The 68,168-nt window shown below is 42.8% G+C and overlaps 4 protein-coding genes and 1 long non-coding RNA gene across 9 annotated transcripts in view; 4 read left to right on the top strand and 1 right to left on the bottom strand.

Moving 5' to 3' along the window:
* mtmr2 (myotubularin related protein 2) overlaps positions 1-6,758 on the top strand; it is a 10,730-nt gene extending 3,972 nt beyond the window's left edge. For all 3 annotated transcript variants that reach the window (XM_014137644.3, XM_014137645.3, XM_014137646.3), the window contains exons 2-16: positions 43-142; positions 264-287; positions 414-474; positions 552-646; positions 764-868; positions 1,101-1,205; positions 1,305-1,388; positions 1,461-1,610; positions 1,732-1,920; positions 3,325-3,510; positions 3,663-3,869; positions 4,122-4,214; positions 4,393-4,506; positions 4,707-4,883; positions 5,251-6,758. In XM_014137644.3, the coding sequence (XP_013993119.1) occupies positions 43-142; positions 264-287; positions 414-474; positions 552-646; positions 764-868; positions 1,101-1,205; positions 1,305-1,388; positions 1,461-1,610; positions 1,732-1,920; positions 3,325-3,510; positions 3,663-3,869; positions 4,122-4,214; positions 4,393-4,506; positions 4,707-4,883; positions 5,251-5,415 (1,855 nt within the window). In that variant the 3' untranslated portion in view covers positions 5,416-6,758. The remainder of the gene's footprint in view (positions 1-42; positions 143-263; positions 288-413; positions 475-551; positions 647-763; positions 869-1,100; positions 1,206-1,304; positions 1,389-1,460; positions 1,611-1,731; positions 1,921-3,324; positions 3,511-3,662; positions 3,870-4,121; positions 4,215-4,392; positions 4,507-4,706; positions 4,884-5,250) is intronic.
* Positions 6,759-16,052: 9,294 nt separating this feature from the next.
* Positions 16,053-22,452, top strand: fam76b (family with sequence similarity 76 member B). 2 transcript variants are annotated; one of them, XM_014137413.3, is made up of 10 exons: positions 16,053-16,516; positions 17,513-17,577; positions 17,709-17,763; positions 17,889-18,044; positions 18,142-18,317; positions 18,549-18,599; positions 18,785-18,886; positions 19,108-19,243; positions 20,837-20,938; positions 21,292-22,452. In XM_014137413.3, exons 1-10 carry the CDS (start codon positions 16,430-16,432, stop codon positions 21,379-21,381), a joined length of 1,020 nt encoding a protein of 339 aa, XP_013992888.1. In that variant the 5' UTR covers positions 16,053-16,429; the 3' UTR covers positions 21,382-22,452. The 2 variants fall into 2 exon arrangements, with proteins under 2 accessions (XP_013992888.1, NP_001133364.1); NM_001139892.1 differs by having other exon boundaries at positions 16,089-16,516; positions 18,785-18,862.
* A 13,967-nt stretch (positions 22,453-36,419) lies between these two features.
* On the top strand, positions 36,420-50,518 carry LOC106567842 (sestrin-3). 2 transcript variants are annotated; one of them, XM_014137641.2, is made up of 10 exons: positions 36,420-36,703; positions 43,336-43,401; positions 43,687-43,887; positions 45,941-46,123; positions 46,272-46,505; positions 46,614-46,761; positions 46,858-46,976; positions 47,060-47,250; positions 47,437-47,581; positions 48,333-50,518. In XM_014137641.2, the coding sequence occupies exons 1-10, from the start codon at positions 36,626-36,628 to the stop codon at positions 48,417-48,419; spliced, it is 1,452 nt and encodes a 483-aa protein (XP_013993116.1). In that variant the 5' UTR covers positions 36,420-36,625; the 3' UTR covers positions 48,420-50,518. The 2 variants fall into 2 exon arrangements, with proteins under 2 accessions (XP_013993116.1, XP_013993115.1); XM_014137640.2 differs by having other exon boundaries at positions 50,341-50,518.
* Positions 50,519-52,041: 1,523 nt separating this feature from the next.
* Positions 52,042-55,076, bottom strand: LOC145860076 (uncharacterized). The gene is made up of 2 exons (XR_014380171.1): positions 54,118-55,076; positions 52,042-53,977 (listed from the first exon to the last, which is right to left on the bottom strand). It is a non-coding gene; the product is annotated as an uncharacterized LOC145860076 (long non-coding RNA).
* A 1,311-nt stretch (positions 55,077-56,387) lies between these two features.
* LOC100196400 (protein CWC15 homolog) lies at positions 56,388-60,361 on the top strand. Its single transcript, XM_014137639.3, has 7 exons — positions 56,388-56,508; positions 57,121-57,262; positions 57,431-57,543; positions 57,733-57,824; positions 57,927-58,037; positions 59,694-59,839; positions 59,924-60,361. Exons 2-7 carry the CDS (start codon positions 57,132-57,134, stop codon positions 60,051-60,053), a joined length of 723 nt encoding a protein of 240 aa, XP_013993114.1. The 5' UTR covers positions 56,388-56,508; positions 57,121-57,131; the 3' UTR covers positions 60,054-60,361.
* Positions 60,362-68,168: the final 7,807 nt, after the last annotated feature.

Consider the following 68,168-nt stretch of genomic DNA (forward strand, 5'->3'; position numbering starts at 1 on the left):
ATCCTAAGATATAGAACATGTATTCTGCCATTCTCTTCACAGTACCTCCACCTCTCGTTCTGACCAGTCCACTCACGCTGCCAAGCCCACCTTTGCAATGTCTTCTGACAATGTGTCCATCTCAACAGAGTTTTCCCCAGAGGTATGGGTTGGTACATGGCTCTTCACCTACAACTTTACGTAGATTTAGGTCTACTAATGTAGCAGTAACATCTAAAACATGTCTGCCTTTGTCCCTCTTGCTTTTCTTCTATTGATTTCAGGGCAGACCTAAAGCGGTTGCCAAGGTATATTCTTCAATCCCTCTTCCCTTAAAGATTTGTGTTGGCATTTTAATTAAAATAATCTACTTCTATTTGCAATTGGCTACTCTGTATGTTTTACCTATCAATGGACTCTTGTTTTATATACAGGGGCTCAGGGATTCAAAAGAAGAACCACAGTTACTACCAAAAGAAAGTGTGCAAGACATGGGTATGTCACCCCCCTTTTGTGGCCAGCTATTGGTTATTATGAGTTTAATGTAATGACCTGCTTAAACTTTCTAACAGCCAAAGATGTCACCTACATCTGTCCTTACATCGGTGCACTGAGAGGGACATTGACTGTCACCAACTACAGATTGTTTTTCAAATGCACAGACAGGGTATGTAGGCTTTTGTTAGACTACTGATATAACAGTCATCATAGCTTTCCATCTGTCTCCATTCCACCCTTCAGGATGTCAAATCATTGTTTTTCTTATTTCCTTTATGTCTCCTAGGAACCAGCGTTTGTGCTGGACTTGCCCCTGGGGGTAGTGAGCCGAGTGGAGAAGATAGGAGGTGCATCTAGCCGTGGTGAGGTCTCCTACGGGCTTGTCTGCAAGGTGAGCAGTGACCACCACAAAAATGCCTGGAACGTCCCTTACCTGATGTTTGTCCTAATATATCATCTATGATGCTCTCAAAGAGAACAAGCATTTTTCTTATACTCTTGTGCCCTGATGAAATTACCATGATTGATTCAGATAAATCTGTTTAAACGTGACTCCAATCACTGCACTAGTGTACTTCTTTCTCTGAGTGTAAATGAGTGGTTACAGTGACCGGTCTCCTCAGGATATCCGTAATCTGCGGTTTGCACACAAGCAGATGGAGGATTCACTCAGAAAGTCCATTTTCGAAATCCTGATGAAATTTGCCTTTCCTGTTTCTAATGGTCTGGTGAGTGAGTCACTAGGTCTCTGCTACCCCTGGTCTGTTACTGTGTGCTGTATGTACAGACCCGACTGACTTGACTATTTTTTTGTCTATCATCCACAGACAATCTTTGCCTTTGAGTATGGGCAGGTCTATCCTGAAAATGGCTGGAAAGTGTATGATGCTCAAGCGGAATACAAAAGACAGGTATTTAAAAGATTCTGAAAATCTGGGCTCTGGTTATAAGCTGTTTATACACTTGTGGTGGGGTGTGTGTAGGGCTTACCCAACGAGAGCTGGAGGATAACTAAAGTGAATGATCACTACGAGCTGTGTGACACTTACCCATCAACCCTGGTGGTGCCTGTTAACATCCCAGACGAGGAGTTGAAGAGAGTGGCTGCCTTCAGAGCCAAGGGCAGGATACCTGTGAGTTAATATTTACACTTTACACTGTCTGCGGTACCTCTGTAGTAGTACCTTGATGTAGTACTTGTGGTCCAGTGTTGTGGTCCTGTCCATGCCAATGCCTCTGCTGTGTGCGGTGCAGGTGCTGTCATGGATTCACCCAGAGAGCCAGGCCACAGTGATCCGCTGTAGTCAGCCCATGGTCGGAGTCAACGGCAAGCGCAGCAAAGACGATGAGAAGTACCTCCAGACCATCATGGATGCCAACGCTCAGTCCCACAAGCTCTTCATCTTCGATGCCAGGCCTAGCGTCAATGCTGCTGCCAACAAGGTATGTTATTAGTAATAATAATATTTGAGTGCAAAGTGCGTTTCCCATATTCAATGCCAATACAGTTCAATGCTCAACCGATAGCGTTATTTTCTGTGGAATTGATGTTGATCTCCCCTCACAGATCTTCTGTAAGTATGAAAACTATTCACTATCGTTCAGGGTATATGGGAATGTTCTCCAGCAAGAAAACCCCAAAAAGAAAATAACAAAGTCACTGACAACAACCAAAACAAAACGGGTGGGGTTTTAACATTTACATTTTACATTTTTAGTCATTTAGCAGACGCTCTTATCCAGAGCGACTTACAGTAGTGAATGCATACATTTTTTTTCTCCGTACTGGTCCCCCATGGGAATTGAACCCACAACCCTGGCGTTGCAAACACCATGCTCTACCAACTGAGCCACACGGGACTTAAGAGGGGTTCTGAAAGACACTCATGGCATTGTCCACTGAAAGTTGACTAGCAACAAAAACTGGAACTTAAAGACACTCACCATGAGTGCCCACTAAATTTGCCCAAGAACAGGGAAACAAAATTAAAACCCACACCAAACTTAGACAGGAAACAAAGCAAAACGTTGAGTGAAACGAAAACAGGGAAGATCAGACAAAGGAATGTTTTTTTATTTTTTTTTTTTAATCAAATAGGGCGCACCAACTTAAAGGAGTTGAACCTCCACATCTCTCAAGACAACTGGAACACTTGGCCAGCACAGGTGAAACACCTTCCCACTAACGAGATGGCAACCAGCACATGTGTAACACATACTGACTAACGAGATGACGCCAATCGGCGCACCCTACGTACTAACGTGCTATACGTAGCAAAAAGTCCAACCTCAAAACATAAATGGAAAAACCAAAACCTGTAACACCTTTCTTATGACAACAAATATATCCTATATTTTTGTTGGACAAGTTTGTTCACCACCAAAGGAAAACGACTTTAATTTCACTTAAATGCATTGCTACTTATGTGTCGCCTTTTCCAATATAAACATGGCGTCTACTGGCTGTCAACAATTAAATACAAGACAAAACACAGGATTTAGCACAACCTTCTCTCCAGCCAAATCGTTTCCCAAAATGAATGAGACCCCTTTCACTGGTAGTCTAGGCCTCACACCGACAGCAGAACCAGAAATAAGATCAGACTCGAGTTCCACATTATACAAAGGAGCTTCCATGCAACCCATCTCCATGCCTTGTGCTGCACACTATACCCAGTTGCTGAAGTGTCAGACAAAGGCAAAACAAAATGAAGGACTGGGATTCCCCAGTGTCTCGCAGTATCTTCACCGGCTGCTTAACAGCATCGCCACTCTGAAACATAAATGGAAAAACCTGTAACAATATTAAATTACAAGAGATGACTACATTCTCTGTGTTGTCCTCAGATGAAAGGGGGTGGCTATGAGAGTGAGGATGCCTATCAGAATGCAGAATTGGTGTTCTTGGACATCCACAACATCCACGTGATGAGGGAGTCACTGCGCAAGCTGAAGGAGGTAGTCTATCCCAACATCGAGGAGTCCCATTGGTTCTCCAACCTCGAGTCCACTCATTGGCTGGAACACATCAAGGTGAGGACAGATGGGAGAGAAAATAAATCAAGGTTGAGATTATCTGTTTTGTACAGAAAGAGTTAAAGAGAGTGGAGGCAGAAAATGGGGAGAAGGTGTGTCTTGGATGCTGTCCCAGCCCATGTTAACCTGTCTGTCTGTGCCCTGCGTAGCTGATCCTGGCTGGGGCGCTGCGTATTGCTGACAAGGTGGAGTCAGGGAAGACGTCAGTGGTGGTTCACTGCAGCGATGGGTGGGACCGTACTGCCCAGCTCACCTCCCTGGCCATGCTGATGCTGGACGGACACTATCGCACCATCCGCGGCTTCCAGGTGCTGCTGGAGAAAGAGTGGCTGAGCTTCGGCCACCGCTTCCAGCTGGTAAATAAGCCTTTACTCCCTCTCACTGTGTTGTGTTCCTTATACCAAGCCTCAATACTTGGGCCACATTTAGGAAATGCTTTGGAATTCTAATGTGGTAAGAGAAGTTGAAGTGGTTTAAAACTCCGGATGGCTACATCATTTCCTGACTCGGGTCACATGGGTCAACCATGGCCCATGGCACAACTTCACCCTTTCCTGTTTCTTGTTCAGCCATTATGGTCACATGACTTCCTGTTCTTCTCCTTCCAGAGGATCGGTCATGGGGATAAGAACCACACAGACGCAGACCGCTCGCCTGTCTTCCTGCAGTTCTTAGACTGTGTGTGGCAGATGACCCGTCAGGTGAGTGACATTACTGTTTGGTGCTGATGGGTTAGGGCCCTGAGTTTTCTAACCACATGACCTAACCAGGAAAAGCTCTGGGCCCTAGTAAAAGGTACACGGTCATGTTTTACAAACGTCCCCTTGGATTGTGTTTATTACGGGTGAATTGTAAATTAACTGTTGTTGTCGTCTTAAGTTTCCTGCAGCCTTTGAGTTCAACGAATACTTCCTGATCACCATCCTGGACCACCTGTACAGCTGCCTGTTTGGGACGTTCATGTGTAATAGTGAACAGCAGAGGGTGAAGGAGGTGAGAGTGCCAACAATGGCGTTAGATTGACGCCAAACGCGTGGAGTTCAATGCAGAAATGTGAAACAAAATTAAATATGGTCTGTCATGGATAACATTTCATACACAGTTGTTTAACAGTGCTAATAGGAATATGCTAAGGGATATATTTGATTTGCTTATATTAACACCCACATGTCATACATTGTATTGTTCTGCAGGAGCTGCCCAAGAAGACCGTTTCCCTGTGGGCCTACATCAACAGCCAGCCAGAGGAGTTCACCAACCCTCTGTATGTCAACTATTCCAACCATGTGCTGTTCCCAGTGGTCAGCATGCGCCACCTGGAGCTCTGGGTGGGCTACTACATCCGCTGGAACCCTCGCATGAGGCCGCAGGTCTGGGCAAACTACCTCACTTTCATAGCAGGAGTAATGAAGTTAATGGTAGTAATATTTATGCTATCTGGTATAATTAGTATGAGTAAATGTCACAGGAGGTTGGTGGCACCTTAATTGGGGAGGACGGGCTCGTGGTAATGGCTCGAGCGGAATGGGTGGAATGGTATCAAATACATCAAACGCATGGTTTCCTTGTGTTTGATGCCATTTGTTCCGTTCCAGCCATTATTATGACCCTTCCTCCCCTTAGCAGCCTCCACTGGTAAATGTACATTTCCATTCATATAAATGGCTGTTTGTATGCTTGTTATAGCATAGTTATGTTCTAGTGTTGACCATTACCGTTTGTCTACCTTATTCCCAGGAGCCTGTTCACCAGCGCTACAAGGAGCTGCTGGCAAAGCGGGCAGAGCTTCAGAAGAGGGTGGAGGAGCTGCAGCGAGAGGTGACCAATCGCTCTGCCTCCTCATCCTCTGAGAGGGCGGGCTCTCCCACCCGCTCCATTACTCCAGTTCAGACCTTTGTCTGACAGGCAGACAGACAAAACCCAGGGGGATTGTGACCGGAAGCTTATAGTGGACGGCTGAGGACAGAGGCCCAACTCCTATAGGAAGCAAAGCAACCAACAAGTGTCTGTAGAAACCGCATATTGGCCTTTGGCTGCTCCACCTCAACAGCTGAGGTCGTATAGAGTCAGAACCGTAGAGTGAGAATAACAACATTAGTTTATATCTCTATGGTCAGAACCTTCTGCTGCACCAAACAGAGCTGCCTTTGTTTCCAACCACCTTGCTACAGCCATACTACACTCCACTGACCTCTGCTGCCAGGGTCAAGAGAACTGTAACATATCATCAAATAAGTATGAAATATCATATCAGCTTACTTACATACAGTATTACATTTATTCTAAGTGATAAGTACACTAATCAATTAAAGATAAAACAAGCAACACACTAAAAGTAAAAGCTCAATTAATTCCTCCATTGTTAAAGCAGGGTGGAGAATTCTTCCAAAAAGGCAGGCTATTTAAACAAATGTATGTTTATTTCTACTTGACATAATCCAAATCGGGTTTGAGGTCAGAATTGTCTCCACTAATGGTTTTGGAGTTGAGAAAATAGTTACTGAATGGATTTTGAATGGACACATTTTGACCAAATAGGTGTGAATGAGTCAATGTGGGCATGGGTGGCTGTATTGTTAGTCATGTATGACATTCCATCTGATGAGTATGTTGATGTTTTTAAGCTGTCGAGTTCCTTTTATTAGCAAGTTAACTGCATATTATTTTCAGTCTCGTAGGTTGTGTGTATAGTTTACAGTACACCATATACTTATAGGCTTACACTGAGTTCTGAATCTCATTCCTAATTGATTAGGTTATAACTTGAGTGCTTTTTGACTGCAAAGACCAGTTAATCATATAATACATTGAATTGTTGCAATGAGTGGTCATCTTGACTTAGTTAAATATTGTTAACCATAAGCATGAAGACTGATCTGTATACCATCCCTCACTCCTACAGCAAAGATGGTGGAATAGTGTTGGAAATCTTTATGATATGGACTAGTCTAGACAAGTCTAGCTAGAGTTATGCTGTGCAGTGCATCATGTATAGGGAGGAGGGATAGTGTTAGAGGGTAGCTATATGAATGTATGTTAGAATCTTGGCCCTGTTTCATCGGCTTGTGTGTATATTGTGGTGATTTCTGCGATTAACATCACGTTGCAGACTGCTCACTCAGAAAATGGATAATCAGGATTGACCATGTGCATTTAATGGTTTAGTTAGGGTTTTAAAATGAACTGTAACCAAGTGCTTCTTGAAAGGTCATACTCACAGGTTCTTAATAAATGCTGCATATGTATTGTTGGATTCTAGCTTGAAATACTTGCTATACTAGAAGTTAATGATTACATGTATATGGTGGGGTCAATGAAGGGTGGATAAAAACTAGGGGTCTGGAAAGTTAATGAGTGAGGGAAAAGGCAATCACCTGGTTGGATAGCTGTGGATTAGTGAGGAATTTGGGCCCAGGTCAGATGGAGTTTTTATTACACACACCTAAGTTCCTGCCTAGCAACAAAGATGTATTGGCTGTCTAGATGTGCAAGGAGGAGACTTCGCCTAATAGAAGGGTATAAATATAAGGTAGGTTCCGTTAGGATAGGTCCCTAGATAAATAGCTAACTTACAGTGTAGGGTAGGTTCTATGTAGGATAGGTCCCTAGATAAATAGCTAACTAACAGTGTAGGGTAGGTTCTATGTAGGATAGGTCCCTAGATAAATAGCTAACTTACAGTGTAGGGTAGGTTCTATGTAGGATAGGTCCCTAGATAAATAGCTAACTTACAGTGTAGGATAGGTCTCTAGTGGGGGTGTTCCCCTGCGAGATCCGTAAGTGTACTGCCGTGAGGCAGTAGAGTGTGTGTGTATGGATAAATTATCATGCTTGTGTACTAATACGAAAGGTTGTAGAGAAGTAGTCCATGTAGAAGGACAAAGGAAGGAAATGCATATGGTGGAGAATAGGAGATATCTGAAAATATCTGCTTAAAAATAAAACATTGAGTGGGAATGTGGATGATGATAAAGGTTGCCTACAAGTTCTGGAGGAGAACGTTTTATTTTTGTTTAATCACGTGAGACACTATTCTGAAATAGCTTTATAGAATTGACTAAAGGAAGGAGGGGTCCTCACAAGAAATTAGAGTGGAGTTAATATTGTGACTAATTGTTTGTGGAGTTTTGATAAAGCAATTCTGTCAAGCGACAGCATTGGGGTTACCAAACCTAAAATGACCAATTTTGTATTGGGGTGGTGACACAAAATCATGGGGAAAAAAGAGAGACCAGTCATGTACGGGAGTAAATCGTTAGACTCGGTGGCGAGAGGAATGTCTCCATGTGTAAGTGTAGTACAGGCTACATAAACATTGGGATGAGTGGAGGGAGGACAGTGGGCTCCCAGAAGTTATGTATTGTTTTGTCTGTAATTAAAACTCTTGTTTTGCCGATTTAGCATAGTGAATACTAACAAAATGTACACTTTCTCTTCCAGGAGAGGATGGGGTGTCCCTATCTCTCTCTTTGAAATGTTTCCCGAGGCTGTTGTCTTGGGAGAGCAGTTACTGAAATTCTGCAGTTTTATAAAGTATAAAGGTACCTGGATCCGGCTGTAAAGGAAGCTCCCAATTAAGTAAGGCCTGGTCATTTGTTTGTTTTTGCACTACGTTTTACCACACACCAGCTCACGCAACACACCATTTATGAATATTTGTTAGTGGTGGTTACCCATGTAAATTCTCCTGATAAGAAGGGTACTGAAAAACCCAATGTAAACCGGGTAAGCAGAATGATGGAAATGTTTTTAAATAAGTAGTCTGAAGTACAGGGAAAGAAAAGGGAAAGAAAATACTTAATGGTGTTGAATGACAGTTCTGACTTTCTGGTGGAGCCTGATCACCCTCACTAGAAAGGCTAGAGACAAACAAAATTTGATTTGATGTCACGTGCCTGTCACACCCTGATCTGTTTCACCTGTCTTTGTGCTTGTCTCCACCCCCCTCCAGGTGTCATCCATCTTCCCCATTATCCCTGGTGCATTTATACCTGTGTTCTCTGTTTCTGTTGCCAGTTCGTCTTGTCATGCCTACTAGCGTTTTTTCCCCCCGTACTCCAGTTAGTTCTATTTTCTAGTTCTCCTGGTTTTGACCATTCTGCCTGCCCTGATCCTGCCTGCCGTTCTGTACCTCGACACTGCCCTGGATTACTGACCCCTGCCTACCCTGAGCCTGCCTGCCGTTCTATACCTTACGGAATCTGCCCTGGATTACTGACCTCTGTCTGCCCTTGACCTGTCGTTTGCCTGCCCCCTGTTTCGTAAATAAACATTTGTTGTTTCGAACTGTCTGCATCTGGGTCTTATCCTGAGGTCTGATAGTACAAACTGGCCATGACTGACACAGCAGACTCGGAACAGCTCCGCAACACCGTCTCCTCCGGAGCCACCCTTGGAAGGCACAAGGAGTTGCTTCGTGGCCTTATGGAAGGTTTCCAGACCTTGGTCAAACGCCATGACCGCACGTTGGACACATTGCTGGAGCAATTCTGCGGGTTGTCTGTTAGGTAGCCTACCACAACGGTAACCTCTCAGCCCCTCAGTAATCTGGCTGTCAGCAACGCGTCTCCCTGCCACCCCGGCTTCCAAGAGCCCCGCTTACCTCCTTCGGAACGCTTCGCTGGAGAGTCGGGAACTTCTCGCTCAGTGTTCCCTCATCTTCGAGCTGCGGCCCTCCTCCTTCCCCTTGGACTGCTCGAAGATGGCGTGTCCACTAAAAGACCAGGCTCACCAGTAGGGGCGAGTACTCTGGTGGGCCATACGGAGAACTTTCCCTCTCCCTTTACTCGCATCCCTCTCCATGCCATCCTGCTGTAGGGGAGCCAGTCGAAATCTCTCCGGGTAATCATTGACTCTGGGGCCCGATTAATTTTTTTTTAATTTATGCTGGGCATTCCCACTCAGCCCCTCTCCATTCGAATGGACATTAGAGCGCTGGGCGGGTGCTCTATAGGCAGGGTCACCCACAACACCACTCCCATCAACCTACAAGTGTCAGGGAATCACAGCGAGGCTATCCAATTCATGCTTATTATGTCTCCTCAGGTTCCCGTGGTATTGGGATTCTCTTGGCTTCCGCGACACAATCCCCTCATTGACTGGACTGCTGGTGCCATCATGGGCTGGAGTCCATTCTGCCACGCCCATTGCCTGAAGTTGGCGCAGCCTGCCCCGGGACTTCTTCCTGTGGGCTTGGAAGTTGCCCTGGACCTCTCCGCCATTCCCTCAGAGTACCAGGACCTCCGGGACGTTTTCAATAAGGCCCGGGCCACTTCGCTTCCTCCGCACCGACTCTATGACTGCGGGATCGACCTTCTCCCGGGCACCACACCACCCCGGGGACGACTGTATTCACTATCGTGTCCGGAGACCAAGGCAATGGAGACCTACATCGAGGACTCCCTGGCTGCAGGGTGTATCTGTCCTTCTGCCTCCCCCACCAGTGCAGGGTTCTTTGTGGAGAAGGACAAAACCCTGCGCCCATGCATTGACTACCGGGGCCACAATGACATCATGGTTAAGAACCGCTACCCGCTACCACTCATCGCCTTGGCCTTCGAGCCGCTCCAGGGGGCCACCATTTTCTCCAAGTTGGACCTGCGGAATGCCTACCACGTGGTGCGGATACAGAAAGGGGACGAGTGGAAGACTGCCTTTAACACGGCCAGCCTTCACTAACAATATCTGGTCATGCCATTTGGTCTAACCAACGCTTCAGCTGTGTTCCAAGGCTCTGGTTAATGATGTTCTCCATGACATGTTGAACAGGTTTGTCTACCTCGACGATATCCTCGTTTTCTCCCGTTCAGCCCAAGAACACGTGATCCACGTCCGACAGGTCCTCCAGCGCCTCCTGGAGAACCAGCTTTTTGTGTACGTGGAAAAGTACGAATTCCATCACTCCACCATCCCCTTTCTCAGTTACATCATCGCTGCTGGGAATGTACCGATTGCTCACGGAAAGATGAGTGGTGGTGGATTGGCACCAACCTACGTCCAGAGTGCAGCTGCAACTCTTCCTGGGTTTTTCCAAAAAAATAAAAATGCTGCTTAATCCGGGGTTACAGCGCCCTGGCTTCCCCCGTCTGCTCTCCTCTAACAAGGTTCGTTCACGTGGTCCCCAGCTGCTGACCGAGCGTTCCGGGACCTCAAGCACCACTTCACCACAGATCCCATATTAGTTCATCCTGACACATCCTGTCAGTTCGTGGTGGAGGCCGACACTTCGGATGTCGGAGTGGGGGCTGTTCTGTCCCAGCGTTATGCCCTGGACCTCAAGCTGCATCCCTGCGCCGCCTTCTCCCATCTTCTTAACGACACGGAGAGGAATTACGATGTGGGGAATCGTGAGCTTCTCGCGGTGAAGATGGCATTGGAGGAGTGGAGGCACTGGTTGGAGGGGGCGGAACACCCTTTCATTGTGTGGACTGATCACAAGAACCTGGAATATCTCCGTACCGCCAAGCGTCCCAGTTCCAGGCAAGCTAGGTGGGTTTAACTTTTCCCTCTCCTACCACCCGGGATCCAAGAATGTCAAACCGGATGCACTTTCACACCGCTATAGCCCCGTGGCTACTCCCTTGGACCCCAAGACTATCCTGGCGGCACTCAGCTGGGGAATAGAGAATCAGGTCTGTGAGGCACAGCGTTCCCAACCAGACCCCGGGGGGAGGGGGCAGATAACCGGATGTTTGTTCCTGACGCTTTCTGCCTATCGGTCCTGGAGTGGGCACACTCCCTCAGGCTTGCTTGCAACCCGGGCTCTCGTTGGACCCTGGCCTGTTGTGCGACAACGCTTTTGGTGGCCTACCATGGTCCCCGACGTCTCCGCATTTGTCGACGCCTGCATGAATAAAACTCCTCTGCAAGCTCTGGCTGGTCTCCTTCAACCGATTCCTGTTCCTCATCATCCCACATATCCCTGCACTTTGTCACTGGTCTTCCCCTGTCTGATGGCAAACACCGTGATCCTTACAGTAGTGAACTCATCACTGAGTTCCACCGCCTGCACCCCGATCAACCAAGTACGAGCCCAGGTAGGACGCCATGTGGCGTCCTTAGAGGGGGGTACCTTACCGTGAAATGCTTACTTACAAGCCCTTAACCATCAATGCAGTTAAGAAAAGAGTTAAGATATTTACTAAATAAACAAAAAGTGGGGAAAAAAGTTACAAAATAACAATAATGAGGCTATATACAGGGGGTACCGGTACTGAGTCAATGTGCAGGGGTACAGGTTAGTCGAGGTAATTTGTACATGTAAGTAGGGGTAAAGTGAATATGCATAGATAATAAACAGCAGCAGTGTAAAAACAAAGGGGGGGGGGGGGGCAATGTAAATAGTCCCGGTAATTGAAAATGATACTTTGAAAGAAGTATTGCAGAGCTGGCTACAATTTAAATTTCATCAACCTGAAAAGGTAGAACAAATATTATGGCTGAACTCAAATGTGCTGGTTGATAAAATACCTGTATTTATGGGAAAGATGTTTGAAAAGGGTATTTTGTTCTTAAATTACATTGTAATGGTAGCGTTATGTCCTTCATGGAGTCATCAGAATTGTACGGGAAGGTCTGCTCAATCCAAGAGTACATCCAATTGGTTACAGCATTACCCCAGGTGGCAGTGGGAGGAGGTAGGGAACTGGTCTGTCTGCCCAATATAAAGGATCAAGACTGTCAGAGGAATAAAAATAACATAAATAGGAAAGTATACCAGTTTAATTTGAGGACCAGGATGTTGACAGCCGTGCCATACAGATATCAAAATAGTTGGTAAGAGTTTTTTTATATACCAATTAGAGGTTGACCGATTATGAATTTAATGCCGATACCGATTGGAGGACCAAAAAAAGCAGATAAATCGGTATCTGCTTTTTTTGGTATATATTTGTAATAATGACAATTACAACAATACTGAATGAACAATGAACTTATTTTAACTTTTAATATAATACATAAATAATGAAACATGCTCAATTTGGTTTAAATAATGCAAAAACAGTGTTGGAGAAGAAAGTAAAAGTGCAATATGTGCCATGTAAAAAAAGCTAACGTTTAAGTTCTTTGCTCAGAACATGAGAACATATGAAAGCTGGTGCTTCAATATTCCCAGTTCTTCAATAGTCCCAGTTAAGAAGTTTTAGGGTGTAGTTATTATAGGAATTATGACACGTCGACTATTTCTCTCTATACGATTTGTATTTCATATACCTTTGACTATTGATTGTTCTAATAGGCACTTTAGTATTGCCAGCCTAATCTCAGGAGTTGATAGGCTAGAAGTCATATACAGCGCTGTGAAGCAAGCATTGCTAAGAGCTGCTGGCAAACGCAGTAAAGTTTGAATGAATGCTTACGAGCCTGCTGCCGCCTACCACCGCTCAGTCAGACTGCTCTATCAAATCAGACTTAAATACACTGCTCAAAAAAATAAAGAGAACACTTAAACAACACAATGTAACTCCAAGTCAATCACACTTCTGTGAAATCAAACTGTCCACTTAGGAAGCAACACTGATTGACAATAAATTTCACATGCTGTTGTGCAAATGGAATAGACAACAGGTGTAAATTATAGGTTAATTAGCAAGACACCCCCAATAAAGGAGTGGTTCTGCAGGTGGTGACCACAGACCACTTCAGTTCCTATGCTTCCTGGCTGATGTTTTGGTCACTTTTGAATGCTGGCGGTGCTTTCACTCTAGTGGTAGCATGAGACGGAGTCTACAACCCACACAAGTGGCTCAGGTAGTGCAGCTCATCCAGGATGGCACATCAATGCGAGCTGTGGCAAGAAGGTTTGCTGTGTCTGTCAGCGTAGTGTCCAGAGCATGGAGGTGCTACCAGGAGACAGGCCAGTACATCAGGAGACGTGGAGGAGGCCGTAGGAGGGCAACAACCCAGCAGCAGGACTGCTACCTCCGCCTTTGTGCAAGGAGGAGCAGGAGGAGCACTGCCAGAGCCCTGCAAAATGACCTCCAGCAGGCCACAAATGTACATGTGTCTGCTCAAACGGTCAGAAACAGACTCCAAGGGGTGGTAGGGGGCCCGACGTCCACAGGTGGGGGTTGTGCTTATAACCCACCACCGTGCAGGACGTTTGGCATTTGCCAGAGAACACCAAGATTGGCAAATTCGCCACTGGCGCCCTATGCTCTTCACAGATGAAAGCAGGTTCACACTGAGCACATGTGACAGACGTGACAGAGTCTGGAGATGCCGTGGAGAACGTTCTGCTGCCTGCAACATCCTCCAGCATGACCGGTTTGGCGGTGGGTCAGTCATGGTGTGGGGTGGCATTTCTTTGGGGGGCCGCACAGCCCTCCATGTGCTCGCCAGAGGTAGCCTGACTGCCATTAGGTACCGAGATGATATCCTCAGACCCCTTGTGAGACCATATGCTGGTGCGGTTGGCCCTGGGTTCCTCCTAATGCAAGACAATGCTAGACCTCATGTGGCTGGAGTGTGTCAGTAGTTCCTGCGAGAGGAAGGCATTGATGCTATGGACTGGCCCGCCCGTTCCCCAGACCTGAATCCAATTGAGCACATCTGGGACATCATGTCTCGCTCCATCCACCAACGCCACGTTGCACCACAGACTGTCCAGGAGTTGGCGGATGCTTTAGTCCAGGTCTGGGAGGAGATCCCTCAGGAGACCATCCTCCACCTCATCAGGAGCATGCCCAGGCGTTGTAGGGAGGTCATACGGGCACGTGGAGGCCACACACACTACTGAGCCTCATTTTGACTTGTTTTAAGGACATTACATGAAAGTTGGATCAGCCTGTAGTGTGGTTTTCCACTTTAATTTTGAGTGTGACTCCAAATCCAGACCTCCATGGGTTGATAAATTGGATTTCCATTGATTATTTTTGTATGATTTTGTTGTCAGCCATTCAACTATGTAAAGAAAAAAGCATTTAATAAGATTATTTCATTCATTCAGATCTAGGATGTGTTATTTTAGTGTTCTCTTTATTTTTTTGAGCAGTGTATAGTAAAACACAGAAATATGAGCCGTTGGTCATTAATATGGTCAAATCCGGAAACTATCATTTCGAAAACAAAATGTTTATTATTTCAGTGAAATACGGAACCGTTCCATATTTTATCAAACGGGCGGCAACCCTAAGTCTAAATATTGCTGTTACATTGCACAACCTTCAATGTTATGCCAGAATTTTACATAATTATGATAAATTAGTTCAACGAGCCAGGCGGCCCAAACTGTTGCATATACCCTGACTCTGCATGCAATGAACGCAAGAGAAGTGACAATTTCCCCAGTTAATATTGCCTGCTAACATGAATTTCTTTTAACTAAATATGTAGGTTTGAAAAAAATATACTTATGTGTATTGATTTTAAGAAAAGCATTGATGTTTATGGTTAGGTACATTGGTGCAACGATTGTGCTTTTTTCGCGAATGCGCTTAAATCATCCCCCGTTTGGCGAAGTAGGCTGTGATTTGATGATAAATTAACAGGCACCACATTGATTATATGCAACACAGGACAAGCTAGTTAAATATCATCAACCATGTGTAGTTAACTAGTGATTATGTGAAGATTGATTGTTTTTTTACAAGAAAAGTTTAATGCTACCTAGCAACTTACCTTGGCTCCTTGCTGCACTCGCATAACAGGTGGTCAGCCTGCCACGCAGTTTCCTCTTGGAATGCAATGTAATCAGCCATAATCGGAGTCCAAAAATGCAGATTACCGATTGTTATGAAAACTTGAAATCGGCCGACCTCTAGCACCAATTCCATGGTACAGGGTGTATGAGTTGATATATAAAACGATGCAAGATTCAAGACTTAGTGCTTTTCAGCTGTTGTTGGGGGCTCGGTAGGGGTTTGTCTAGAAGGGATACAGCTTTTGTCAAAACTTTTCATAGCAGGTTTAGGAGAATTTACGCAGCAGGTTGGGATAATTCGTTTTTTTCCCACCTTTATTTAACCAGGTAGGCCAGTTGAGAACAAGTTCTCATTTACAACTGCGACCTGGCACTCTACGTTAAAAAACGGGTTCGCTAAAATGCAAGAAAACGACTTTGGACGCCAATTTGACAAAAGTTTTATCCCATCTAGACATGGCCACTCGGCAGAGACTAGTGGAATCAAAGATTATATATTATATTGACAAGATGACCGAACTAACAATTGAAATGCATGTTTTCATGAAGGCACGCGAGATCGGGTGGGACCATTCTAGCCAATGAGAGGGCAGATACGCGTGTGAACAACTGGCACAACTATGTAGTTTTCTCAAAGTGGCCGGAATGCCACGTGCATCCACTTATGGCAGTACATTTGTAATAGTCTAAACATTACGAAACTATTATTCGATCAGGCCTCACGTAATTCGAAAGTCTCATATACAAAAAAAAATCCTCTCGCTTCGCGTCTTCCTCTCTAGTGGAACTTAATCGCTCTGTCTTGTTTTGTTCTCTGATTGGCTTCTGTGTTTCAAAATGCTAAGTCCCGCGCACTGATGATATGTCATGATTGGCTTATCTTTCTTTCTTTTCTAGTTGGCCGCATCCGGTCTGAATGACGACGCCGCGGATACAAAAAAAGAGAAAGGGAAAAAAGCTAGATAGGAGAATTGCTAGCTAAGATCAGCGTTAAATATTTTATTCGTTTTTATATTTTGCGAATCCTTTATCAGTTTTGACTACCGATGTTACGTAACTTATGTTAGTTAGCCAACAGAAAGAGATGATAGATATTTGAGAACATTTAGCTGTTTTATTTAGCATTAGCCTAGCTAACTATTATTAGCTAGCTGGCTAGCTACATGCTTAGCTAACTAGCTACCGAGGAAATAGTTAAGACGGCACGCTGTCTAGGTGACTACATATTTCACTCTATTTGTTTTTATCTGTGACTTTTTGTTAATCTTGGTGAGAATGGCAACAACGGCCCTCTACGCGTGTACGAAGTGTAACCAGCGGTATCCGTTCGAAGAACTGTCGCAGGGACAGCAGCTGTGCAAGGTTTGGACTGGAGGTGTGGGTGCTAGCTAGTTGTGGGCGCCTGCTATTTAGTTAACCATTCATATTGCCATATTTTGGGCTAAGTTAACTAACGTTACTGTACTACTACAGACGTATACGTCTTTCACGCGTGTTTAGACTTCTACCAAGATGTGGAATTCTAAGGTCTCTGGCCACATTCAGCCCTTATAGCAAGTGATAGATTATGTAACCGCTATATCATTGCAACATGTCTGGAACGCAAATGGCAACCTCGTTAGCTAGATAATATCACACGAAAGACGGGGACGATACAATGTATCCGCGAATTGTTTTCTCACCGAAGTGTCCGCTGGGTGTAACAGACAAAATAATGTCAGATGAACTTGGGTTATTAACTAACGTTATCTATTTTCACATTTCATCGTCCATGACCTGTTCCTTTGTCATTAGTTTACACTTCATGCCACTTACTAACAAGTCTATTTTATCATCAATGTAGTCTGTGTCTAACTACCGGCATTTACAAAATTGAATTCCAGGGGGCTCAATGTAGCATTCCTCCTCGGCCTGTAGCGTAGGCTATGTTCCACAGAAATTCAAAATGGAATGGGCAAAAATCGAGTTATAATTCCAGGGGCAAATTATTACATTTTATTAAAAGATGTTGCTATTCATGCTGGTGCTTTGTAAATACTTATTTCCCATTGCCATAAGCTCACCACCACACACAGGTTTTCAAGCTTTCTGCCCAGATTGACTAAATAAAAGGTTCGTTGTAAACACTTCCCATTCATGGTAAATAATAATGAACAAATGCCTAACACTAAATAAAGGCATACAAAGGTGTTTTAACAGGTAGGACAAACAACTCATGATTGAGGGTTTAGTTAATTCTTAGTGTTATTGCCAATATGATTATTTTTTTAACATGTTTAATTTATATTTTGTCCTTGAAAGAGCTTTATAAACTTTTGACGAGATAAATCACTAATGCTTTGTTTCTTGTGTCAACAGGAGTGTCGCATCGCTCATCCCATCGTCAAGTGTACATACTGCAGATCAGAGTTTCAGCAGGAGAGGTAAGTTCTGCTCCAGCACTTTTACTGTGCATGGTATTCTTATTCCATTCTTAAGGCATCACCATGTAATATAGTGAAAACATTGGTTTCAGGACGTTGGTGTGATTTCTCTTTACTGTTCTTTATTCCAGCAAAACAAACACCATTTGCAAGAAGTGTGCCCAGAATGTAAAGCAGTTTGGGACAGTATGTTTGACTTGAATTATCTGTTTATAATTGTACATTATGTACTGATTGACTCAGTTTTGGTTATGCTGGCCAAATTGTCTGAAAAAGCAGGTTGAAACAGTCTTCTGTTGTTTCCCACATAGCCCAAACCCTGCCAATACTGTAACATAATTGCTGCTTTCATCGGGACAAAGTGTCAGCGTTGCACCAACTCAGAGAAGAAGTATGGCCCTCCACAGACATGCGAGCAGTGCAAACAACAGTGCGCATTTGACCGCAAGGAGGAGGGCAGGAGAAAGGTAGGCACAGACACCTGCTGCATTGATACCCTGACATGCATGTTGTCCAACACTTGCGTATTCACCATCCTCCACTGTCCTCTGTGTGTTGCATCAGGTGGATGGGAAACTGCTGTGCTGGCTGTGCACTCTGTCCTACCGACGTGTACTGCAAAAGACCAAGGAGCAGAGGAAAGGCTTCAGCTCCTCCCACTCCAACTCCTCGCTCAACGAGAAGGACCACCACTCCAGACAGCACCATCACCATCAGCAAAGACACAGCAGCTCACACAAGTAGGCCCTGGTGCCACAGCCCTCTCCTCTAAATTTTGGGCCTTTACATCCTCTGTAATACAGGTCACTGTTCTGTCATATATGTATTGTGTTGAACAGGCACTTTTTGGAAGGATGTAGTAGTCTGAGTTTTGATGCATGTGTCAAATATCGGAAGAAACATCTTGGAAAGATGAAATGACAACTTGGTTTTTGTTTGTGTGTGTGTGTTTTCTTGTCTCTGTGTTGTAGACTCAGTGGGAGCTTAAGTCCAGAGCAGGAGCAGGGAATGTGGAAGCAGAGGTAACTTACCACCTCTGAATCACATTCCCCAGTGTTTTGACTTATGACAAGCCCATTTGCTTAGTTATGCAATGTATTTTATTTGCTTAGTTATGCAATGTATTTTAACTATGGGGCGATCTGGGACGAGTTCTGTTTTTTATGGAGCCTCGGTGGCTAAAGTTGTGTGTTGGTTCTCCCTTCAGCCATAAATCGTCTTCGATCCAGAAGGAGACCCCAAAGAAGAAACCAAAACTGGAGATGAAGCCATCCAACGGGGACAGGTACGAGAGGAGTTTCAATCACATGTAAGGAGTTACAAACTGGTTCTAACTTTTTGAATGAAACAGGGCTGAACATCCAGTATGTTCCTGACACTTATTTTTGGCCTTCTTGGTTCTAACACACATCTGTGATGGTTGTCATCAAGGTGTTGTTGGAGCAGGTAAAGTTGGTCAGTGTAAAAAAGATCTCCAAACAGGTATTTTCTGCCACCCTAACTTGTTTCTTCCCTGCCCTCTCGCTGCAGTAGTTCAATCACCCAATCTATGGATTCTGGAGGAACGGACAACTTCATTCTGATCAGCCAGCTGAAAGAGGAAGTGATGTCATTAAAGAGAATGCTTCAGCAGAGGGATCAGACAATGCTGGAGAAGGACCGAAAGGTACAAGCCTAATTTATATATATATACCTAAACCTATTCATTCCAGGGTTTTTCTTTTATTTTTACTATTTTCTACTTTATTGAATAATAATGAAGACATCATCTATGAAATAACAGTCATGGAATCAGGTAGTAACCAAAGTGTTAAACAAATCCAAATATATTTGAGATTCTTCAAAGTAGCTACCCTCTGCCTTGATGACAGCTTTGCATTATCTCAACCAGCTTCATGAGGTAGTCACATGGAATCCATTTCAATTAACAGGTGTGCCTTATTAAAAGTTAATTTGTGGAATTTCTTTCCTTAATGCGTTTGAGATAATAGTTGTGTTGTGACAAGGTAGAGTTGGTATACAGAAGATAGCCCGATTTGGTAAAAGACCAAGTCCATATTATGGCAAGAACAGCTCAAATAAGTGAAGAGAAATTACATTCCATCATTACTTTATTAAGACATGAAGGTCAGTCGATCTGAAAAATTAAGAACTTTGACAGTTTCTTCAAGTGCAGTCGCAAAAACCATCAAGCGCTATGATGAAACTGGCTCTCAGGAAAGGAAGAGCCGCCACTGGAAAGGAAGATCCGGAGTTACTTCTGCTGCAGAGGATAAGTTCATTAGTTACCAGCCTCAGAAATTGCAGCCCTAATAAATGCTTCACAGAGTTCAAGTAACAGACACATCTCAACATCAACTGTTCAGAGCAGACTGTGTGAATCAGGCCTTCATGGCTGAATTGCTGCAAAGAAACCACTACTAAAGGACCAATAATAAGAGGAGACTTGCTTGGGCCAAGAAACACAAACAATGGACATTAGAGTGGTGGAAATCCTGTCCTTTGGTTTGATGAGTCCAAATTTGAGATTTTTGAATCCAACTGCTGTGTCTTTTGAGACGCAGAGTAGGTGAACGGATGATATCTGCATGTGTTGTTCCCACTGTAAAGTGTGGGGGTGCCCTGCTGGTGACACGGTCTGTGATTTATTTAGAATTCAAGGCACACTTAACCAGCATGGCTACCACAGCATTCTTCAGCGATAAGCCGTCCCATCTGGTTTGGGCTTAGTAGGACTATAATTTGTTTTTCAACAGGACAATGACCCAACACACCTCCAGGCTGTGTAAGGGCTATTTTATCAAGAAGGAGAGTGATGGATTTCTGCATCAAATGACCTGGCCTCCACAATCACCTGACCTCAACCCAATTGGGATGAGTTGGGCTGCAGAGCGACAGAAAAGCAGCCAACAAGTGCTCAGCATATGTGGGAACTCCTTCAAGACTGTTGGAAAAGCATTCCAGGTGAAGCTGGTTGAGAGAATGCCAAGAGTGTTCAAAGGGTGGCTACTTTGAGGAATCTCAAATGTAAAATATATTTTTGATTTAACACTGAGTTCTACATTATTTCATAGTTGATGTCTTTACTATTATTCTACAATGTAGAAAATAGTCAAACTAAAGAATAATTTGAATGAGTAGGTGTCCAAAGTTTTGACTGGTACTCATACACACTTCTAAACTGTTTTATGTGAAATATGACTTGGTCATGTTGTATTCATTAGATTGTCTGCCTCTCTTTTTGTGTGTGTACTTCTAGCTAACAGAGCTCAAGGCAGACTTCCAGTACCAGGAATCCAACATGAGGGTGAAGATGAACAATATGGAGAAGGCGCACAAGGAGTCCATGGAACAGCAACAGGTATACTAGAAATTTCCATGCATACCTTTACAAGAAAAAAACCTGACATCTTGTGAGCCATTGGCTACATTTACACGGTTGGCTTAATTCAGATCTTTTGCCCAATTATTGGCAAATGGGTTGATCTATTAGTGGAAGAAGATCAGAATTGGGCTGTCTGTGTAAACTCAGCCATTGAGACAAGTTCCAACCCAATATGATGACCTGTAGCCCCTGAAGTACATGGGCGTTCAAACAACCTTCCTTAGAATGAGGCACACTAGGATGTAATAAAAAAACACTACTAGCTTGTGCGGTAAATGCTTTCATTAGACCTAGATGGTTACATACTCACTACTTTTCTTTTACTACAGGCCAAAAATCGGGAGCTGCTAAAACAAGTGGCCGCACTCTCAAAGGGCAAGAAGTTTGACAGAACAGGGAGTTCACTGCTGTTACCGTAACGACAAGCCCACACAACCACAGCTCGGAGGGGCTTTGTTGTTTTAACACTGTGAAAGGCTGATGCCATTCTACCTTTCCCCTCTCCTTTCTGTTTTCTCAATTTTGATCCTTTTCAGTTTTCTTAATTGGAAACCCTGGTGACCATGCTGTACATGGAAATCGATTTTCATGTTGACGTGACAATAAGAACGCGTCCTCCAAATTTCATGTTTTAACCCTGAGTATTTTTTTTATACTTTTATTTTTATCTGACTGTGGATGGAAGGAGGAGAGCGCCTCGTTAACACTGCCTGGGTCCAGCAGCATGATTTGCGCAAGGTGGAAAAGATTGTCAACATCACAGAACCAAGTAGATTTCTATAGATGTCAAGCAATTTTATTTATTCAATTGTCTTTCTTAGTGTTTTCTCACCACATACTCCGAGCATTTCCCAGGTTTGGGGGATTTTTGTCTTCAGCAACTTTCTCGTAACATATTAGTTATATTTTTCTAATTGGATGTAATTATGGAATAGGTTCTCTCCTCATTGGAGAACCTTCTCAACTTACTATGTATGCAAACGTTAAAATGGTGTCCGACCACAGCGTTGCTGGCCAGCAGCGGAGACTTCTCTCGGCGTTAAAGTCCAAAAACCATGAACTCTTTGAGAGATTTTTAAACCTTGTTATTTAGAGACACCTCCCAGCTGCCCTCTTTTTCTCACAGTGACAGCTGTAGTGCTTTGCTGTTTCTCTGTAGTGGAACGATTGTAATACTGCATGACTTAGTGCCATATACAGGTTGGCATTGTGGTCTCATGTACTTTTAGACTTTTGTCCTTTTTTTATCACATGTAAAGGTATTACAGGGGTCAGCCTATGTATTTAAAATGTGTAACTTGTATCGGTTTTAGTGAGTGTGTAAGGCTGGTTAATTATATAAATACATATGTAGAATATGGTTTTTAAAGGAACACAACTTTCACTTTACAGCTCTGGACCAAACTGGTTTCATACTGTGGCGTACAGATCACTTTTGTACTTTTTTTCCAAACCCAATGTTTAAAAAATATTAAATCTGGTTAAACATGTTTTGGTTTTTATTTGTTGCATTATCTCAGCAAGGAGTGGCTCTCTACTATTGTGCCCTGTAGCATTCCTTCATAATACTGTCAGACCCACACAAACTCCACCATATCGTGCGTGTATGTTTTCCTCTTCCACCAGAGCTGGTGTACGTGTCAAATGATATTCAAGGTTTGACCACCAGGTGGCACTTGTTTGCTTTACTCTATAAAATCTGACATGCTGATTCAGACATTGCTCTACATACAATGGGTGCATTGGACAGTCGACTTCAAAGGTGAGTCCAGACTGATTGACTGACAAATTAGCTTGCATCACAAATAACTACTCAATATTAATTATTGATCAGTCAGTCTCACAATTTACTAGGGCTGGGAAGTGCCAGGGACCTCACGAAATGTTATCACGATACTAAAGTCCTGATATGATAGGCTAATGTATTGTGATTGGATACTAATTTTATTACTACTTGATGTTCCAAACAATTGCTCACAATTTGTCTGATGCAGAGAGACGAGACATGAGAATGAGTTTGGATCAGCCATGGGGAAAGACAGCGCTGAAAACAAATTGGCTCTTTAAAAAGAGAACATAAAGAATATCCTGATATGTAACTGGATACTTTTCACCCATCACTACAATTTACCCATGATCACAGTTTAGATGGTCTGGAACTAATCTAATATTACCTGAGGATTTTCCAAAGAGAACCATAGAGAATTCTTTATACCTGTCCAATTGTGGCATCTGAGGTGAAGGGCGGTGCCAGTGAGGCCATCTCCATTTTGAAGTAGTCAATTTCCTTCTAATAGTTCTGAGTTGGCAAACAAACTGAAAGGATGCACACTGCCACCTGGAGTGTGTTGTTTGAACAGATATAAAGCCAAGGTTGTTGATTTACTGCAACCTGCAGTTATAAAATGTTTGCTCATGAGCAAAATTAATTGGCTGATGACCTGGATGGAATTATATGATGCTCCCTTAACCCATAGGAAGTCCCACCCAGTTGACTATTTCAAAATGGCGAATATCCTCAATGGCGCTGCGCGTGCTAAAACTTTTGGGCACTAAAGTCCTCTTTCACCTTTGGATTTGTTTTGTCTTAACCCTACAAGAGGGGCCTTTTCTCAATTAGATTTGCACAACTCCTGCGTCCTGTCTCCTCCGTCCTCTCTTGCCTCTTGAAAAAGGTCAAAGATAATCGAGGCGAATGAACGTAGACGAAAATGCGCTTGTGAGAAGCTCCTTCACTTGCGAGCCATCAGGCAAATTACATTTTACAGGGGTGGTTCCCAAAATAAATGTGTATAGTGATAAAAACGAATTAAGGTAGGTAGGCATATCGTTTTTAAATGTCTGCATGCTTTTCTCCTTCGAAAATACAACAGCTGATTCAAAGGGTGTATGGCAGGTATCAAAACTCTTCCACGGTAGGATACACTTGTTCTTCCTCGCCAAAAGGAGGCTATCAAGGAGGGGAGGACAATCTTCTGTTTAGCATACTCCTCAACCACTTATCAATTTCCAGGTCACGGAGGACGGAGGACGGACTTTTGCCCAAATGTGAAAATGCCAGGGAATCAGCACAGTGGAATCTTGGGAGATTCTCAATTGGCTTGCTCAACTCTTCCGTCCTCTCCTCACCTTCTTTTGATAAAGGCAAAAGGTAGTCGAGGGGAGGAGAGGAGAGGAAAGTGGAAACAACTGCACATGTATGAAATGAGACTCTCCTTCTTTACACACATCATGCAAATTATGTTTACAGCGGTGGAGTCCCCAATTAATTGTGTAAAGTAGTAAAAATACATTTTATTTTAATGTATTTTTTATTTCACCTTTATTTAACCAGGTAGGCAAGTTGAGAACAAGTTCTCATTTACAACTGCGACCTGGCCAAGATAAAGAAAAGCAGTTCGACACATATAACAACACATGGAGTAAAACAAACATACAGTCAATAATACAGTAGAAAAACAAGTCTATATACAATGTGAGCAAATGAGGTGAGATAAGGGAGGTAAAGGCAATAAATAGGCCATGGTAGCGAAGTAAATACAATATAGCAAGTAAAACAATGGAATGGTAGATTTGACAGTAGATGAGTGTGCAAAGTAGAAATACTGGGGTGCAAAGGAGCAAAATAAATAAATAAATACAGTAGGGGAAGAGGTAGTTGTTTGGCCTATTTATAGATGGGCTATGTATAGGTGCAGTGATCTGTGAGCTGCTCTGACAGCTGGTGCTTAAAACTAGTGAGGGAGATAAGTGTTTCCAGTTTCAGAGATTTTTGTAGTTCGTTCCAGTCATTGGCAGCAGAGAACTGGAAGGAGAGGCGGCCAAAGGAGGAATTGGCTTTGGGGGTGACAAGTGAGATATACCTGCTGGAACGTATGCTATGGGTGGGTGCAGCTATGGTGACCAGCGAGCAGAGATAAGGCGGGACTTTACCTAGCAGGGTCTTGTAGATGACCTGGAGCCAGTGGGTTTGGCGACGAATATGAAGCGAGGGCCAGCCAACAAGAGCGTACAGATCGCAGTGGTGGGTAGTATATGGGGCTTTGGTGACAAAACGGATGGCACTGTGATAAACTGCATCCAATTTGTTGAGTAGGGTGTTGGAGGCTATTTTGTAAATGACATCGCCAAAGTCGAGGATAGGTAAGATGGTCAGTTTTACGAGGGTATGTTTGGCAGCATGAGTGAAGGATGCTTTGTTGCGAAATAGGAAGCCAATTCTAGATTTAACTTTGGATTGGAGATGTTTTATGTGAGTCTGGAAGGAGAGTTTACAATCTAACCAGACACCTAGGTATTTGTAGTTGTCCACATATTCTAAGTCAGAACCATCCAGAGTAGTGATGCTGGATGGGCGGGCAGGTGCAGGCTGCAGCGATCGGTTGAAGAGCATGCATTTAGTTTTACTTGTATTTAAGAGCAGTTGGAGGCCACGGAAGGAGAGTTGTATGGCATTGAAGCTCGTCTGGAGGGTTGTTAACACAGTGTCCAAAGAAGGGCCAGAAGTATACAGAATGGTGTCGTCTGCGTAGAGGTGGATCAGAGACTCACCAGCAGCAAGAGCGACATCATTGATATATACAGAGAAAAGTGTCGGCCCAAGAATTTAACCCTGTGGCACCCCCATAGAGACTGCCAGAGGCCCGGACAACAGGCCCTCAGATTTGACACACTGAACTCTGTCGGAGAAGTAGTTGGTGAACCAGTCGAGGCAATCATTTGAGAAACCAAGGCTGTTGAGTCTGCCGATGAGGATGTGGTGATTGACAGAGTCGAAAGCCTTGGCCAGGTCAATGAATACGGCTGCACAGTACTGTTTCTTATCGATGGCGGTTAAGATATCGTTTAGGACCTTGAGCGTGGCTGAGGTGCACCCATGACCAGCTCTGAAACCAGATTGCATAGCGGAGAAGGTACGGTGGGATTCGAAATGGTCGGTGATCTGTTTGTTAACTTGGCTTTCGAAGACCTTAGAAAGGCAGGGTAGGATAGATATAGGTCTGTAGCAGTTTGGGTCAAGAGTGTCCCCCCTTAGAAGAGTGGGATGACCGCAGCTGCTTTCCAATCTTTGGGAATCTCAGACGACATCAAAGAGAGGTTGAACAGGCTAGTAATAGGGCTTGCAACAATTTCGGCAGATAATTTTAGAAAGAAAGGGTCCAGATTGTCTGGCCCGGCTGATTTGTGGGGGTCCAGATTTTGCAGCTCTTTCAGAACATTAGCTGACTGGATTTGGGAGAAGGAGAAATGGGGAAGGCTTGGGCGAGTTGCTGTGGGGGGTGCAGTGCTGTTGACCGGGGTAGGGGTGGCCAGGTGGAAAGCATGGCCAGCCGTAGAAAAATGCTTATTGAAATTCTCAATTATAGTGGATTTATCGGTGGTGACAGAGTTTTCTATCCACAGTGCAGTGGGCAGCTGGGAGGAGGTGCTCTTATTCTCCAAGGACTTTACAGTGTCCCAGAACTTTTTTTGAATATGTGTTGCAGGAAGCAAATTTCTGCTTGAAAAAGCTAACCTTGGCTTTTCTAACTGCCTATGTATATTGGTTTCTAACTTCCCTAAAAAGTTACATTTCACGGGGGCTGTTCGATGCTAATGCAGAACGCCACAGGATGTTTTTGTGTTTGTTAAGGGCAGTCAGGTCTGGAGAGAACCAAGGGCTATATCTGTTCCTGGTTCTACATTTCTTGAATGGGGCATGCTTATTTAAGATGGTGAGGAAGGCATTTAAAAAAAATAACCAGGCATCCTCTACTGACTGGATGAGGTCGATATCCTTCCAGGATACCCGGGCCAGGTCGATTAGAAAGGCCTACTCGCTGAAGTGTTTCAGGGAGCGTTTGATAGTGATGAGTGGAGGTCGTTTGACCGCTGACCCATTACGGATGCAGGCAATGAGGCAGTGATTGCTGAGATCTTGGTTGAAAACAGCAGAGGTGTATTTAGAGGGCAAGTTGGTTAGGATGATATCTATGAGGGTGCCCGTGTTTACGGCATTGGGGTTGTACCTGGTAGGTTCATTGATAATTTGTGTGTGATTGAGGGCATCAAGCTTAGATTGTAGGATGGCCGGGGTGTTAAGTATGTCACAGTTTAGGTCATCTAGCAGCACGAGCTCTGAAGATAGATGGGGGGCAATCAGTTCACATATGGTATCCAGAGCACAGCTGGGGGCAGAGGGTGCTCTATAGCAGGCGGCAACGGTGAGAGACTTGTTTTTAGAGAGGTGGATTTTTAAAAGTAGAAATTCAAATTGTTTGGGTGCAGACCTGGATAGTAGGACAGAACATTTTAATCATTTAGCAGACGCTCTCATCCAGAGCGACTTACAGTAGTGAATGGATACATTTCATACATTTGTTTCCGTACTGGTCCCCCGTGGGAATCGAACCCACAACACTGGCATTGCAAACACCATGCTCTACCAACTGAGCCACATGGGACTACGGCTTATTTGTCTGTACACTATACAATACTGCAGGCTATCTCTGCAGTAGATTGCAACACCACCCCCTTTAGCAGTTCTATCTTGTCTGAAAATGTTGTAGTTAGGGATGGAGATTTCAGAGTTATTGGTGGTCTTCCTAAGCCAGGATTCAGACATGGCTAAGACATCCGGGTTGGCAGAGTGTGCTAAAGCAGTGAATAGAACAAACTTAGGGAGGAGACTTCTAATGTTAACATGCATGAAACCTAGGCTTTTACGATTACAGAAGTCATCAAAAGAGAGTGCCTAGGGAATAGGAGTGGAGCTAGGCCCTGCAGGGCCTGGATTCACCTCTACATCGCCAGAGGAACAGAGGAGGAGTAGGATAAGGGTACGGCTAAAAGCCATGAGAATTGGACGTCTAGGATGTCCAGAACAGAGAGTAAAAGGAGCAGGTTTCTGGGGGCGATAAAATAGATTCAAGGTATAGTGTACAGACAAAGGTATGGTAGGATGTGAATACAGTGGAGGTAAACCTAGGCATTGAGTGATGATGAAAGAGATATTGTCTCTAGAAACATCATTGAAACCAGGTGATGTCATCGCATGTGTGGGTGGTGGAACTGAAGGGTTGGATAAGGTATAATGAGCAGGGCTAGAGGCTCTACAGTGAAATAAGCCAATAAACACTAACCAGAACAGCAATGGACAAGGCATATTGACATTAAGGAGAGGCATGCTTAGCCGAGTGAACATAAGGGTCCAGTGAGTAGTGAGGTTGGTTGGGGTCTTGGCGATTCAGACAGCTAGCCGAGCCATGGATAGCAAGCTAGCAGAAGATGGAGGTCTGTTATTAGCCACCCCTTGCGTTTCCGTCGGTAGATTAGTGGGTTCCGTGTGGTAGAGGGGACCAATCCAATTGTCAAAATAGTTATAGTTATAGTGGCCCAAAAAGATTGTTCGATAGACCTGTTCAGATAGCAGCCAATTTAGCTAGTTGTGATAAACATTTTTTAGATAAAAGGATAAAAATAATATTGTTTTTTAAATACATGTATGCATTTTCCTCCGTGTAAACAACAGCTGATTCAAAGGGGGTGTGGCGCATCTCAAAACTCTTCTGCGAAGGACTCAGGTAGGATACTCTTGTGCTTCCTCAGCGGAAGGAGGCTGTCAAGGAGGCGAGGACACTCCTCCGTTTGCCAACAAACTAACTGATATTCTCCTCAACCACTTATAGGTTTCCTGGTCACAGAGGAGAGAGGACGAAGGAGTCAACGAGAGGACGGTCTTTTTCTCAAGTAAAAATCTCCCTTAGACTTGTGATTTCCATCAAACAAGTTAAGTGAGTGCAGAGAGAAGGTGCCCAACATTGAAGGCCTGTCATCCCATGTCACTTTGTTTAGAAACAAGTTTTCTTTATTCTATTTACATATGTTATCTGCTAGTCATTCAAAATGGTATGCACAAACAGAAAACACATTGCAGTCTATGGATCAGATAGTTCAGCCCTGTAGAAGGACATAGGCTTCAGAAGGGTCAGCTGGGCTGAAGTAAGGGTCAACCGTCCAGAATGTGGGTCAATGCAGGTATGAATGTGGATCAATGCATTGGGGTCTACACTCGGGTCCTCTTGACTGAGGCAATATTATCTATATGGATGGTTATCTTTTCTCCTCCCCTCTTTCCTGCTCTCCCTATCATAATTTATTGGTGATGTCAATGACACATTCTGCGATGATTATAACGTCATGTCAGTACATTGAAAGGGTTTTTAGGAGATCAGATTAACCTTTTCCTATCTATGTCTTGGGCATCTTTTTACATTTTGGTTTTACAGTAACTGTCCAGTGTTTTCATATTTCTATGAAATACTTTTCCTTACTATTTTTTTAAAAATTAAGTATGTTAAAAAGCAGATTTTCTGTGTTGGAATGGTGTGGGCCTACCCCAACAACAGAATGGTCTATATTATTAATATTAATGTAGACGGCTGATTGGCCAGCTCAGCTAATGAGGCAGGATGAATTCTCTTTTAGGAAATAGCAAGCATTTTTGAAACTTCTGTTTGAGATTCAAGTTTGAGGTGGGGATTTGAAGTGTTTTTTTCTCCAAATTATGCTTTGGCCACAAATACGAATATAAGACTAGTCAACAGCATTATTTGGGTATGAGTTAACAGAATATCAACTTTTAAAAAGGATATTTTCACAGTTACTTTAAAAGTTACATTTTATGTAAAGTAGGTGTAACCTACACCCAATATATGTGGCCCCACATTTATGGTTTTAGATTCTGTTTTATTATGCCCTTTACAATTTACGAAATCTGCCGGTTTCATTTTGCACTATTACAATGGTTCTTATGGAATTTACTGTTGATCATACACTATGTTGTCCTTCAGCCTTCCAATAATGTAAGGATAATACAATTATTACTGGCAAGGAATTCATATAATCAGGTTGACAAAAGCCATAAAGTTAACACAGCCTTAATAAGAGAAACAGCAGGTGAACGTCCAAGTTTAATCTGCTCAAACTCATGCAGAGAAGAGAGAACAGCAATACGTATTCACAGAGCTCTGACAGAAAGAAAGGCACTCTGGATCTCTTCACAAAACAGGAAGTGAATACTTCTGCCAAGAAAACCTGAATCAGACCAAAATATTTTTGTATATTCACAAGAACCACATTACATAAGTCTCAACAATAATGAGACTTAAAACTTTATGAACAAAGGCACACAATAAAGCTTTGTTATTCATTGTGTGAACTGAATTGTGGCCAGGCATTGAACCTTGATTGCTGAGATATGAAATAGGAGTTGTTTATGAATTTGATTGTTATACTGCGATGTGTTGTAATGCATAATAAAGTCATCCTCACACAGAATCTGATATCCAATCAGAAGCCACTGGCTCCTGCCAGCTACCAATCTGAACTTCCTCTGTGTCACTGTCCAGCAATGGAAACAAAATATTTTATTGCTTTGAAAAGTTCTCAGTTGTTAGGTATGCTCACTGTACGGTGCATACATATCTGTGGGGCAGACTGTAAATATACATAAACACAAATTGCAATATAGCCAAGCTATTTCCGCATAACCTCCCAACCACCTAGCTAACAGGGTCTGGAAATCAGTCTATAACTGTAGCCACAGCCAGTGATCTGGGCCTGGGTTTCCCAGTGAGCTCAGACAGGCTTCATTGTGTTGGAGGACCTTGTGTTATGATATGATTTATTATTTTGTTGCTGCCAGTGGGACTGAGTGTTGTGTAAACCAGACCATTGAGGGTCAGGTAGTGCAATGCCTGATGACAGAGTTTAGAGTTTGAAAGTAAACCAGCTACAAAGGAACGGGAAGAAAGGTGCACAGTCAATACCTATCAATACCTATTGGAACCAAACTGAGAAGCATATGTGTCCTGTAGTAGGGACAGGTTTAAAGAAGGACACAAACTACCCACTGGGTACAGAAGTCACTTCACGGTATAGCTTTGATATACATTTGGTTGAGTTGTCAACTAACGTGAATTCAACGTCATTGGATTTATGTTCAAATTTAGGGGGAAAAACACAATGCCCTTATGTTAATGACTTTTTACAAATCCAATCAGTTTTGCATGTTGATTCAACGTCATCACAGATTATTTTGGTTGAAATGTTGTGGAAAAAACATTGATTCAACCAGACTTTGTCCAGTGGGTAGCTTCAGTGCCACAGAGAGATTATAATGTATGCTACACACAGCAGCACTGACCAAATAGAGGGGTTACAGTTCATTCGGAAAGTATTCAGACCCCTTGACTTTTTCCACATTTTGTTACATTACAGCCTTATTCTAAAATGGATTACATACACAATATTTACACACAATAATCCCATAATGACAAAGCCAAAACAGGTTTTTAGAAATGTTTGCTAATGTGTAAAAAAATTGAAATACCTTATTTACATAAGTATTCAGACCCTTTACTATGAGACTTGAAATTTTGCTCAGGTGCATCCTGTTTCTATTGATGATACTTGAGGTGTTTCTACAACTTGATTGGAGTCCACCTGTGGTAAATTCAATTGATTGGACATGATTTGGAAAGGCTCAGACCAGTCTATACAAAGGTCCCACAGTTGACAGTGCATGTCAGAGCAAAAACCAAGCCATGAGGTCGATGGAATTGTCCATAGAGCTCCGAGACAGGAGCAGAGATCTGGGGAAGGGTACCAAGACATGTCTTCAGCATTGAAGGTCCCCAAGGACACAGTGGCCTACATCAAGTTTGGAACCACCAAGACTCTTCCTAGAGCTGACCACCCAGCCAAACTTAGCAATCAGGGGAGAAGGACCTTGGTCAGGGAGGAGACCAAGAACCTGATGGTCACTGACAGAGCTCCAGAGTTCGTCTGTGGAGATGGGAGAACTTTCCAGAAGGACAACCATCTCTGCAGCACTTCACCAATCAGGCCAGACTGAAGCCACTCCTCAGTAAAAGGCACATGACAGCCTGTTTGGAGTTTGCCAAAAGACACCTAAAAGACTCAGACCATGAGAAACAAGATTTTCTGGTCTGATGAAGCCAAGATTGAACTCTTTGGCCTGAATGCCAAGTGTCACATCTGGAGGAAACCTGGCACCATCTGTACGGTGAAGCATGGTGGTGGCAGGATCATGCTGTGGGGATGTTTTTCAGCAGCAAGGACTGGGAGACTAGTCAGGATCGAGGGAAAGATGAATGGAGCAAAGTACAGAGAGATCCTTGATGAAAACCTGCTCCAGAGTGCTCAGGACCTCAGACTGGGGGCGAAGGTTCACCTTCCAACATGTTAACGACCCAAGGACGCAGCCAAGATAACGCAGGAGTAGCTTCGGGAAAAGCCAGAGCCCGGACATGAACCCAATATAACATCTCTGGAGAGACCTGAAAATAGCTGTGCAGCGATGCTCCCCATCCAACCTGACAGAGCTTGAGAGGATCTGCAGAGAAAAATGGGAGAAACTCCCCAAATACAGTTGTGCCAAGCTTGTAGTGTAATACCCAAGAAGACTTGAGGCTGTAATCGCTGCCAAAGGTGCTTCAAAAAAGTGCTGAGTAAAGGGTCTGAATACTTATATAAATGTGATATTTCATTCTTTTATTTTTTATATACATTTGCAAACATTTCTAAAAACCTGTTTTTGCTTTGTCATTATGGGATGTTTTGTGTAGATTGACCATTTTCACTGTAGCTATCGGCTGGAAAGTCTCCCAGTTTACAGCATTGTAAATGTCGGATTTCTTACTGGGTAACACTTTTTGCTTGTTTGAAGCAAGCTCTCACACGGCATATTTACAGTGTGTATGAAAACACAAGCTGAAATACAGATTAGTGTCAAATTCCATAATACACATTGAATTACACCTGAATAAACAATTGTGACTAGTTTGAAATATTGAGACTATAAGATGTCATATGTATAACTCTTTATATTTGTATGGGAGGAGCCAGGAATCAATGACACAGCCAATCAGATAATGCCAACATGACATGAGGGCTTGAGTATTTTTCTCTCCAGTTATTCTTACAGTATTAGTACAGCATAGTGATCACCTACAGTACAATGAAGGTATTCAATTCCTCCAACATACAGTATATAATACTCTGGATGTTTGCAGCTGTACACAGCCCACACAGCACATGCTGCAGCTGTACATAGCCCATCTGTAAATAGCCCATCCAACCAACTACCTACCTCATCCCCATATTTGTTTTTGTTTTTCTGCTCTTTTGCACACCAGTATTTCTACTTGCACATCCTCATCTGCACATATACCACTCCAGTGTAAATTGCTAAATTGTAATTACTTCACCACTATTGGCCTATTTATTGCCTTTCCTCCTTACTTAATTTGCACACACTGTATACAGATTTTCTATTGTGTTATTGACTGTACGTTTGTTTATCCCATGTGTAACTCCGTGTTGTTGTTTCTGTCGCACTGCTTTGCTTTATCTTGGCCAGGTCGCAGCGGTAAATGAGAACTTGTTCTCAACTGGCCTACCTGGTTAAATAAAGGTGAAATAAAAAATATAAAAATTAAATTTTGGAAGATAAGTGCAGATACAGATACACGGTACACTCAAGTATAAAACTGTTAAAGGCCTGTACTGTGTATGTACAACCCATTCACATAGCATTACAAACAGTAAATAATAATCTAAATGCCACTCTTCTTAGAAAAAAGATGACGACAACAACAACAATAGTAGGGATTAAAAACTAAGCAGCGAGAATTTTGGGTGAGCCAGTTGTTGAATGACCTTTGACCAAGACGTTGAATGACCTTTGATACATACTTGATGGAGCACATTTCAGTTTTATGGCTAATGATTAGTAATTGTTTTTTTATAGGGATATTTAAAGAATTTTACTTTACAAATATAAGTGGGAAAGCCAAACTCAAAGCCTAATGCAGAGGGATAATGAGTAGTAGAGCACCTAAGCCAGAGTCACCTGGTATCGCCTGCTGAGACTCCCTGGCAATGAGGTGGAGGAGATTGTCCCTAACTACCTTTTGACCTGTCACCTTTTTAATCAGTTAAGTAAAAAACAATGTAGATTGTTCCAAAAGAGATAATTCCAAAAGAGAATGTAAGGGAGAAACTGATTGCATCAGTGGCATTCATTATAAGATGACCAGTGTTGGGGAGTAGTTTACTACATATAGTTCAACTAGCAATTAAACTACAGTTTGCAGTAGCTTGGTTTAAATCTACATCGTGTTTTCAGTAGTTAATAATTTTTTTGCTAAAATTAAATTAAATATGGGTGAAGTAGGCAAGAATGTCCTTTATTTTCAGGCATCAGACCTGCCTAATTCTCCTCTGAAACATTGTTTTTGTGTTTAATAGCATAAATTACACATTATGTTATTGCATTTGTATTCTATGACATTTCAGATTTAAATATGAGAATTTCACGAGGTAGTCAAAGTAGCTTTACTTAAGTAAACTGTTCTTCTTAAAGGTAGCTTTAGTGTAGCTTAACTTCTTCAAGTGTGAAGTAATTGCTAGCTTGGTAAACTATATTTTCAGAGTAGCTTTCCCAACACCCATATTTAGGGGTTCATGGCGAGGCTGTCAAACCTATTTTTATTCTTAGATTTTTTTTTCTCTTGACATGGTCAAATAACTCAAGTATAGATTGTTAACTTTTTTCTAATTTGGCACACAGAAACTAGAGGCCTTGAGTAACTTGGTAAAAACAAAATGGCACGATTTGCCTATAGGTAGGTCAGTTATAAGCAGTCTCACTTAAACCCTCCACCACTATCACTAGCAGGCCCGCTAGTTTCTCGAAGCTCTGCTACAGCTAGCTTCACAGTTGGGTGCACAGTTCACATATGCCGGTGTAGGTTGTGCGTAGAACCGGCTTTATATGAGATTTTGTTTTGGCAAATTCTACACTGTGCTCTAACATTGTCTACATTCTTAAAATGCATCCACATGCTTCTGTCCTCCCGACTCATTTTCCAGCTGTTGTTTTCACAGCTGTCCTTCCTCTCTCTCCTCGCTGCTAAGTGTGTGACTGTGAGTGAGTTGGCTCGGCCCTCCCTCACGCATCTTTGGTTCATTGGTTGACACAGTTTCTGATTGACAGGAACAACAGGTGAGGCTGTTAGTCTGAGCAGACAGTCCGAACGAATGTGTGTGCACTTGGGCATTTAGGCCTATATATTTTATTTCTTTTTTTGTTCTTTGAATTAGTTAATTCTATTCATTTAAATCTTTTGATTATTCATATCTTAATGTTTTCATATTTTTATAAATAGATTCGGCTCTTCCGATATGCGAGCCGACCACAACGTTCACCACAACGTGAACGTTGAACGTTCACCACAACGTTCACCACAACGTTCACCACAAGAGCCGACTCCGTTCGCGAACGACCCATCACTACCACTCATAGCTGCACCCCTACACAGTCATGTAAAATCCATAGATTAGGGCCTAATTAATTTTTCAATTGACTGATTTCCTTATATGAACTGTAACTCAGTAAAATCTTCCAAATTGTTGCATTTTGCGTTTATATTTTTGTTTTGCATAGTTGACTAATCCCCAGCCCTGGGTGAGAGACTTGAAAGGAAGAAGAGAGAGGAGGTGAAAGATGAGGAGACATGTCTTTGCGTGTCTGTGGGGCTGGATTAGTCAAGATTTCTGCTGAGTGGTTTTGTTACCACCACTGCTCTCTTTGTTTGCTGACTCAATGTTGTACTTGTATGCAATATTTTCTGCATCCTCAATATTTTCTGCTTCCTCAACTAAAAATGCATTTCAAATTAAAGAGAATTTACAGCATACCAGCAGAAAGTAGGGTGACTCACGTCAGACTTACCAGTACTACCATGGCCCCATACACAAAAAACAAAAGCAGGATCCTTCCTTTATGTGTGTATTTATAGTTTTTAGTATAATGATGAAAATAATGTTTTTATTCGTGAGGATCTACCTGGCTGTAGACCTGTGTTGCTTTGCTCTGCAAATTACTGAGCCTTCTTCTTTCATCTTGTTTGTTTACACACAGAGACACATTTACACACACACACACACACACACACACACACACACACACACACACACACACACACACACACACACACACACACACACACACACACACACACACACACCAACGTAAAACTTTATTGCCGACTATATAGCCTATTACTAAAACAAACCTTGTAGACCAGAGTATGTTGTACCCTGGTTCTATCCATGCTGTTCGATCCAATTGAAATTACTTATGACAAACGCACTGTAATTTATCTATACAGGGAAGTCATCAAAGTATTATTTTGCTGAAGGTAGTTTTTTTCTTTATTTGGTACGGATTCAAGTTGCTTTTTAGTTGTCTTGGGTCTAATAAAAGGATGCGGGTTGTGGAAAGTTATTGCTTTAATAGCTAACTAAAGACAGCAGGCGTATGTTGTTTCACAAACACACCCCTCTAGCTGTTGTGCGCCGCTATTGGCTGGTGGGCGGGCCCACCTCCGGCAGAGCAAAGTTAGAAGTTTGCTCACCGAACTGCCTGGTTTTGTGTGGTGAGCCAGACTGGGGAACACAGATCCTCCGTATACCACTCTCGAAAAACGGCTTCGTGATTTAATAACTCTTCGGTCTCCCCAACCCACCACTACCACACCTCCAAGAGAGTGACATAGGCCTACAGTTTCTACGACGGTTACAGTGGCGGCCAGCATGAGCTTCAGTGCGGACTCCACCTCCCCCAACCCATTTCACATGTGTAACATCTGTCAAAAGGTGATAAGGAAAAAGGTATGGTGTTTTCAGATTGATTTCTCCAAATGTTATTTTTACTAGTCGACCAATAGCATGTTTTATCAAGGTGATTAGTCATTCCTTCCAATTTAGATAAAATATAATTGCACCCTATTAAGTTCTCAATTAGATCCTGCAGGAGTACAGTAAGTAGGCTTTGATTAGATCTACTGATTCAGCAGACATCCACATTTCTTTTCACAGGTCTAATCCTTCCCTTACTGATATTTTTGTATTACATTCTGTATTTCAACATCATCTATAGAATTGCTTCAGAATCTACATTGCTTTAGATTTAGGCCTATTTTAAATCATCTCAAATCTAATAATTTAGTCATTGATCATGGCCTTTTTTGCAGTCCAAGAACAACCTGAACGTTAATTACATTTACATTTGAGTCATTTAGCAGATGCTTTTATCCAGAGCGACTTACAGTAGTGAATGCATACATTTCATACATTTTAAATATATATATATATATTTTCTGTACTGGTCCTCCATGGGAATCGAACCCACAACCCTGGTGTTGCAAACACCATGCTCTACCAACTGAGCCACAGATTTGATGACAATCAGGCTGTTTTTCCATTCAAACATATCAGACAACAATCTGCAAAGATTGTTCAATTTGCATTGATTTAATTCCCTGGATGGTCATCAATCAGTATGATAGCAATAGAGTTGGGGGGGAATTGATAAGAGTCTCTCACTACCTCACTCACTGCATGTAAATGGTAGACTCATTAGAAATATATCTGCATTTTGCACACAGATGGCACATATCCATTACATAATTAATGTACTCAAAAACATTTAGCAGAACAAATAGAGACTGCTTTTGATATTAGTTTAGCATTGTGATCATATTTCCACTGCATCACTTCCCTTTTCTCTGCAGATTCACTGTAAAGTACCATTTGTATTTACATTCAGTGGTAATATTTGTATAGGCATGTGAGTGTATAGATTTGGACAACTATACCATGAAACCTATATGCTAAAATGATTGTAATCTTTCATAGAATACTTTTTAAAATTGTATTATTGACTTCAAGTGTAATATTCATTTCAAGTACATTTCTAAAAATATTTTGGTATATTTCTAGTTAATCCCTACTTTTATCTAACTCCACCTCTTAATTCCTACTTCTTTCTAAATCTCTACTTCGGTCTAAATCCACAGAAAAACAACATTCTGTTGAAGAACTTCAAAAGCAGCTCTCAGTCAATGAATGATTCAATACTCTGTCCAGTCCCTGTTGCCACAGTTATCGGTTTAACAACAAAACATGAGGACATACAGATTACAATGCCTAGAGACAGCTTTGTCTGTATGCACACCGGAGTCAGCCCTTTCATGACCAACATCACTGACTGAAAAAAAAACACTTTCATGTCTGCCTTCTACAGTTACCAATAGATACTGGTAAATACTCTATGCCTCAATCAGATATACATATACTGGTAAAGGCAGAAACTATAGATATTTTATTTTATAGGTTAAAACCCAAAAGGTTTCATACAGGTTGTTCTCAACAGACAACCTATTGGTTGGAAATTAGAGTTTACTGAGAGAGAGAAAACTGTCACTTGACATTTTACTTAATTTATCTTTAATTATGATGTAAGATTCTTGTTTTTGATTACTTTATTACTTATTTAACAAATACTTATCCCACAATTATCACACAACTGTCTATTTGTTTTTTTTTGTGATGGAGACAGACAGATCCAGGCTCTTTTTAGATCTACACAGGCCAGGATATATAGGAGCATTTGAGCCACATCTCTCTGTATCATCTCAGGTAGTTGCATCAGCCACGCTGCCCCAGCAACAGACTCACATCACACACAAAGGGCCAGACAGCCAGAGGGCAGAGAGAATAGGAGAAAGAGGGAGGGATTACTACCAGGTTGCACCTGTCTGCAGCACAGGGCAGGTCTGTCTGTCTGTGTGTGGCAGTGGGAGACACAGGGCTTCAACCCAATTAGCTAAATTCACGGGAAATTGCCTGTCTGTTGACAGAAGGCACATTCAAAGGTCTGTTATGTAATAAGACATATGCCACTGGAACAGAGAGGGGTCTCTTTGACTCGTTCTCCCCCCATATGTATTGAGCATACACTAGTGTTAGCTTGTGTGACATAATTTTACTGTTCTTGTTTACAATGTCCTTCATAAATATTATACCCTTCATGTACATTTTTTCAAAATTGCATAGATTTTTTCTGTATCGGTATATTGGACTTTAGCTATATTATTTTCTGTAATATTATATCTGCCTTTTCTGGAGGATGAAATTTAAATTGTAGCCAACTCTGTATGACTTCATTTAAAAAGGAGGATACTTTAAACAGGCATCCATTGTCAATCCACCAAAAATGTAAGGTTTTAATCTGCAAAAAGGCAAAGATACCACTCTTAAAACATTGGATGGGCCTCTCTTAGTAGCTTGCTAGAAATCCTATTTGGATTTACAGTAGATACAATTTTGGTACAATGGAGGCTTTAAGAGAGGTTTAATGTCTTTAATATTTAATAGTTTTAATGCTCATGTTCGTTATATAAATATGCTCTTTTAACTTTATCTGGTTTGCCATTCCAAATAAAGTGAGAACATTTTTTTCTTGCATTATTTGAAAAAATGATTCTCCTGGAGTCGGTAGAACATGACTAAATATGTCAACTGTGATATCACTAGAGAAACTGGTACATTTTTCCAGTTACCAAACAATTGATTCACATTCAAAATCCTATTTTCCCTAAACCTAATCCCTAAATCTAAAATAGCCTTTTTTCTTGTGGGGTTAGGATTAGTCATGTCCCCAATTTTCTTTGTTTTACTATCCTTCTGAACAAAAATATAAAATGCAACATGCAACAATTTCAAAGATTTTACTGAGTTATTTCCTATAAGGAAATCAGTCAATTGAAATGAATTCATTAGGCCATAATCTATGGAATTCACATGACAGGGAATACAGATATCCATCTGTTGGTCACAGATACCTTTAAAAAAATGTTTAGGGGGCCTTCCGAGTGGCGCAGTGGTCTAAGGCACTGCATCACCACTAAAGATCCTGGTCCGAGTCCAGGCCCTGTCCCAGGCAACCGAGACTGGGAGACACATGGGGAGGCGCACAATTGGCCCAGTGTCGTCCGGGTTAAGGGAGGGCTTGGCCGGTAGGGATGTTCTTGTCCCATCGCGCACCAGCGACTCCTGTGGCGGGCCGGGCGCAGTGCACACTGACACGGTCACCCGGTGTACAGTGTTTCCTCCAACACATTGGTGCGGCTGGCTTCCAGGTTAAGCGGGCATTGTGTCAAGAAGCAAGAAACTGGGTTGTGTTTCAGAGGACGCACAGCTCTCGACTTTCACCCCTCTCTCGAGTCTGTACGGGAGTTGCAGCGATGGGACAAGACTAACTACCAATTGGATACCACGAAATTGGGGAAGAAAAACATTTATAAAAGAAATATATATAAGTTAGCGTCGTGGATCAGAAAATCCATCAGTATCTAGTGTGACCCCCATTTGCATCATGCAGTGTGACATCTCCTTCACAGAGTTGATCAGGCTGTTGATTCTGGCCTGTGGAATGTTGTCTCACTCCTCTTCAATGGCTGTGCGAAGTTTCTGGATATTGGCGCAAACTGGAACAAGCAACCCAGAGCATCCCAAACATGCTCAATGGGGGACATGTCTCTTGAGCATGCAGACCATGGAAGAACTGGGACATTTTCAGTTTCCAGGAATTGTGTATAGATGGCACGACAATGGGCCTCAGGATCTCGTCACTGTATCTCTGTGCAATCAATTGCCATCGCTAAAATGCAACTGTGTTAGTTGTCCGTAGCGTATGCCTGCCCATACCATAACCCCACCACCACGGAGCACTCTGTTCACAATGTTGAAGCCAGGATTCATCTGTGAAGATCACACTTCTCCAGCATACCAGTGGCCATCGAAGGTGAACATTTGCTCACTGAAGTTGGTTACGATGTCAAACTCTTGTCAGGTCAAGACCCTGGTGAGAAGGGTGAGCACGCAGATGAGCTTCCCTAAGATGGTTTCTGACAGTTTGTGCAGAAATTCTTCGGTTGTGCAAACCCACAGTTTCATCAGCTGTCCGGGTGGCTGGTTTCACACGATCCCGCAGGTGAAGAAGCCAGATGTGGAAGTCCTGGGCTGGCGTGGTTACATGTGGTCTGCGGTTGTGGGGCTAGTTGGACATGTGTACGAAATTAATTTGTCTGCCGTTGTGGGGCTAGTGTACGAAACAAATTTGTACACAAAATTTGAGAGAAATACACTTTTTGTGCATATGAACAATTTCTGGGATCACCAACACTTTACATGTTGCGTTTCTATTTTTGTTCGGTGTAGTATTTAAAAGTATTTTTACTTAATTACTTTACACCACTGCCTCTGGGAAGAGATCTCTTTAACCTCCCTCTCTCCTCAGAGCTCTCAGTACATTAAGTTCAATAGATGTACAGGTGTGACATACACAACCTAACATAAAGCTACACTTTAACATGCCAGACACACGCACGCACACACACACGACAATGTGAACCATAAAGCTGCCGTTCTTTCCTCTGCCCAGGACTTGATCCCAATGTTCCATGGCTAATGTGTGTGCACACAGGCTGTTTGCTCATCTCAAAAGGTTACAAGAGGAGGGGGTTACTTTACCTCTGAGCAAACGGATTGATGCACCAAGGCCTGGCTGTTACATTTTAGTCACTTAGCAGACATTCTTATCCAGAGCGACTTATAGGAGCAATTAGGGTGAGATGCCTTGTTCAAGGGCACATCGTTAGATCTTTCACCTAGTCGGCTCAGCGATTTGAGCCACTGTACTTTTGGTTACTGGCTCAATGCTATTACCCACTGGGTTTACCTGCTGCCCATTACATATCAAACCTCACTTCTATACAGTGCATTCGGAAAGTATTCAGACCACTTCCCTTTTTCCACATTTTGTTACGTTATAGCCTAATTCTAAAATTGCTTAAATTAAATGTTTTTCTCAGCAATCTACACGCAATACCCCATAATGACAAAGCGAAAACAGGTTAGACATTTTTGCACATTTACAAAATAACAATAAATACCTTATTTACATAAGCATTCAGATCCTTTGATATGAGACTTGAAATTGAGCTCAGGTGCATCCTGTTTCCATTGATCATCCTTGATGTTTCTCCAACTTGATTGGATTCCACCTGTGGTAATTTCTATTGATTGGACATGATTTTGTATATATAAGGTCCCACAGTTGACAGTGCATGTCAGAGCAAAAACCAAGCCATGAGGTTGAAGGAATTGTCCGAGCTCAGAAACAGGATTGTGTCGAGGCACAGATCTAGGGAAGAGTACCAAAACATTTCTGCAGCATTGAAGGTCACCAAGAACACAGTGGCCTCCATCATTCTTAAATGGAAGAAGTTTGGAACCATCAAGACTCTTCCTGGAGCCAAAACTGAGCAATCGGGGAAGAAGGGCCTTGGTCAGGGACGATGGTCACTCTGACAGCGCTCCAGAGTTCGTCTGTGGAGATGGGAGAACCTTCCAGAAGGACAACCATCTCTGCAGCACTCCACCAATCAGGCATTTATGGTAGAATGGCCAGACAAAAGGCACATGATGGCCTGCTTGGAGTTTGCCAAAAAGCACCTAAAGGACTTTCAGACCATGAGAAACAGGATTCTCTCATCTGATGAAACCAAGATTGAACTCTTTGGCATCACGTCTGGAGGAAACCTGGCACCATCACTACAGTGAAGCATGGTGCTGGCAGCATCATGCTGTGGGGATGTTTTCCATTCAGCGGCAGGAACTGGGAGACTAGTCAGGATCGAGGGAAAGAAGTACAGAGATCCTTGATGACAACCTGCTCCAGAGCGCTCAGGACCTCAGATTGGGGCGAAGGTTCACCTTCCAACAGGACAACGACCCTAAGCACACAGCTAAGACATCGCGGTAGTGGCTTTGGGACAAGTCTCAATGTCCTTGAGTGGCCCAGCCAGAGCCCGGATTTGAACCCGATCGAACATCTCTGGAGAGACCTGAAAATAGCTGTGCAGCGACGCTCCCCAGCCAACCTGACAAAGCTTGAGAGGATCTGAAGAGAAGAATGTGAGAAACTCCCCAAATACAGGTGTGCCAAGCTTGTAGCATCCTATCCAAGAAGACTTGAGGCTGTAATCGCTGAAAAGGTGCTTCAACAAAGTACTGAGTAAAGGGTCTGAATACTTATGTCAATGCAATATTTCAGTTAATGTTATTTTGAATAAATTTGAAAAAATTTCTAAACCCATTTTTTTCTTTGTCATTATGGGGTATTGTGTGTAGATTGAGGGGGGGAAAAACAATTCGATCAATTTTAGAATAAGGCTAATGTAACAATGTGGAAAAAGTCAAGGGGTCTGAATACTTTCCCGAAGGCACTGTACATGCCCTCTTTTTCACTTAATTTAAGTTTTTTTTCTTTGTTTCCCAACATGGCTAAGAGTTCATTTAGGTTGTGCTTAAAGTGGGGTTGTACATCTAAGTTCCTTGTGTACTATGGTTCCTTAGCTAACCCAGTTTCCTTATCTACCGCTCTTGTCTCGTCTCAGGAGAAAGGAGTCAGAGTGCCGCGACCCTTCTCCAGTGGACCCAGTGCCTTCATTCCAAAGGAAGAGGTGAGAAAATGCTTTCGTTCTCTGTCTTGAGGCTATATTTCCCCCTGTCCTGCTTACACTCTCGTTTTCTGTCACTTTTGTTTAATCTCTAGAACTTTTTGCCCTTTGTCTTTCTTTCCACCTTTATGTTCTCCTAGCCTCGAATTTAGAGGTGTAAACCATATTTTAGATTACAGCAGCATACTTTTTACTGTAACACAAGTTCAATACACACTGCCTGACTGAAACCTCTCTCTTCACTGTCCTGCCGGACCCCTTCCCCCTATCCCTCCTTCCTGGTTCCAGATTGTGGAGGCGTCCCAAGTGGACCCCCTCACAGAGCAGCTCCTAGCCGAGGCCTACTCTCCGTTGGGCCATGTGGACCACCTGACCCAGGTGATGGGACTGCACCCCCACTACCTGGAGTCCTTCCTGCACAGCCAGTTCTACTTGCTGAGGATGGACGGCCCCTTGCCTCTCCACTGCCGACACTACATCGCCATCATGGTAAACACTGGAGTAGGATGAACAAGAGATTATCATTGGTTGTGTCTAAAATTGCACCATAGTTCCCTATAATAGAGCACTACTTTTGACCAGAGCCCTGGGAACAGGTCAAAAGAAGTGTACTAATATATAGTGTGCCATTTCAGACGCAGCCATTGTTCCCTGCAATGGTTGAGGTTAGGATAGAGGTAAGGTAAACTGATCCTACAGACAACTTCTACCTGAAGCTGCATGATACAGGATAGGTCAAAGGTCAAGCTAAGCCGATGGGGATGTCTCCTGCATAGACAAGTCCTCCCTTAGATTCTCCCTCCCTGCTTAGGAGACCTACCTAACACATCTTCTACTGATTTATATCATCTCCATATTCACCCATTTCCCTAACAACCAATGGCTGTCCCGACGTGACGGGTTATATTTTTCTTTATGGTGTTTAAACTTTCGTCTCAGTGCTGAGATTCCCGGGAGGGAGGGAGGGAGGGAGGGAGGGAGGGAGGGAGGGAGGGAGAGAGGGAGAGAGAGAGAGAGGTGTGCGCGCGCTTAGGCACACTGGCCACTCAACACTTCCATCTGTGGAGCTTTGTTATGCAGCCATCTCAGAGGGTCCTCCCAGCCCACCTCCAACTCACCCAGTTCCTGATGTGGCCCACAACTAGGCCAAAGTCTGCCCCCTCACTCTTAACGACGCAGCATGTTATGTCAGGAGGAACAGCTGAATGCAATGCATTGTTAAAGAACCATGTGGAAACAATCAATGTGCAGTTTAAAATAAGTCATGCTTAGAATTGACAGTATACAACGTGCATAGAAAATGTTAATTTAGTATAGATCATGCATATACAGGCAGTATGTATGCTTTATATTAGTCTGCCATGCCAGCTACATGGTGAATGCCAACTAAAACAGGACTGTTAAATACAGTACTACCCAGAATATTTATTTTATTTATTTCACCTTTATTTAACCAGGTAGGCTAGTTGAGAGCAAGTTCTTATTTACAACTGCGACCTGGCCAAGATAAAGCAAAGCAGTTTGACACACACAACAACACAGAGTTACAAATGGAATACACAAACACACCTTTGAAAAACTCTATATACAATGTGTGCAAATGAGGTAAGATAAGGGGGAGGTAAGGCAATAAATAGGCCATGGTGGCAAAGCAATTACAATATACCAATTAAACACTGGAGTGATAGATGTGCAGTAGATGAATGCGCAAGTAGAGATACTGGGGTGCAAAGGAGCAAGATGAATGAATAAATAAATACAGTATGGGGATGAGGTAGTTGGATGGGCTATTTACAGATGGGCTATGTGCAGTGATCTGTGAGCTGCTCTGACAGCTGGTGCTTAAAGCTAATGAGGGAGATATGAGTCTCCAGCTTCAGTGATTTTTTTTTTTTTGCAATTCGTTCCAGTCATTGGCAGCAGAGAACTGGAAGGAAAGGCGGCCAAATGAGGAATTGGCTTTGGGGGTGACCAGTGAGATATACCCGCTGGAGCGCGTGCTACGGGTGGGTGTTATGGTGACCAGTGAGCTGAGATAAGGCGAAGCTTTACCTAGCAAAGACTTGTAGATGACCTGGAGCCAGTGGGTTTGGCGACGAGTATGAAGCGAGGGCCGGCCAACGAGAGCGTACAGGTCGCAGTGGTGGGTAGTATATGGGGTTTTGGGGACAGAATGGATGGCACTGTGATAGACTGCATCCAATTTGTTGAGTAGAGTGTTGGAGGCTATTTTGTAAATGACATCGCCGAAGTCGAGGATCGGTAGGATGTTCAGTTTAACGAGGGTATGTTTGGCAGCATGAGTGAAGGATGCTTTGTTGCAAAATAGGATGCCGCTTCCAGATTTAATTTTGTATTGGAGATGCTTAATGTGAGTCTGGAAGGAGAGTTTACAGTCTAGCCAGACACCTATGGTATATAGAACAAGAATATAAATAGTTTAGACAGTAGAAAACAACAAAGTATATGCAGTAAAGGAAGAGTTTTCCCAGTAGGCTATAAATAATAGAAATATGAAAGCCTCCCCTCTTGTTCTCTCCAGGCTGCAGCGCGTCACCAGTGTTCCTTCCTGGTGTCTCTGCATGTGCGTGAGTTCTACAGGATGGGGGTGTGTCTGGACTGGCTGAAGGGCCTGCAGTACATCCCTCAGAGACTGAGGAACCTCAACGAGATCAACAAGCTCCTAGCACACAGACCTTGGCTCATCACCAAGGAGCACATTCAGGTTAGAACACAGACATGTATAAAACATACACTTATTCAAGTACATCATCCACATATGCACATACTGTATCTATTCAAAAACACGACTTTTATCCACATACGCACACAAAGTAACTCGCACCAAACCTTTCTCTTCCCCTCTACTTTAGAACTTGGTGAAGACAGGGGAGCACAGTTGGTCTTTGGCAGAGCTGGTCCATGCTGTGGTCATATTAGCCCATTTCCATGCCCTGGCCAGCTTTGTGTTTGGCAGTGGCATCAACCCCCAGGTGGACACACAAAACGCCAACGGCTTCCAGGCCGTCTACATCAGCAACTACTGTACATGTGACCTGGCAAGCGACCATCACCTGGACCGAGATCTCAGCAGTACCAGCCCTGAGGTGAGATTTAACTATGTGTGTTTGGAGGGATTGTGTTGGAAATGTATCTAAGTATGTGTAACTCTATTGTCATAATAACAGAGTTCTGGTTTGTTGTGTGTTTTTCAGACCACAGACTCGGTCAGTGAGTTGGAGGCGCTGATGGATAGAATGAAGAGGCTGCAGCAGGAGAGAGAGGAGGATGAGGCCTCGCAGGAGGAGATGGCCACACGCTTCGAGAAGGAGAAGAAAGAGAGCCTACTGGTGGGCTCTGGAGGTACTGCAACCACACCTGTTCCTGTTGTCTCTCTCTCACTGAGTAAAGGGATTATGTGATTACTGATTATGATCCATCTCCATTGTGACTCTGCAGATTTGGAGGATGAGGTGATGCCCACATCCAAAGTGTCTCAGTTTGTGGAAGATGCCACCTTCGGGTACCAGGACTTTGCTCGACGCGGGGAAGACAATCCACCAACCTTTAGAGCACAGGTGGGTGATAATGGAAAACCTTAATTCCACTGTCATGCCTGAACAACTTCACTCGCTTTCTCTCTGTCTCTCTCTGTCTGTAGGACTACTCGTGGGAGGACCATGGTTTCTCTCTGGTCAACAGGCTTTATTCAGACATCGGGCTGCTGCTGGATGACAAGTTCCGGACAGCGTGTGACCTGACCTACTACAACATGGCCAGTCACGAGGACGTGGACACCACCATGCTCCGACGTGCACTCTTCAACTACGTGCACTGCATGTATGGCATCAGGTAAGGCATCAGTGCCCTCTCTGTCACATACATTTCTCATTCACTATCAAGTGTGGACACTTAGCATCAATCAAGTTAGTGTGATAATGATAATATTTAAATGAGTGAGTAAGTGTTTATTGAAGCCCTGAAGTAGTCCATAGCAGACCGTAAAGTGATGCTCCAGGCTTGATGTCCTGTCTGCAGATATGATGACTATGACTATGGGGAGGTGAATCAGCTATTGGAACGCAGCCTGAAGGTCTATATAAAGACGGTAACATGTTATCCAGAGAGGACCACGCGTCGCATGTACGACAGCTACTGGAGACAGTTCCGTCACTCCGAGAAGGTTAGAAAACTGCAGATGCTCGTGTTTGTGAGAGTGTATAATCGTATGGTGTTTATGTACGTGTGTATCCTTTGAAAAACAACGTTTTGCTTTGCTTTACACTGTCAACAGCCACAAAAAGGATCTTGTGAATCCTGATATGTCTTTGTAACTAGGCCAGAGTTCAGTAGCAGGGCTGGTCATGCTGTTAGATTGTGTTTCTGCAGGAGGCTTTGGCTCATGAGTACACTAGGACTATTGAGCAGAGCTGGAGGAAATGAAGCTCTTGGCCACAGGAACATGCTGTTATTGTGTTTTGAGTTGTTCTGCAGAGAGGCCCCATATTGGAATCTGACTGGGCTGAAAGAGATGAAAGACGAGCTTGAGTTATTATTAGAACCAGCAGCGTGGAAGTGGGTCATTGTCTTGTTTTTAATGCTCAGGTCAAGACAACCTGGAACAAATGTCTCATCCCTGACGTAATGAGGACAGCAGCATTCACTTTAGTTAGTAATTATGTCTGTACAAGCATCTTTTCCTTCGGACCCCATTAAAACGTTTCTCAGCAGAATCTCACTTGGTTTACATATCCGACTCAGTGAATTGTCTTTTGTCTCTTATAGCCTTGTGCTACATTCTGCAAATGCATATCCATTTTACAGCTCAATAGCTGTCCATACTGCAGTCCATACCATTCCAGTTATATAAAGTAACTGCACTGTGTTATAGTATGTATGGTATGCTAATCCTCTGGCCACCATGCCCCTTCCAGGTCCATGTGAACCTACTCCTAATGGAGGCCAGGATTCAGGCAGAACTGCTATATGCCCTGCGCGCCATCACACGCTACATGACCTGACCAACCACAGCAGGCCATCTGTCTCCAACTGACCAATAGAAACCCCAGCCCACGTCCCCCCCAACACCACTACTGGCCTTCCCCTCTCCAGGAAACTGGAAACTGTCTCACTAACAGGCACATGTCTCTAACACTGGCCTCTTACTGTATGGTTGGATGGGGACTTTGAACTATTTTTTTTTAGCTTAATGCCCTTTTAAAAGAGGAAGTATTTGAAAATTAAGGAAATCCTACTGTGAGTGTATGAAAATTGTGAAAACGGGTGCACGTTTGACTTCTCATCCTTTTTTGCCAAAATGATATTGCCAGTTTGGCTTTAGTGACATAGTGAAGGGGTTGGAGTTCATGACTAACTTTAAAAAATATGTATTTATCCAAGCAACCTTAAAGTACTGCTCTGCACTGTGCTCTAAGGAAGATACTGAATAGCCGGAAACGGTGTTGCACAACGCAGAATATACCTCTGAATGTAATGCCTTGATTTGGTTCAGTCCCACCAATATCAGGTGCAAGATGAAAATGTTATCTGATTGAGAGAGCAAGCCCTTTTGTGGCACTATTTTAAAAAGTGCAATATTTCTAAATTTTTTGCAATTTAAAAAGGTAGACTCAGCTAAATGATGTTGCCATGAGCAGCACCACAGATATTGAGATGAGTGAGATGCAAAACTTCACTCTAACAGTCACACACAGTATCTTCGCATGTGTATGAGTTCGCTTCACACTTACAGCGTGGTAGCCAGGAGACCAAAACAGAAGTTGAATGTCTCGCTTCATCACTCTTAGTTGTTGCAGAAATTGAGCCACTATGCTGTTTACCTTATGCATCTGTCATATCACTGAGTTTACCTTTTAAAAGGCTGTGATAGAATAATTACGCTTTTCAGTATATTTACATCTTTGTCAATAAATCTGGCTATTTAAAATATTTCTAGAGAACTATTTATCTGCAATGTTTGTCCTAATACAGAATATATATCACAGCAGGTAGCGCACAAGATTTTGTGGCAACGTTATCAGCAATTTTAGGACTTCTCTCATCCTGCTCTGTGCTGAATGTTTCTCACTGGGTCTGTAAGATATTAAGATTGCATACTTGTCCATTTCTACCAAAGATGCAGTGTACAGATGTTAGATCCATGAGACATTTTCAAAGCATTTTTATATTCCATTAGGAAGTACATTTTTAGAACTGCAATAAGCTATGTAATGCTGGGAATGTGCTCTTTGTTTTATAATTACTGAAGTATCACCACATGAGTGTATTCCTAATCCTAAAATCTGCACTGTTAACTTTGTCTCACCAGAATTTATTTGATGCTTATTTCTTCACCAATGTAGGGTTGAAAAAAATCATGGTGTTTTTGTGAATGATTGTTGCTCTTTGCACATCTGTATCTGCAAATGTAGGAACTGCTGATGGCAGTGTCAATCAGTTTTGCAGATATTTACTGTAGGAAAAAAACTCCCAGTTGGAAATATGCAAGATATGTCAGTATTTCCTTAAATCCTCTCCCTCAATCTTTCTTGCATTTAATTTCTCAGATGTGAAATGTGTCATATTGTAGCACCCCCCCCATGTATAAGTTTAGTTACAATGTTTAATCAATGCCACTGTGAACTCAGATGACATTCACCAAAGTACTGTTTGCTTTTTGCCATTCTACCTTTTTAAAGGGATATTTTTTTCATTAGTACACAATCATGATGATGCTGTATTAACAGTGGACTAAAGAAAAAGTGGATTTTCCCTTAAGTTTAGTATTTTTCATATTTTATTTTAATAAACATCTTGTGTTAACAATACCAATTAGACTATGTATCATCTGAATTATAACTGATTATGGAAGCTGAGTTGTCCAAACTTTACAAAATGATAATCTACTGGTCTGAGTTAAAGCTGCACTTCTCTCTTTCCCAGATTGTGCTTCAGGATTGTTGTAGTAGTTTTGGGAGGTCGTGCCTTCATCAAAGCCACATTCAGCCATTTGCCGTCGTCGTCCCCCCCCAAAGCTAAAAGGACAACAGTGCAACTGAAACTGTACCTCACACAGTGCCTGTAAGGACATTTTCAAAACAATAAAGAAGTTACAAATACATCTATGTTCTGTTTATTTGATATATCAACATGCATACTGGTAACTTGATGTATGATACTGGTATATGTGTATCTGTAGCATCAGAAAACATTAGCATAAACGAAATTCTAGATAGCCTGATTTTCATGCCACAGTTTTTCTATCTAGAAAAATGTCTCCCACAAATAAACATACTGTAAAATCAGGTTTCAAAATTGCTGTTTGACCTCAGAGGTTCAACTGGTTAGCCAGACATGATAACGCCACAGAACAATGAGCCAGATATTTCATTGGATGTATAAGTGTGAAGCATCTGCTTGGCGTTTCCACTCACTGCCAAATATGGTAATGAGAGGAAGCCCAGTGACCAGCAGATGGAGAAGTTGGATTTTGGCCAACATTAAGCAAATTTTCTCATCAATTAAACGTTTGATCTCAATGCTGTTTTCTGTTCCCAAACTAGAATATGTTACGAACAGAGTGGACTAAGTCATGTAGATTTTACCCTTTGCCAAATAAACAATATTGTTGTTTAGAAGGAGGCGAATTGAGTTATTGCACACGTGCATGTAACAGAGTAGGCTTTGGATGTCAATTAAGGCAGCAGAGGGGTTGGGTTGAATGCATTCAGGTTTACAACTGACTAGGTGTCCCCCTTTCCCTTCCCTTTCCCTAACAGAAATATGCAAATATATGCTAGAACGCGCCAATAGGATCTCGTTAGTGCGTGCTTGGCTCTGTCCCCCTCCTCTTAGGATCCCTAACACTGGACCCATCTTTCTCTACTACTCTTCACTGCCTCAGCATCCAACACCTTCTGTACCACTCTGATCCTGGCAACCTCAACCAGCCTTTCTCTTACCAGATACCTCTGATCTCCAACATCATGGGTACCCCTATAGTTTACACACACAACTTTTTCCACCTATACACCTTCCTTTGTATCATGTCCTTCTGCACACTGTCGTGGACGAATCAGAATTAGTTGAGTAACATAGATAATTAAGATGTTTTATTAGTATAATATGCTTATTTGAGGTACTTGTCATTAGAAAGTGTCCATTGGACTCTGGTGTCTTTTCAGTTGCACGTCTCCCTTAGCTGGGGCTCAGACACTTGGGGCCCAGAGAGGGGAGAGGTCAGATTTGTCATCATGAGAATGTGTCTTTACCTATTTCTTAAACCATGTGAAGGGATGCGTGATTAATGGGTAACCAATGACTTGTCTCCACAATGTCTGTGAGCAAGTCACTCCCTCCTTTTCTTTATTGTGGGGAGGATTATGGCAGTAAATGGACCCTTGTATGTCCTCTCTTAGATCTCGCACTTATCCTGTGATAATATATGGCCTAGAGGCTCACTCCCCCCAGTGAGCCTGTCCAGGAGTGGGGTCAAGAGGGGGTTTGCTTGAGATGGGAGTATCTAGAGTTGACAATTGATATATGCCATTGGATGAAATAGTTCTGTTCAATACCGTACCAGGGAGGAACAGTTCTAAGGAGACCAGATACTGGGCTATACAATTAATCCTGTTGACATAGCAGTTACTGTCTGATGTGTTTTATTGATATCTGTCATACAAAACTTAACCTTTGTGAACTGTTACTAAGTATCTGTGGTTTGTCAATGTACGTTGAAGGGGCTGTATCGTTGCTATAAAAGATCCCTGTAGCCATTCTGCAATCACCTCATTAAATGATTCATTCGAGAGAATGCATTATTGGGGGTCAAGAACTTTTGCAAAAGTATCTTAAGTATTAAAGATGTAGTTTTAACTCGGACTGGTGTGTTTGTAAATCCTCATTTGGTAATGCGGAAATTAGCCACCACAACACTTCTCAATTTATCCTCCTCAACACTTAACGCCACTCCAGTTATCACTCCTTTCAATGTTGCCCTGCTTTCCGGAGAGGAAAGCAAGTCACAGTTCTTGACGCCAATCGTGTGGCACACGTTCACTCACTCTGGACGGCAGAAACGCAAAAAATATACATGATTCCACTTAGAGTCATCATGCAAAACTACAAATCCCTGTAAGCTCCTGCAAGTCATCTCTAGCTGATACTTTTGCTAAAAGTTAGTGTCATTTTAAAACTTGCACAAGACAGTTCACAGAATTGTCCATTTAAAGAAATGTTGGCAATTTATTCATTACTACATTTAGCTAACATTAGCTAGTTAATCCAGAGATTCTTACCTTTGCCTCGATTCGGTAGACTTGTCCAGATCATCATGGTATTTGTAGTTATTTATGTTAGCCACATTAGCAGCTAATTAGCATTTCATTTTGGGGGGTTAAATACAGGCAAATATATTGCTAAAAGTCACCTAGTCCTAGACAGAATTATACAAAACGTCACGCCAGGGTAAGCCTACATGATACACAGCCCTTATCAAATCAAATTTTATTGATCACATACACATACTTAGCAGATGTTATTGCGGGTGTAGTGAAATGCTTGTGTTCCTAGCTCCTAACAGTGCAGTAGTATCTAAAAACAATTCACAACAATACACATACATCTACAAGTAAATGGAAATATGAGAAATATCTAAATATTAGATTGAGCAATGTCGGAGTGGCATTGACTAAAATACAGTAGAATAGAATTCAAAATATACATATGCGATGAGTAAAGCTGTATGTGAACATGATTTAAACATTATTAAAGTGACTGGTCTTCCCCCTATTAAAGTGGCCAGCGATTCCAAGTCTATGTATATAGGGCAGCAGCTTCTAAGGTGCAGGGTTGCGTAACTGGGTGGAAGCCAGCTAGTGATGGCTATTTAACAGTCTGATGACCTTGAGATAGAAGCTGTTTTTCAGTCTCTCGGTCCCAGCTTTGATGCACCTGAACTGACCACGCCGTCTGGATGATAGCGGGGTGAATAGGCCGTGGCTCGGGTGGTTGATGTCCTTGATGGAGGAACTTGAAGCTTTCCACCTTCTCCATTGTGGTCCCGTCTGTGGATACGGGCGTGCTCCCTCTGCTGTTTCCTGAAGTCCACGATCAGCTCCTTTGTTTTGTTGGAGTTGAGTGAGAGGTTATTTTCCTGGCACCACTCTACCAGGGCCCTCACCTCCTCCCTGTGTAGGCTGTCTCGTAATCAGGCCTACTACTGTTGTGTCGTCTGCAAACTTGATGATTGAGTTGGAGGCGTGCGTGGCCATGCAGTCATGGGTGAACAGGAAGTACAGGAGGGGGCTGAGCACGCACCCTTGTGGGGCTCTGTGTTGAGGATCATCGAAGTGGAGGTGTTGCTTCCTACCTTCACCCCCTGGGGGCGACACGTCAGGAGGTCCAGGACCCAGTTACACAGGGCAGGGTTCAGACCCAGGGCCCCAAGCTTAATGATGAGCTTGGAGGGTACTATGGTGTTGAATGCTGAGCTATAGTCAATGAACAGCATTCTTACATAGGAATTCCTCTTGTCCAGATGGGATAGGGCAGTGTGATGGTGATTGCATCACCTGTGGATCTATTGGGGCGGTAAGCAAATTGAAGTGGGTATAGGGTGTCAGGTAAGGTAGAGGTGATATGATCCTTAACTAGCCTTTCAAAGCACTTTATGATGACAGAAGTAAGTGCTACTTGGCGATAGTAATTTAGTTCAGTTACCTTTGCTTTCTTGGGTACAGGAACAATGGTGGACATCTTGAAGCAAGTGGGGACAGCAGACTGGGATAGGGAGAGATTAAATAGGTCCGTAAACACTCCAGCCAGCTGGTCTGCGCATACTCTGAGGACGCGGCTAGGAATGCTGTCTGGGCCGGCAGCCTTGCGCGGGTTAACACGCTTTAATGTCTTGCGTCGGCAACGGAGAAGAAGTCCACAGCCCTTGGTAGCGGGCTGCGTAGGCGGCACTGTGTTATCCTCAAAGCGGGCAAAGAACGTGTTTAGCTTGTCCGGAAGCAAGACATTGATGTCCGCAATGGGGCTGGTTTTCCCTTTGTAGTCCGTGATTGTCTGTAGACCCTGCCACATACGTCTCGTGTCTGAGCCGTTGAATTGTGACACCACTTTGTCTCTGTACTGACGTTTTGCCTGTTTGATTTTCTTACGGAGGGAATAACTACACTGTTTGTATTCGGCCATATTCCTAGTCACCTTGGAATGGTTAAATGCGGTGGTTCGCGTTTTCAGTTTTGCGCGAATGTTGCCATCTATCCACAGCTTCTGGTTTGGGTAGGTTTTAATAGTCACAGTGGTTGCAACATCTCCTATACACTTCCTGATGAACTTAGTCACCGTATCTGCATATTCGTCTATGTTATTCTCAGAGGCTACCCGGAACATATCCCAGTCTGTGTGATCAAAACAATCTTGATGGATTCCGATTGGTCAGACCAGCGTTGAATAGACCTTAGCATAGGTACTTCCTGTTTGAGTTTCTGCCTATAGGAAGGGAGGAGCAAAATGGAGTCGTGATAAGATTTGCCTAAGGGAGGGCGGGGGAGGGCCTTGAAGGCATTTCGAAAAGATTAGTAGCAGTGGTCCAATGTTTTACCAGCGCGAGTACTACAGTCAATGTGTTGGTAGAACTTCGGTAGCGTTTTCCCAAAATTTGCTTCGTTAAAATCCCCAGCTACAATAAATGTGGCCTCAGGATATGTGGTTTCCAGTTTGCATAAAGTCTAGTGTAGTTCTTTGAGAGCCATCGTGGTATCGGCTTCCCTTGGGTGGTAATACGGTCGGCATTTGATTGTGAGGTATTCTAGGTATGTGAACAAAAGGACTTGAGTTCCTGTACGTTATCACAATCACACCATGAGTAGTTACTCATGAAACATACACCCCTGACTTTCTTCTTCCCGGAGAGTTCTTTATTCCTGTCTGCACGATGTACTGAGAACCCAGACGGCTGTATGAACAGGGACAGTATATCCCGAGAGAGCCATGTTTCCGTGAAACAGAGTATGTTACAATCCCCGATGTTTCTCTGGAAGGAGATCCTTACCCTGACCTCGTCTACTTTACACGAGGTGAACATTAGCGAGTAATATACTTGGAAGTGGACCTTCCGAGTACATGCTGGTGGATGGTGTGCACTTTTCCTGAGTCGGACTAGAAATCCAATCCGAATACCTCTTCTCCGCCGGCTGTGTTTTGGAGCAGCCTCTGGAATAAATTCAATTGCCCTGGGGTCTACGAACGAAGGCTCCAATTCGGGAAAGTCATATTCCTGGTCGTAATGCTGGTGAGTTACCGCTGCTCTGATATCCAAAAGTTCTTTCCGGCTGTATGTAGTTACACAAAAACAATTCTGGGCTAATAATGTAAGAATAACACACCAAAAAAGAAAAAAAAAACTGCAAAGTTGCTTAGGAGCTAGAAGCAGAGCTGCCATATCTGTCATCGCCATCTTACTATTTTAAGTGCTTCTAAAATCCCCTATGGGAAAAATGAATGGTGGAAAAACGATTGGAACCATTTCCCTGTTTGACCGCTAGGTTTTATGGGAATTATTAAAAACGTTCAAAACAACTGGGACCTCAGAAATGTCCGACTTCAGTGCATTCAAGATAACTGGGGAACTCAAAAAAATATATACAAAAAAGCTCAGAATGGGAAAAATCGTTTTGAATGGTCATCCAACTCGGAATTCGAAGTTGGAAACTCAGGCATCTTTCTACAGCTCGTACTTTCCGACATGAAGATCACTGACATCATGATTTGGCCTCGTTTTTTGTTTCCAGTTTCTTGAAAGCACAAAAAGCAACATACGGACAGTTTGTAGAAAGGTAAAAGTGCATCTGTGAGACGTCACACACCCAAGAAGGCTCACCAATCACCCGTCATAAGTCATTAATGATAATGCCTTTGCCTCCGGCTATCCTACAAAAGGAAATTCCTACGGCGTAACGTCACGTTTCAACCCGTCCAGTTGGTGGCGGCAATACACCTTTTTGGGTTGCAGTCCGCCATAAAACCCACAGAAGAAGAAGGACGGCGTGACGTCACTGTTTACATCTAAAGGGCCTTTCTCTTCCTCATAGTGTGAGGAAAAAGGTACATTTCCTCGAAATTATTCCATATTAGCTTGCTAGCTAGTTGTTTAAAAAAAAAAACATTTTGAAATATAGTTATATTTTAGTAAACTTGTAGCTTTGGTTACTGTATGACTGTTATTTTTCTCGCTGAAAAGATAGTAAAGCTAACGTTAGCTGGCAGCCAGCTTGCTAACGAACAACCCCGGTACACATAACTTACTACCTAGCGTAGACGAGTGTGCTGGTGTTTGCACAGCAATAATCAATACCAAGTTTGTACTAAATTCCACGCAATGCTGAAATCGTTACTAAATTTGCTTTACTAACTAGCTGTGTCGGTTGGTTAGCTAGCCATATAACTAGCTAGCCTAGATGTCTGTGTTGATTAAGTACAGTACTACTAGCTAGCTAACGTTTCTCGCCAACTACTCTGTATCTCAGACGTCCACCGTTTGATTGTTTCATCATGGCGAGTTAGCTAACTAAATACGTATTGAGTTATGTTAACGTGACATTAAAAGACGTTGTCAAGGGATTTGATGTGTTAATGGCTGATTAACGTTAGTTATGTATGTATTGCCCTTTATGTTCTCGCTCGCTAGCTATGTTTCCTTGTTTTTTTTATTTTTAGAGCTACCAAAAATGACAACAGCCGCGAGACCAACGTTTGAGCCAGCGAGAGGAGGGAGAGGGAAGGGAGAGGGCGATCTCAGTGCCTTGTCCAAACAGTACTCAAGCCGAGATCTGCCTGGTCACACAAAGATCAAATACAGGTGAGTGACACAAGTAACAAAACCTATACTTGTTGTGCTTTGACATCTTGGCATCAGTCTTTCCCCATACCATATGGCTTAGTGCTGCACTGCACCAGTAGTTGGGAACAGGTCCCTCTGGTTGAAGATAAAGTGATGTCTCACTGTGTTCCTGTCTCATCCCCTCAGACAGCCCACCCAGGATGCCCCCGAGGAGGTGCGTGCCCGTGACTTCCGCAGAGAGCTGGAGGAGAGGGAGCGTGTTGCTGTCCGGGAGAAGACCAGAGAGAGGGGACCAAGAGGTGGGTATCCAGGCATACACATAATCTCAGACCTGAGGTAAAGATTGAACTGAATGTAAAATATTGTCTGCTGTGTGTAAAGAAGATCAAGAGGATTTAGCATCTGACATGCCATTATGCCCAAAGGTGCAGGGGCTTTCATCTCAAGCAAGTATCATTGAAATTGTGGTTTCTCTTTTTAATTTTCAGAACACACCACATCTTCATCCTCGTCCTCAAAGAGGCCCAGACTAGATCAGATCCCTGCTGCCAACCTGGATGCAGATGACCCCCTCACTGACGTAGGTGCCACATGTTCATCCACCTGTCACATTAAAGTCTGCTTTTTTTTTTGTTGAAAGCTCAGCCTCTAACCTTTTATTGTTTTATGTTTTTGGGTGTAGGATGATGAGGAAGATGATGACTCTGAGGACAGTGATGATGATGACACTGCAGCTCTGCTGGCTGAACTGGAGAAGATCAAGAAGGAGCGGGCTGAGGAGCAGGAACGCAAGGTAAGGCCGCCAATGCAGAGATACGAATCGCTAGAAGATAATCAATAGCTGCAAGGTCACAGTCGTGCCAGTTGAGTCCAGCCAAGTGCAAATGGCTTTCTCTGGTATTGCTGAGTAGTAGAAGAGAATAGGGCTCAATTGACCTGCTAAGTTAATGGGTTGTTTTGTTTGAAAAGTATGTGGACACCTGCTAGCCGAACATCTAATTCCAAAAACATGGGCATTAATATGGAGTTGGTCCACCCCTTTGCTGCTATAACAGCCTCCACTCTTCTGGGAAGGCTTTACACTAGATGTTGGGATCTTGCTGCGGGGACTTGCTTCCATTCAGCCACAAGAGCATTAGTTAGGTTGGGCACTGATGTTGGGTGATTAGGCCTGGCTCTAAGTCGGCGTTCCAAATCATCCCAATGGTTTTCAATGGAGTTGAGGTCAGGGCTCTGTGCAGGTAGTCAAGTTCTTCCACACCGATCTCGACAAACTATTTCTGTATGGACCTCGCTTTGTGCATCAGGGCATTGTCATGCTGACACAGGAAAGGGTCTTCCCAAAACTGTTGCCACAAAGTTGGAAGCACAGAATAGTCTACAATGTCATTGTATGCTGTAGCGTTAAGATTTCCTCCTCCACCAAATTTTACAGTTGGCACTATGCATTTCGACAGGTAGCGTTCTCCTGGCATCTGCCAAACCCAGATTCGGCCGTCGGACTTTGATGGTGAAGCGTGATTCACCACTGCAGAGAACGCATTTCCACTGCTCCAGAGTCCAATGGCAGCGAGCTTTACACCACTCCAGTCGACGCTTGGCATTGCGCATGGTGATCTTAGGCTTGGATGCTCGGCCATGGAAACCCATTTCATGAAGCTCCCGACAAATAGTTATTGCGCTGACGTTGCTTCCAGAGGCAGTTTGGAACTTGTTAGTGAGTGTTGCAACAGAGGACAGACTATTTTTATGGGCTACACGCTTTAGCACTCACTGGTCCCGTTCTGTGAGCTTGTGTGGCCTACCACTTCACGGCTGAGCTGTTGTTGCTCCTAGATGTTTTCACTTCACAATAACAGCACTTAGTTGACCAGGGCAGAAATTTGACGGACTGACTTGTTTGACGGGGCCGCGTTGAAAGTCACTGAGCTCTTCAGTAAGGTTGTTCTACTGCCAATGGTTGTCTATGGCGATTGCATGGCTGTGGGCTCGATTTTATACACCTGTCAGCAATGGGTATGGCTGAAATAGCCGAATCCACTAATTTGAAGGGGTGTCCATATACTTTCGTCATTGTAGTGTATAATCCTGGTCAGACATTTTCTGACTTGGATATATACATATTGATTCAACTGTCAAACCCCATCAGAACCCAAAATATAACATTGGAGTAAATGCCTCAACATGCATGAAACTAATGTTGATATATTGGATGGTCAGTCCTTGCATCTATAGCTCTGTCTATGAATTTCAGAGTGGTTACATTTGTTTCAACTCAGGACTGGTCCTTTAAACATGTCTACCTTTTTTGTTGATTTTTGAGATGCTTGCAAGCAACTATTTGAGCCTTTTATCAAGGCCAATCAGAAAGTGGCTAAAGTATTGATCTTAGCAACAATGAGAGCTTAGCACCTGGTCCTCTCTGTCCACGTTTTGTGTCCTGTACCAGGAGCGGGAGCAGAAAGCTGAGGAGGAGAGGATCCGCATGGAGAACATCCTGAGTGGGAATCCTCTGCTCAACCTGGCAGGACAGCAGCAGCAGCAGCAGCAGCAACAGATAGTCCCCACCCCGACTGCCTTCAGCGTCAAGAGGAGGTAAACACACACAAACACAACTGCCTGGGGCATCGCTGTGGATGACAGTTGTTTTATATCCTCTCCTGTCTCTTTCTCTCTAAGGTGGGACGATGATGTAGTGTTCAAGAACTGTGCAAAGGGAGTGGATGAGGCACGCAGGGAGAAACGCTTTGTCAACGACACTCTGCGCTCCGAGTTCCACAAGAAATTCATGGAGAAATATGTGAAGTAGAACTTATAACTCTGCTTTGAAGGCGTTTCATTTCACTCGGCTCTGCTCTGTTTCCAGTACATCACTGACTGATAGGGATTCGTCTGAAAACATTGAATGAACCTGAAGAATGGAGGGACCCCCACGCACCGAATCCTCTGTATATAAATGAATCTAATGCTTGACATAAACAGATTAACTAATTTTGTTTAGTGTTAACAGCATTTTCTACCCTTGAAAGGAATGGTTGCAATTGCGACGTCGTCAAAGTTTTGTTATTTTGCTTTTAGCCTTTTTTTAAGCGACGTTAATAAAAACAATAAATAAAACCTGTCTGTGAGAGGGCTTTTATGGTTTTGTCATTGTTTTAGCTTTGTGCACAGGAGTTATAATTCTGCAATGGCAAGCTCCACATCATGCATTTTCTCTCCTTTTATGTTTTGGGGGCTTATTTTGTGGTCATTGAAAGCCTATGTGGCACATTACCTTCATGACTCATGCCTTTTAATTGAGATGAGGTTAAACCTTTCTGCAGAGGATGTTTATTTTAAGTGAAGTGTTGGTTATACTTACTGTCAGCTGCAACCCACCCCGACTGACTGCCTTCAGCATCAAGAGGAGGTACACACACACTGGTGAATGAGTCCACTGAATTAGAGGGGAGATTCAGTAACTCTTTAACGGACAATGGAAGTTAAGTAAAACTAATGCAATGGCCAAAAGCCGAAACACTGGTTTTACTTGTAATGTTGTAACTTCCATTGTCCTCCAAAAGTTGCGAAATCTCCCCTTTACTTTAGTTTGCTCTTCAGTTCATGCACCTTGGTTGGAGAGCGAGGTTGTGGCAGTGCTCCCTTTCCTTTGGTGAATGAGTCCAGCCATATTCATCATAACGCATCACACTACTCAGTGTGGTAGAGAAATGTGGAAGGATGAATAAGTATCTGTTTTTTTGTCTGCTTTGATGAGCTAAGCTGTTCCCACTGAATGTCTTCTCTCGTTTGAATTTAAGCTTGCCAGATGTTATTTTCCGCATGGTGATAAAGGCAAACATTTAGCTCTGCAGATGTGCTTGACATTCATTTTGAGATGGTGTGATTGTATGTTAGTGTTGCAATAGACAAATTCTTCACTTTAATTATGATGACATACTTTTTCCTTTCAGCAAATTAGGTCCTCAGCCAGCAGTGTATCTCCAAGGAACTCTGTTCTGGGTGGTTTTCTTGGCCTTATTCCATGTGGTTCCTGCCTTCTTAATTTCCTCCTTACTTCAATGGTAGGTAGGTCATGTGACCCTTCCTGTCTCAGCCTCCAGTATTTATGCTGCAATAGTTTGTTTTGGGGGTGCTAGGGTCAGTCTGTTATATCTGGAGTATTTATCCTGTCTTATCCGGTGTCCTGTGTGAATTTAGGTATTTTCTCTCGCTCTCGTGGAGGACCTGAGCCCTAGGACCATGCCTCAGGACTACCTGGCCGGATGACTCCTTGCTGTCCCTTGTCCATCTGGTTGTGCTGCTGCTCCAGTTTCAACTGTTCTGCCTGCGGCTATTGAACCCTGACCTGTTCACCAGACGGACTGTCTCTAGAGACAGCAGGCGCGGTAGAGATGCTATGAAAAGCCAACTGACATTTACTCCTGAGGTGCTGACCTGTTGCACCCTCTACAACCACTGTGATTATTATTATTCCACCCAGCTGGTCATCTATGAACGTTTGAACATCTTGGCCATGTTCTGTTATAATCTCCACCCGGCACAGCCAGAAGAGGACTGGCCACCCCTCATAGCCTGGTTCCTCTCTAGGTTTCTTCCTAGGTTCTGGCCTTTCAAGGGAGTTTTTCCTAGCCCCCGTGCTTCTACACCTGCATTGCTTGCTGTTTGGGATTTTAGGCTGGGTTTCTTTACAGCACTTTGTGACATCATCTGATGTAAGAAGGGCTTCATAAATAAATTTAATTGTTCAACCTTTCATACCAAAGTTAAGAATAGTACGTCTTGTGGGGAAATGTAGCAAAACAATTAACTGGCTGAATGCAACCCATGTTTTTGTTTGTTCAATCATGTTGTTCACTTCTACAATCTTACTTTGCTAACCTTGTACACAATGTTTTTAGCCATTCTCAAAGGAAAACGGAAATAAAATAAGAATGCACTTGTTCATTAGTTTGTTCCCAAACCATGCATTCGCTCTGGTTGAATGTATTGCCAGTATACTTTTTCCTTGTCAGAATACAAAAAGTTACATGCCATTGGAAGACCTTCCACAGACAATGTTTGACTGACGGTCTTTGTGATTGCAATACCGCAGTCTTCAGATGTACAGAAGTCCTTATATTCTCGGGTGTTCTCTTTCATTCCAAGGCTGAACAGTAAACATAAAGGGCCCCATTCCGATTTAGGAAAGGCATAAATTCCTACGCACTTCTCAGTACATTTATCTTACACCATCTTTAAAGGGATGGCTTATCTTTAATTAGAAATGTGTCTAATTACACCTGCATTGCTTGCTTACTAGATTTACGCATCTAGTTTTTCTGGATCTATGTCAAGTAATGCAAGTGGAAGAAATGGCACAGCAGCCATTTTGGGAGGGGGTGTGGATGACCAGACACCATAGCAGTCATCTTTTTTTTTGAGAGAACGGGTTCAAAAAATAGGGATCAAAAGAAGAAAGTCATCTAAATATATGCATATTCGTCTCCGTTTCAACACCAACTGGTAGATTAAAAAAAATACTCTGATTTTGTTAATGATTTAGGCACATTTTAGGGTTGTATGAATCATTAAAAAGAAAATGGTTTGGAGAGCCTTTATGCATGAAATATATTGATGAATAAAAAGGGGTGGTTTGAGTCATTCAGAAAATTGTCATGTTTAACCCAAGCTAATGTATATACAATTATAATAGGGAGAATAGTGTACAATAGCAGGCTATACCCTCATCTATTGCCTGCACTAGCCATGGAACTATGTGATGACATAGCCAAGTGTCAGGTTCAAACTGTTCGGTCTTGGTCTGTGCTCTGCTCCATAACAATTTCATTAAATATGACTAATGATCCCTCGCAACAACCACACGTCCGTGATGGAGTTCACAAAGGAAGCAAATGAAGGTAAACAAAACAATGGAATGGAATGATAATGTAGGCTATACCAACTGAAGGGAACTAACAGTAAATTGGCAGTTGAATATGTGTTATTAGGCCTACTGAGGGTCGAGACTGATCGTGGTATTATTCTGCATATTGGTGTAACCGATGTGAAATGGCTAATTAGTTAGCGGTGGTGCGCGCTAATAGCGTTTCGATCGGGTGACTTCACTCGCTCTGAGACCTGAAGTAGTTGTTCCCCTTGCTCTGCAAGGGCCGAGGCTTTTGTGGCGCGATGGGTAACGATGCTTCGAGGGTGACTGTTGTCTGTGTGCAGAGGGTCCCTGGTTCAAGCCCAGGTTGGGGCGAGGAGAGAAAAGTGTCAGTTATATTTACAATTCCCTTACCCAAACAGACTACTCATTTACCTAGCTCTTATCAATAGCGTTGCAAATTACAGTGCATGGACAATGGTGTTATTTCTGTCGGAAAAAAGTCAATTATTTTTCCACTTGGTAGTTCACTGGACCTTATTCATGGTTTCGTCGTGCTTAAAGTTGGTGGAATTATTAGGGAATTAAGTAAAGTTCAGAAAACTGCATATCTGTAGGCACACCTCCACCACACCTTAATTTATTCCATCCCCACCCAAAACGAATGGCAGGTGAATAGCACCCTATTCTCATGCTTAAGTTCAAGGTCAGAATACACATAGAAAGAGAAGTGCATAAAAAGGGAATAACCTTCCATTTACACGCGCTTAACTCAGGTTGGAATCAGAGCCATAGTGATTTGCTGCTGTAAAAAAAAGAATACTGTATGAGATGAGCAAGCTGCAATAGCAGGAGGCTGACCTGAGCTGAACAGGGGTTATTCACACTCCCATTCACAGCATCAACTGGACCATTGATCCCTCTTTGATCTCACTTTGTTCAAAGTGCCTATATATTTCAGATCTTGTTAAAAGAATGGTATGGTTCAGCCTGTCAACTAGCAGAATTTAGACTGACTAAATAAGGATGTAATTGAAATGTTACTCAGCATCAGCAACCATCTAATTCTCTGACATTCTACTTGGCACTGTCAAAATTAAGCCAGGAAATTAGGATAGGTTTCTCAAATTGTAATTTTTGTTTTGATGAAACAAAAGCTAAGAAAGACAATCACCACTACGTCCACTTTATTTGCATAGAATCCAATTCTAGGTAGGAGCAATGTAAAAAAAATAAAAAAATTGTTCTATTAAAATGTTCAATTTGCTGGAAGTTATGAGTTTTTCCTACAAAGGTTATTGCTAAGGTCCACTCATTAAAGAGCCAGTCTTTTCCAGACATTCCATTTATCTGTAAGCTAAGTGCTTCAGTATTATAAAAGGAGAGGGATTCCATGCTTTGGATTGAAACCCTCCACTGGCCAGACTGAAGGTGAAATCTCTCCAACTCAGTATCCTGTACCCTCTATGACCACAGTACCCTAATGTAGCAGCTACTATTCAAATACATTCTGGCACATCACACAAAAAAACAAGAAAGAGAGACTGAAAGCCAGCTTCTATCTAACAGCATCACATCCACAACAAGGACATCAGCCAACTGAACCACGGCCTGAAGGTGGAGACAGTACAGGTGCAACAAAGCTGGGATCAAGAGGCTGAAAGCCAGCTTCTGTCTTCAGACAATCAGACTGTTGACTATTCACTACTTGCCATCCCTTAAGGGTACAGTAGTCCTTCTGGCTACAATTTGTCATAGGCCTTTCCAGGGCTCTTTTGTGTGCCTGGCTTTGCATACAACATTCTCCGCTCAATCTCAGCTCTGCATAGTTATTGTTTTTATGCAGATTTTTTTTATATTAGCATGAAAATCTGTCACCAATTGGATGGAAACCTAGCCTTGGTTGACATGGTTTCTGTGGACTTCAACAAGTCCTGTGGACTTCAACAAGTCACATTATGCTGGCTTGCAAAGTGATATGTACACTGAACAAGATATAAACAACATTTAAAGTGCTGGTCCCATGTTTCATGAGCTGAAATAAAAGATCCCAGAAATGTTCCATACCCACAAACATTGTATTTCTCTCAAATTGTGTGCAGAAATTTGTTTACATCTTTATTAGTGAGCATTTCTCATTTGCCAAGATAATCCATCCACCTGACATGTGAGGCATATCAAGAAACTGATTAAACAGCATGATCATTACACAGGTACACCTTGTGCTGGGGACAATAAATAGCCACTAAAATGTGCAGTTGTCATCACACAATGCAATGCCACAAATGTCTCAATTTGAGGGAGCGTGAAAATTGGCATGCATTGGCAGCTGACTGAAAGAATGTCCACAAGAGCCGTTGCCAGAACATTTTATGTTCATTTCTCTACCATAAGCCGCCTCCAACATCATTTTAGAGAATTTGTCAGTACATGCAACTGGCCTCACAACCGCAGACCACATGTATGGCATCGTGTGGGCGAGCGGTTTGCTGATGTCAACGTTGTGAACAGAGTGCACCATGGTGGCGGTGTCGTTATAGTATGGGCAGGCATAAGATATGGACAACGAACACAATTGTATTATATCGATGGCAATTTGAATACACAAAGATACCGTGACGAGATCCTGAGGCCCATTGTCGTGCCATTCATCCGCCGCCATCACCTCATGTTTCAGAATGATAATGCATGGCCCCATGTCGCAAAGATCTGTACACAATTCCTGGAGCTGAAAATGTCCCAGTTCTTCCATGGCCTGTATACTCACCAGACATGTCACCCATTGAACAGGTTTGGGATGCTCTGGATTAACATGTACGACAGCGTTTTTCAGTTCCCGCCAATACCCAACCGGAATGGGACCCAACAGGAATGGGACAACATTCCACAGGCCACAATCAACAGCCTGATCATGCGAAGGAGATGTGTCACGCTGCATTTGGCAAATGCTGGTCACACCAGGTACGGAACTTGTTTTCTGATCCACAGTCTTACTTTAAAAAAATTCATTATATATTTTTTTAAGGTATACAGATGCATCCGTATTCACAGTCATTTGAAATCCATAGATTAGGGCCTAATGAGTTTATTTAAATTGACTGATTTCCTTATATAAACTGTAACTCAGTAAAATCATTGAAAATGTTGAATGTTGCATTTATATTTTTGTTCAGTGTATTCATCAAAGTGCAGCTACCTCTACTCTTAAACACCTTGATGCCGTTTTTCATAGCGCCTTTAGTTTTATCACAGAAAACAGTATTATTACTCATCACTGTATTCTTTACCAAAAGGTTGGCTGGACCTCTTTGAAGTGACATAGATCACATCCTTACACTCTTTTTGTTTACAAGCCCTGCTCCACAAACCTCCGACTTACCTAACATCACTGTTAAGATTTACAATGACAAGTTATCAAACCTGTTCACAGGGTTGGTTAACTCTGGAGACTCCTTTGGTGTCTAGAGAGTTAGGTCTGTTTCCTTGCGCCTTGTGTGTGGAATGATCTACAATGCACTTAAAAAATAGGAATTGGTACCTCTAGGGCAATTCAGATGGCTGTAAGGGGACCTTTTTATTGAAGAATGTGTCTGTTTTTTATGATTGAGTTTAGCTTTTTGTGTATTGTTGTGTATTATAAAGTGTATTTTAATGTGTATATGAATTTGTAGTTTAATGTGTTTATTGTATTTGGATGTGTATTGTGGTGGTATACAGGGCTCACCAGGAAAAAATATCTTGGTCTCAGCATTGACTCCCTGTAAATGTAAAAAAAAATATATAAATATTAAAGTGTGTCATTGTACCATCCTACCTCTAGAGGGCATAGTAAGCTCTGTGTCTAAATCAAATCAACTTTTATTGGTAACATACACATGGTTAGCAGATGTTATTGCGAGTGTAGCGAAATGCTTGTGCTTCTAGTTCCGTGCAGTAAATCTAACAGTAATCTAACAATTCCACAACAACTACCTAATACACACACATCTAAGTAAAGGGATGGAATAAGAATATATACTTATGGATGGGCAATGACCGAGCAGCATAGGCAAGATGCAATAGATGGTATAAAATACAGTATATACATATGAGATGAGTAATGCAAGATATGTAAACATAATTAAAGTGGCATTATTAAAGTGACTAGTGATCCATTTATTAAAGTGGCCAATGATTTCAAGTCTGTATGTAGGAAGCAGCCTCTGTGTTAGTGATGGCTGTTTAACAGTCTGATGGCCTTGAGATAGAAGCTGTTTTTCAGTCTCTCGTTCCCAGCTTTGATGCACCTGTACTGACCTTGCCTTCTGGATGGTAGCAGGGTGAACAGGCAGTTGCTCGGGTGGTTATTGTCCTTGATGATCTTTTTGGCCTTCCTGTGACATCGGATGCTGTAGGTGTCCTGGAGGGTAGGTAGTATGCCCCCGGTGATGCGTTGTGCAGACCGCACCACCCTCTGGAAAGCCTTGCGGTTGTGAGAGGTGCAGTTGCCGTACCAGGCGGTGATACAGCCCGACAGGATGCTCTCAATTGTGCATCTGTAAAGGTTTGTGAGGGTTTTAGGTGACAAGACACATTTCTTCAGCCTCCTGAGGTTGAAGAAGCCTTCTTCACCACAATATCTGTGTGGGTGGATCATTTCAGTTTGTCCGTGATGTGTACGCTGAGGAACTGTTAGGGCTAGGGGGCAGCATTTGCACGTCTGGATAAAAAAATGTACCCGATTTAATCTGGTTACTAATCCTACCCAGTAACTAGAATATGCATATACTTATTATATATGGATAGAAAACACTCTAAAGTTTCTAAAACTGTTTGAATGGTGTCTGTGAGTATAACAGAACTCATTTGGCAGGCAAAACCCTGAGACATTTTCTGACAGGAAGTGGATACCAGATGTGTTGTATTACCTTTAAACCATCCCATTGAAAAACACAGGGGCTGAGGAATATTTTGGCACTTCCTATTGCTTCCACTAGATGTCACCAGCCTTTACAAAGTGTTTTGAGTCTTCTGGAGGGAGATCTGACCGAACAAGAGCCATGGAACGATGATGTC

This window comes from Salmo salar, chromosome 13 (genome assembly GCF_965601325.2).
Source record: "Salmo salar chromosome 13, fSalSal1, whole genome shotgun sequence".
NCBI classification, from domain to species: Eukaryota; Metazoa; Chordata; class Actinopteri; order Salmoniformes; family Salmonidae; genus Salmo; species Salmo salar.

Excerpts from the sequence above, each read along its gene's own strand:
- fam76b (XM_014137413.3), top strand. The coding sequence starts at position 16,430 with ATGGCAACAACGGCCCTCTACGCGTGTACGAAGTGTAACCAGCGGTAT. Across the intron at positions 16,517-17,512 it reads AGGGACAGCAGCTGTGCAAG|GAGTGTCGCATCGCTCATCC; the intron begins GTTTGGACTGGA and ends TTGTGTCAACAG. Across the intron at positions 18,045-18,141 it reads AGGAGGAGGGCAGGAGAAAG|GTGGATGGGAAACTGCTGTG; the intron begins GTAGGCACAGAC and ends GTGTTGCATCAG.
- LOC106567842 (XM_014137640.2), top strand. The coding sequence starts at position 36,626 with ATGAGCTTCAGTGCGGACTCCACCTCCCCCAACCCATTTCACATGTGT. Across the intron at positions 36,704-43,335 it reads AAAAGGTGATAAGGAAAAAG|GAGAAAGGAGTCAGAGTGCC; the intron begins GTATGGTGTTTT and ends GTCTCGTCTCAG. Across the intron at positions 46,762-46,857 it reads CCTACTGGTGGGCTCTGGAG|ATTTGGAGGATGAGGTGATG; the intron begins GTACTGCAACCA and ends GTGACTCTGCAG.
- LOC100196400 (XM_014137639.3), top strand. The coding sequence starts at position 57,132 with ATGACAACAGCCGCGAGACCAACGTTTGAGCCAGCGAGAGGAGGGAGA. Across the intron at positions 58,038-59,693 it reads CTGAGGAGCAGGAACGCAAG|GAGCGGGAGCAGAAAGCTGA; the intron begins GTAAGGCCGCCA and ends GTCCTGTACCAG. Across the intron at positions 59,840-59,923 it reads GCCTTCAGCGTCAAGAGGAG|GTGGGACGATGATGTAGTGT; the intron begins GTAAACACACAC and ends TTTCTCTCTAAG.